General features: G+C 43.0%; 4 protein-coding genes across 32 annotated transcripts in view; 2 read left to right on the forward strand and 2 right to left on the reverse strand.

The window, feature by feature from the left end:
* LOC110487823 (transmembrane protein 64) overlaps positions 1 to 5160 on the forward strand; it is a 29091-nt gene extending 23931 nt beyond the window's left edge. Inside the window, exon 3 of one of the 2 annotated variants that reach the window (XM_021559740.2) lies at positions 3352 to 3472. In XM_021559740.2, the coding sequence (XP_021415415.2) occupies positions 3352 to 3450 (99 nt within the window). In that variant the 3' untranslated portion in view covers positions 3451 to 3472. The other variant, XM_021559739.2, reaches the window with a different exon arrangement.
* Positions 5161 to 14508: 9348 nt separating this feature from the next.
* Positions 14509 to 22108, reverse strand: tdp2b (tyrosyl-DNA phosphodiesterase 2b). 5 transcript variants are annotated; one of them, XM_036971295.1, is made up of 7 exons: positions 21997 to 22108; positions 20874 to 21004; positions 20290 to 20505; positions 18897 to 18988; positions 16144 to 16262; positions 15872 to 16042; positions 14509 to 15420 (listed from the first exon to the last, which is right to left on the reverse strand). In XM_036971295.1, the coding sequence occupies exons 2-7, from the start codon at positions 20972 to 20974 to the stop codon at positions 15139 to 15141; spliced, it is 981 nt and encodes a 326-aa protein (XP_036827190.1). In that variant the 5' UTR covers positions 20975 to 21004; positions 21997 to 22108; the 3' UTR covers positions 14509 to 15138. The 5 variants fall into 5 exon arrangements, with proteins under 5 accessions (XP_036827190.1, XP_021422849.1, XP_036827188.1 ...); XM_021567174.2 differs by lacking the exon at positions 21997 to 22108 and adding an exon at positions 21544 to 21770; XM_036971293.1 differs by lacking the exon at positions 21997 to 22108 and adding an exon at positions 21420 to 21751.
* Positions 22109 to 23179: 1071 nt separating this feature from the next.
* LOC110487827 (uncharacterized protein C6orf62 homolog) lies at positions 23180 to 39580 on the reverse strand. 24 transcript variants are annotated; one of them, XM_036971290.1, is made up of 7 exons: positions 37379 to 39580; positions 37048 to 37224; positions 33408 to 33533; positions 32975 to 33109; positions 25508 to 29451; positions 24894 to 25428; positions 24163 to 24829 (listed from the first exon to the last, which is right to left on the reverse strand). In XM_036971290.1, exons 1-5 carry the CDS (start codon positions 37505 to 37507, stop codon positions 29326 to 29328), a joined length of 693 nt encoding a protein of 230 aa, XP_036827185.1. In that variant the 5' UTR covers positions 37508 to 39580; the 3' UTR covers positions 24163 to 24829; positions 24894 to 25428; positions 25508 to 29325. The 24 variants fall into 24 exon arrangements, with proteins under 24 accessions (XP_036827180.1, XP_036827177.1, XP_036827173.1 ...); XM_036971289.1 differs by having other exon boundaries at positions 24163 to 24789; positions 24854 to 25428; XM_036971291.1 differs by having other exon boundaries at positions 24163 to 24445; positions 24830 to 25428.
* A 3941-nt stretch (positions 39581 to 43521) lies between these two features.
* Positions 43522 to 46378, forward strand: LOC110487826 (oocyte zinc finger protein XlCOF6). Its single transcript, XM_021559742.2, has 2 exons — positions 43522 to 43880; positions 44426 to 46378. Exons 1-2 carry the CDS (start codon positions 43703 to 43705, stop codon positions 46096 to 46098), a joined length of 1851 nt encoding a protein of 616 aa, XP_021415417.2. The 5' UTR covers positions 43522 to 43702; the 3' UTR covers positions 46099 to 46378.
* The last annotated feature ends 25711 nt before the right edge of the window (positions 46379 to 72089 follow it).

The raw sequence follows: 72089 nt of genomic DNA on the forward strand, positions 1-72089 counted from the left end.
CGGCAGGCCGTCAGGTGAGTTAGCGGCAGGCCGTCAGGTGAGTTAGCGGCAGGCCGTCAGGTGAGTTAGCGGCAGGCCGTCAGGTGAGTTAGCGGCAGGCCGTCAGGTGAGTTAGCAGCAGGCCGTCAGACTAAAACATACAGCGCCTTCAGAACGTGTCACATCCCTTCACTCTTTCCACATGTTGTTGTGCTACAGCCTGAATTTAAAATGGATTCCAATCAGACTTTGACCCCATAATGTCAAAATGGAATTATGTTTTTAGACATTTTTACAAATTAATAAAAAATGTTAAGCTGAAATGGGTTGAAGACTTATTGACTCAAGACATTTTTTTAATGTATGGCTAGTCTAAATAATTTCAGGAGTAAAAATGTGCTTTAAAAAATGGCATAATGAGTTGCATGGACTCACTCTGTGTGCAATAATGGTGTTTTTAATGTCGTTTTTTTTGCTCCTTTTCCTCCCCAATTTCGTGGTTTCCAATTGGTAGTTACAGTCTTGTCCCATCGCTGCAACTCCCCTACGGACTCGGGAGAGGTGAAGGTCAAGAGCCATGCATCCTCCGAAACACAACCCTGCCGCACTGCTTCTTGACACACTGCTCGCTTAACCCGGAAGCCAGCCGCACCAATGTGTCGGAGGAAACACCATAAAAATGGCGACCGTGTCACCGTGCATGCTCCCGGCCCGCCACGGGAGTCACTAGAGTGAGAAGGGACAAGGACATCCCTGCCGGCCAAACCCTACCCTAACCCGAACGATCCTGGGCCAATTGTGCGTCGCCTCATGGGTCTCCCGGTCGCGGCCAGCTGCGAACCCGGATCTGTAGTGACGCCTCTAGCACTGCAGTGCCTTAGACCGCTACGCCACTCGGGAGGCCCTGCTGTAGCGACGCCTCTAGCACTGCAGTGCCTTAGACCGCTACGCCACTCGGGAGGCCTCAATAATAGTGTTTAACATGATTTTTGAATGACTACTTCTTTGTACCCCAGACATACAATTGTCTGTGAGGTCCCTCGGTCGAGCTGTGACTTTCAAACACCGATTCAACCACAAAGAAGGGCACCTATTGGTAGATGGGTACAAATTAAAAACAGACATTGAATATCCCTTTGAGCATGGTGAAGTTATTAATTACACTTTAGACGGTGTATCAATACACCCAGTCACTACAAAGATACAGGCGTCCTTCCTAACTCAGTTGCTGGAGAGGAAGGAAACCACTCAGGGATTTCACCATGAGGGTAATGGTGACTTTAAAACAGTTACAGAGTTTAATGGCTGTGACAGGAGAAAACTGAGGATGGATCAACAACATTGTAGTTACTCCACAATACTAACCTAAATGACCGGAAAGAAAGGAAGCCTACAGAATATTCCAACACATCCTGTTTGCAACTAACTTTTTGTCCTTTAATACAAGTGTTGTGTTTGGTGCAAATCCAATACAACTAATTTCTGAGTAACACTCTCCATATTTTCAAGCATAGTGGTGGCTGCATCATGTTATTGGTATGCTTCTAATCATTTAAGGACTGGGGAGTTTTTCAGGATAAGAAAAGAAAGAGTGGAACTAAGCTCAGACAAAGTCCTAGAAAACCTGGTTGTCTGCTTTCCACCAGACACTGGGAGATGAATTCACCTTTCAGCAGGACAAATAACCTTTAAACACAAGATCAAATCTACACTAGAATTGCTTACCAAGTAGACAGTGAATGAGTGGCCTAGTTTAGATTTTTTTAAACAGATTTAAGACAAAACTGGTAAGACCTGAAAATGGTTGTCTAGCGATGATCAGTAAACCAATTTGACAGAGCTCGAAGATTCCTTTAGAACAATGGGCAAATGTTGCACATTCCAGGTGTGGATGGCTTGGAGAGACCCAGATTGACTCTACAGCTACAATCACTGCCAAAAGTGCTTCTACCAAGTATTGACTCAGGGTTGTGAATACTTATGTAAATGAGATATTTCTGTATTTCATTTTCTATAAAGTTTGCAAAAATGTCAAACTTTTTCATTATGGGGTATTGTGTGTAGATGGATGAAGGGGGGGAAAACTGTTTCATCCATTTTGAATTCAGGCTGCAACACAACAAAATGTGGAATGAGTCGAGGGGGATGAATTCTTTCTGAAGACATTGTGTAGCACCTTCAGTCTGCAGCTGAGCCAGGGGTCTGTCCCTAGGGGCCGGTGGCCTCGACGCAGATTAAACCCCAGACCCAGATTAAACCTAGTCCTGGATTCAAGTACTGTATACTCACTAGATATTCTCAATTGAACGTGCCTCTTAGTCCAGTACCAGGCTTTATCTGTGTCCTGAAAACCGTCAACACTGCCCCCAAATACCTTTTTGTTTGTTTGTTTAGAAAGCCAGTTCTTGGTTCTTCAGGTCAGACACCTTTTTTGTACTTTTTTTTTTTCAATAGAACATTCGATGAAGAACAACATGTTCATCAGCAACTAGACCCATAGGCAGCTACTGTGGCAGAAACAGAACATGTTGGATGGATGAAGAAATGAAACCTTTCATTGATCATCATCAGTATAGGATCTTCTGACAGGTAGCTTGCCTCGTCCTCTCTCAGATCCTCAGTAGGGATCCTCTGACAGTTAGCTTGCCGCCTCCTCTCTCAGATCCTCATCAGTATAGGATCTTCTGACAGTTAGCTTGCCTCCTCCTCTCTCAGATCCTCATCAGTATAGGATCTTCTGACAGTTAGCTTGCCTCCTCCTCTCTCAGATCCTCATCAGTATAGGATCTTCTGACAGTTAGCTTGTCTCGTCCTCTCTCAGATCCTCAGTAGGGATCTTCTGACAGTTAGCTTGCCTCCTCCTCAGATTCTCAGTAGGGATCTTCTGACAGTTAGCTTGCCTCGTCCTCTCTCAGATCCTCATCAGTATAGGATCTTCTGACAGGTAGCTTGCCTCGTCCTCTCTCAGATCCTCAGTAGGGATCCTCTGACAGTTAGCTTGCCTCCTCCTCTCTCAGATCCTCATCAGTATAGGATCTTCTGACAGTTAGCTTGCCTCATCCTCTCTCAGATCCTCATCAGTATAGGATCTTCTGACAGGTAGCTTGCCTCGTCCTCTCTCAGATCCTCAGTAGGGATCTTCTGACAGTTAGCTTGCCTCCTCCTCAGATTCTCAGTAGGGATCTTCTGACAGGTAGCTTGCCTCATCCTCTCTCAGATCCTCATCAGTATAGGATCTTCTGACAGGTAGCTTGCCTCGTCCTCTCTCAGATCCTCAGTAGGGATCTTCTGACAGGTAGCTTGCCTCATCCTCTCTCAGATCCTCATCAGTATAGGATCTTCTGACAGGTAGCTTGCCTCGTCCTCTCTCAGATCATCATCAGTATAGGCCTCATGTTCTACAGTAATTACATGGTTCTAAATAGTTTTGTCCTCTGGTTCTCTCCCTCCTCTCATCATCAGTGGTTCTAAAACACGGTTCTGTTTCCCTCTCTCTCAGATCATCATCAGTATAGGTCTGATGTTCTACGTGGTCCATCGGGCCCAGGTGGAGCTGAATGCGGCCATCGCTGCCTGTCAGATGGAGCTGAAGACATCACACATGAACGGCACTTCCACCAATCACAGCGGCTTCACGTACTGCAGCAAGAGGGCGTCGGCCGGGGGTGGGATCATCAACGTGGTCTGATAAATGTCTCAAAACCCTGATTGGGACACGAGCGACTGGGATCGAACTGAACACTGATTGGCCAGTGTAGCATTTGTGATATCTGATAGGAGTGCCTTCCACGGTGACGAGTCTGGAGTGAGGAGGACCTGCCAAATAGGGATGCTGATTGTGTGGATCTATAGGGCTTGTAGGTGCAGCTGAGGGGTGCCAGGTGTTTAGTAGTCAGGTACAGTGGTGTTCTCATCACGGACTTACGCTTCCAACACACCGACAGCGCCATTGCATTTTGGTACACCAGAATTACATTCATTTCCAATGAAACGGCGTTGTGCAGCATTGCGTTGCAGAGGCAGTTGCAGTTCGTTCTGTGTGGTGCAGATGTTGGATTTATCGAAGGTACGTGTCAAACTGTATGAGTAGACGGCTTGACAGGATTTGGGGCAGAAGGTGAATGTTAAACTTTGTTACACACATATCCAGATGATGCTGTCGGTGTGTTGGAAGAGTTAACCGGAGTTCTCTATACAACACAGCTCACCATTCAGATCTCCGATACCAATGGCTTCTCTTCTACAGTGTGGGACCAGGGGCCATTGGCTTCTCTTCTACAGTGTGGGAACAGGGGCCATTGGCTTCTCTTCTACATTGTGGGACCAGGGGCCAATGGCTTCTCTTCTACAGTGTGGGACCAGGGGCCAATGGCTTCTCTTCTACAGTGTGGGACCAGGGGCCATTGGCTTCTCTTCTACAGTGTGGGACCAGGGGCCATTGGCTTCTCTTCTACAGTGTGGGACCAGGGGCCAATGGCTTCTCTTCTACAGTGTGGGACCAGGGGCCATTGGCTTCTCTTCTACAGTGTGGGACCAGGGGCCATTGGCTTCTCTTCTACAGTGTGGGACCAGGGGCCATTGGCTTCTCTTCTACAGTGTGGGACCAGGGGCCAATGGCTTTTCTTCTACAGTGTGGGACCAGGGGCCATTGGCTTCTCTTCTACAGTGTGGGACCAGGGGCCATTGGCTTCTCTTCTACAGTGTGGGACCAGGGGCCAATGGCTTCTCTTCTACAGTGTGGGACCAGGGGCCATTGGCTTCTCTTCTACAGTGTGGGACCAGGGGCCATTGGCTTCTCTTCTACATTGTGGGACCAGGGGCCAATGGCTTCTCTTCTACAGTGTGGGACCAGGGGCCAATGGCTTCTCTTCTACAGTGTGGGACCAGGGGCCAATGGCTTCTCTTCTACAGTGTGGGACCAGGGGCCAATGGCTTCTCTTCTAGAGTGTGGGACCAGGGGCCAATGGCTTCTCTTCTACAGTGTGGGACCAGGGGCCAATGGCTTCTCTTCTACAGTGTGGGACCAGGGGCCATTGGCTTCTCTTCTACAGTGTGGGACCAGGGGCCAATGGCTTCTCTTCTACAGTGTGGGACCAGGGGCCATTGGCTTCTCTTCTACAGTGTGGGACCAGGGGCCATTGCGTTGAACTCATAATGATGAAATAAATAAATGGTACAGCACACTGAGTTTTTTTTAATTCATTTTTTCCTTGTTCTTCTCTTTCACTTTAGGCCAGCGTTTCCCAAACTCAGTCCTGGGCCCCCAGGGTCCACCTTCTTGGTTCTTGCCATAACACTTCACAGCTGATTCAAATAATCTAAGCATGAAGATGTATTTATTGTAATTATTATAATTTTTTGTACGAGGCGAGTCAGTTAAGAACAATTTCTTAATTACAATGACGGCCGGTTGTGATACAGCCTGGAATCGAACCAGGGTGTTTGGAGTGACACTTCAAGCACTGAGCTGCACCACTTGGGAGCCCGTTGATTGGTTGATTTATTTGAATCCGCTGTGTAGTGCTAGGGCAAAAAGCTGAACGTGCACCGGGGGGGGGCAGGACAGAGTTTGGGGAAACCCAGCAAAACCTACCTAGTATTTTATTTTCATTTCACCTTTATTTAACCAGGTAGGGTAGTTAAGAACAAGTTCTCATTTACAACTGCGACCTGGCCAAGATAAAGCAAAGCAGTGTGACACAAACAACAACACAGATACACATGGAATAAACAAACGTACAGTCAATAACACAATAGAAATGTGCAAATGTAGTAAGGGAGGTAAGGCAATAAATAGGCCATAGTAGCGAAGTAATTACAATTTAGCAAATTAACACTGGAGTGATAGATGAGCAGATGATGATGTGCAAGTTGAAATACTGGTGTGCAAAAAAGTAAATTAAAAACAGTATGGGGATGAGGTAGGTAGATCGGATGGGCTATTTACAGATGGGCTATGTACAGCTGCAGCGATCGGTTAGCTGCTCAGACAGTTGATGTTTAAAGTCAGTGAGGGAAATGTAAGTCTCCAGCTTCAGCGATGTTTGCCATTCGCTCCAGTCACTGGCAGCAGAGAACTGGAAGGAAAGGCGGCCAAAGGAGGTGTTGGCTTTGGGGATGACCAGTGAGATATACAGTGGGGCAAAAAAGTAGTCAGCCACCAATTGTGCAAGTTCTCCCACTTAAAAAGATGAGAGGCCTGTAATTTTCATCATAGATACACTTCAACTATGACAGACAAAATTAGAAAAAAAAATCCAGGAAATCACATTGTAGGATTTTTAATGAATTTATTTGCAAATTAAACCCTGCTATACCCTGCCTAGTATGATAAACCCTGCCTAGTATGATAAACCCTGCTATAACCTGCCTAGTATGATAAACCCTGATATAATCTGCCTAGTATGATTTACCCTGCTATAACCTACCTAGTATGATAAACCCTGCTATAACCTGCCTAGTATGATAAACCCTGCTATAACCTGCCTAGTATGATAAACCCTGCCTAGTATGATAAACCCTGCTATAATCTGCCTAGTATGATAAACCCTGCCTAGTATGATAAACCCTGCTATAATCTGCCTAGTATGATAAACCCTGCCTAGTATGATAAACCCTGATAAACCCTGCCTAGTATGATAAACCCTGATATACCCTGCCTAGTATGATAAACCCTGCTATAATCTGCCTAGTATGATAAACCCTGCTATAATCTGCCTAGTATGATAAACCCTGCCTAGTATGATAAACCCCGATAAACCCTGCCTAGTATGATTTACCCTGCTATACCCTGCCTAGTATGATAAACCCTGCTATACCCTGCCTAGTATGATAAACCTTGCTATACCCTGCCTAGTATGATAAACCCTGCTATACCCTGCCTAGTATGATAAACCCTGCCTAGTATGATAAACCCTGATAAACCCTGCCTAGTATGATAAACCCTGATAAACCCTGCCTAGTATTTGACACCTTGCCATAACCTGCCTTAGTCCATAGAGACATGCTATAACCTGCCTTAGTCCATAGAGACATGCCATAACCTGCCTTAGTCCATAGAGACATGCCATAACCTGCCTTAGTCCATAGAGACATGCCATAACCTGCCTTAGTCCATAGAGACATGCCATAACCTGCCTTAGTCCATAGAGACATGCCATAACCTGCCTTAGTCCATAGAGACATGCCATAACCTGCCTTAGTCCATAGAGACATGCCATAACCTGCCTTAGTCCATAGAGACATGCCATAACCTGCCTTAGTCCATAGAGACATGCCATAACCTGCCTTAGTTCATAGACATGCCATAACCTGCCTTAGTCCATAGAGACATGCCATAACCTGCCTTAGTCCATAGAGACATGCCATAACCTGCCTTAGTCCATAGAGACATGCCATAACCTGCCTTAGTCCATAGAGACATGCCATAACCTGCCTTAGTCCATAGACATGCCATAACCTGCCTTAGTCCATAGAGACATGCCATAACCTGCCTTAGTCCATAGAGACATGCTATATTGACAAAAACTACCACTACTACACTACTACAGGCAGAATGACGCCGTACGACAGGCAGAATGACGCCGTACGACAGGCAGAATGACGCCGTACGACAGGCAGAATGACGCCGTACGACAGGCAGAATGACGCCGTACGACAGGCAGAATGACGCCGTTCGACAGGCAGAATGACGTCGTACGACAGGCAGAATGACGCCGTACGACAGGCAGAATGACGCCGTACGACAGGCAGAATGACGCCGTACGACAGGCAGAATGACGCCGTACGACAGGCAGAATGACGCCGTACGACAGGCAGAATGACGCCGTACGACAGGCAGAATGACGCCGTACGACAGGCAGAATGACGCCGTTCGACAGGCAGAATGACGCCGTACGACAGGCAGAATGACGCCGTTCGACAGGCAGAATGACGCCGTACGACAGGCAGAATGACGCCGTTCGACAGGCAGAATGACGCCGTACGACAGGCAGAATGACGATGTATGGTTTAATGATCTATGGTTTACTGGTCTAAAGTAGTGCACTATATAGGGTGCCATAGGGCTCTGGTCTAAAGTAGTACACTATATAGGGAATAGGGTTCCATAGGGCCCTGGTCTAAAGTAGTACACTATATAGGGAATAGGGTTCCATAGGGCCCTGGTCTAAAGTAGTGCACTATATAGGGAATAGGGTTCCATAGGGCCCTGGTCTAAAGTAGTACACTATATAGGGAATAGGGTTCCATAGGGCCCTGGTCTAAAGTAGTGCACTATATAGGGAATAGGGTTCCATAGGACTCTGGTCTAAAGCAGTACACTATATAGGGAATAGGGTTCCATAGGGCCCTGGTCTAAAGTAGTGCACTATATAGGGAATAGGGTTCCATAGGGCTCTGGTCTAAAGTAGTGCACTATATAGGGTGCCATAGGGCTCTGGTCTAAAGTAGTACACCATATAGGGAATAGGGTGCCATAGGGCTCTGGTCTAAAGTAGTGCACTACATAGGGAATAGGATGCCATTTGGGATGTAACCCTGTCTGTCATCAAATTTAAAATCAGATGTATTTATCAGCCCTTTGTACATCAGCTGATATATCAAAGTGCTGTACAGAAACCCAGCCTGAAACCCCAAACAGCAAGCAATGCAGGTGTAGAAGCACAGTGCTAATAGTATGAATGTGAAAACTAGGAGTTTGTTGTGTTCTGTTTCCATGTTCCATCCATCTCTTAATATTACACAGGTTTTTTTTGGTTAATTTGTTTTTATGTCGATTTGCAGGGACTTTTTGGGATAAGTTTCAGTCTGTAGTTGAATTCTCTTTATCTTAAACTATAAGGCACAATTAGAGACTGTCATTGCTATCAGTTCTGACTCGTGTTCATTAGGCACCTCCTTTCCACTAAATTGAACTTGTTCAATAAGAAACATTGGTTTTGAATAGGACCCAGGTCTGGGTTTGACATGGGGATCCTGTCCTGCCTGGCCAATAGGAACAGTTATGCTTTAGCCTGGCTGACCAATAGGAACAGTTCTGCTTTAGCCTGGTGGTCCTGTCCTGGCTGACCAATAGGAACAGTTCTGCTTTAGCCTGGTGGTCCTGTCCTGGCTGACCGACCAATAGGAACAGTTCTGCTTTAGCCTGGTGGTCCTGTCCTGGCTGACCGACCAATAGGAACAGTTCTGCTTTAGCCTGGTGGTCCTGTCCTGGCTGACCGACCAATAGCAACACTTCTGCTTTGGCCTGGCTGTCCAATAGCAACACTCCTGCTTTGGCCTGGCTGTCCAATAGCAACACTCCTGCTTTGGCCTGGATGTCCAATTGCAACACTCCTGCTTTGGCCTGGCTGTCCAATAGGAACACTCCTGCTTTGGCCTGGATGTCCAATAGCAACACTCCTGCTCTGGCCTGGCTGTCCAATAGCAACACTCCTGCTTTGGCCTGGCTGTCCAATAGCAACACTCCTGCTCTGGCCTGGCTGTCCAATAGCAACACTCCTTCTTTGGCCTGGCTGTCCAATAGCAACACTCCTGCTTTGGCCTGGCTGTCCAATAGCAACACTCCTGCTTTGGCCTGGCTGTCCAATAGCAACACTCCTGCTCTGGCCTGGCTGTCCAATAGCAACACTCCTTCTTTGGCCTGGCTGTCCAATAGCAACACTCCTTCTTTGGCCTGGCTGTCCAATAGCAACACTCCTTCTTTGGCCTGGCTGTCCAATAGCAACACTCCTTCTTTGGCCTGGCTGTCCAATAGCAACACTCCTTCTTTGGCCTGGCTGTCCAATAGGAACACTCCTGCTTTGGCCTGGATGTCCAATAGCAACACTCCTGCTCTGGCCTGGCTGTCCAATAGCAACACTCCTGCTTTGGCCTGGCTGTCCAATAGCAACACTCCTGCTCTGGCCTGGCTGTCCAATAGCAACACTCCTTCTTTGGCCTGGCTGTCCAATAGCAACACTCCTGCTTTGGCCTGGCTGTCCAATAGCAACACTCCTGCTTTGGCCTGGCTGTCCAATAGCAACACTCCTGCTCTGGCCTGGCTGTCCAATAGCAACACTCCTTCTTTGGCCTGGCTGTCCAATAGCAACACTCCTTCTTTGGCCTGGCTGTCCAATAGCAACACTCCTTCTTTGGCCTGGCTGTCCAATAGCAACACTCCTTCTTTGGCCTGGCTGTCCAATAGCAACACTCCTTCTTTGGCCTGGCTGTCCAATAGCAACACTCCTTCTTTGGCCTGGCTGTCCAATAGCAACACTCCTTCTTTGGCCTGGCTGTCCAATAGTAACACTCCTTCTTTGGCCTGGCTGTCCAATAGCAACACTCCTGCTCTGGCCTGGCTGTCTGCTCCGGGATCATTTTAGCAGCTCTGCAGTTCTGACCGGAACAGATGGAAAGGAGAGACATTCTCAGCAGGGAATGTTGTTCTGTTCTGCCAAGGAGCCCCGAGTACATTATGGTCTGATTTAACCATTCGTTTTACTGTGGATATAGATACTTTTGTACCTGTTTCCTCCAGCATCTTCACAAGGTCCTTTGCTGCTGTTCTGGGATTGATTTGCACTTTTCACACCAAAGTACGTTCATCTCTAGGAGACAGAACACGTCTCTTTCCTGAGCGGTATGACGGCTGCGTGGTCCCATGGTGTTTATACTTGCGTACTATTGTTTGTACAGATGAACGTGGTACCTTCAGGTGTTTGGAAATTGCTCCCAAGGATGAACCAGACTTGTCGAGGTCTACAATTCTTTTCTGAGGTCTTGGCTGATTTCTTTTGATTTTCCCATGATGTCAAGCAAAGAGGCACTGAGTTTGAAGGTAGGCCTTGAAATAGAATGCTGTTCATTGGCTACAGCTCAGCGTTCAACACCATTAGTGCCCTCCAAGCTCATCACTAAGCTAAGGACCCTGGGACTAAACACCTCCCTCTGCAACTGGATCCTGGACTTCCTGACGGGCTACAAATAATCAAATGCCTATCCAGACTATTTGTATTGCCCCCTCATTTACACCACTGCTACGCTCTTATCTATGCAAAATCATTTTTCAGTCTACCTACATGTACATATTATCTCCACTAACCGGTGCCCCCCGCACATCACATTGACTCTGTACCAGTACCCCCCTGTAAATAGTCTCGCTGCTCTTTAATTACTTGTTACTTTTATTTATCCATATTTTTTAAACTTCATTTTGGGTTAAGGGCTCGTAAGTAAACATTTCACTGTAAGGTCTATTACACCTGTTGTTGTATTCAGCACATGTGACTAATAAAATTTGATTTGCATACAGGGATATAACCACATCTACACACACACACACCAGGCACTCTCTTCCATCCACCCATTCCATCTTTTCTCATTCTTCTTCTCTGGTTTTGGAAGCAGCTTCAGTGTGGTTGTCTGTCTCAAAAAGCTGTTGAATACATTGTATTTGAAAGTATCCACACCCCTTGACACGTTACAGCCTTATTATAAAATAGATTAAATTCGTTTTTTTCCTCATCAATCTACACACAATACCCCATAATGACGAGCAAAAACAGGTTTTTAGACATTTTTGCAAATGTATATATTTTTTGCTTCTGAAATATAACATTTACATAAGTATTCAGACCCTTCACTCAGTACTTTGTTAGAGCACCTTTGGCAGCGATTTAAAGCCTCAAGTCTTCTCGAGTAGGACGCTACAAGCTTGGCACACCTGTATTTGTGGAGATTATCCCATTCTTGTCTTCAGATCCTCTCAAGCTCTGTCAAGTTGGATGGGGAGTGTCGCTGCACAGCTATTTTCAGGTCTCTCCAGAGTTGTTCGATCGGGTTCAAGTCCAGGCTCTGGCTAGGCCACTGAAGTACATTGAGACTTGTCCCGAAGCCAGTCCTGTGTTGTCTTGGCTGTGTGCTTAGGGTCGTTGTCCTGTTGGATGGTGAACCTTTGCCCCAGTCTGAGGTCTGGAGCAGGTTTTCATCAAGGATCTCTCTGTACTTTGCTCCGTTCACCTTTGCCTCAATCCTGACTAGTCCCCCAGTCCCTGCCGCTGAAAAACATCCCCACAGCATAATGCTGCCACCACCATGCTTTACTGTAGAGATGGTGCCAGGTTTCCTCCTGACGTGACGCTTGGCATTCAGGCCAAATAGTTCAATCTTGGTTTCATCAGACCAGAGAATCTTGTTTCTCAAGGTCTGAGAGTCTCTAGGTGCCTTTTGGCAAACTCCATGTGGACTGTCATGTGCCTTTTACTGAGGAGTGGCTTCCGTCTGGCCACTTTACCAGAAAGGCCTGATTGGTGGAGTGCTGCAGAGATGGTTGTCCTTCTGGAAGGTTCTCCCATCTCCACAGAGGAACTCTGGAGCTCTGTCAGTGGCCATAGGATTCTTGGTCACCTCCCTGACCAAGGCCCTTCTCCCCAGATTGCTCAGTTTGGCCAGGCGGGCAGCTCTAGGAAGAGTCTTGGTGGTTCCAAACTTCTTTCATTTAAGAATGATGGAGGCCACTGTGTTCTTGGGGACCTTCAATGCTGCAGACATTTTATGGTACCCTTCACTAGATCTGAGCCTCGACACAATCCTGTCTCTGAGGACAGGTGTGTGTCTTTCCAAATCATGTCCAATCAATAGAATTTACCACAGGTGGACTCCAATCAAGTTGTAGAAACATCTCAAGGATGATCAATGGATACAGGATGCACCTGAGCTCAATTTACAGTCTCATAGCGAAGGGTCTGAATACTGAGGTAAATAAGGTATTGATGTTTTATTTTTTTATACATTTTTAGAAATGTCGAAACACCTGTTATCGCTTTGTCATTCTGGTGTATCGTGTGTAGTTACATTTTTATTATTATACAGAAAATAAACAATCCTTTATTTAACTAGGCAAGTCAGTTAAGAACAAATTTAATATAATACATCTTAGAATAATGCTGTAACGTGTGGAAGTGTGGAGAAAGTCAAGGGGTCTGAATACTTTTCTGAATGCACTGTGTGTGTATACCAGAATGAGTTCTTCACTGTTTCTGGAGAGAGAATATCCTCCACCCTGAATTTAGCAAAAATGTGATGACAGGGCTGTATTGATGTTGATTGAACTGAACGATATTAACGGGCAGAATCATACATACCCTGTCTGGGGCTGTAACGTCATAGCCTGGATCCCAGATCTGTTTGCGCCGTCTTTCCAACTCCTATCTATGGTGACCATTGGAGTTAGCCTGGATCCCAGATCTGTTTGTGCTTTTGCCTACTTCATGCTGTCTTTCACGTCAAGACGGTTGACAAGGTGGCACAAACAGACTGGTACCCAGGCTACATTGGAGTTGGCTAGACCGCACATGGAGATCTGGGATCCAGGCTAACAACCTGCCTTGCACCTCCTGCTGTTTGAAACCTGTAGGGTTTCACGTCATCATCAGACAGACCAACATATCTACTGTCACCCTCCCAGTACCTGTAGAAACATATCTATCTGGTCATGATGAGCAGAGAAGATCCAACGTGAGTGTGCCAAAGGGCACCTTATTCCCTAGATAAATGTACCCTATAGTCCCTGTTCAAAGTTAGTGCACAATATAGGGAATATGGTGCTACTTGGGACGCAGCCTCTGGGTGAAGGAACATCCAGGAAAACAGCTGCCAGCTAGCCAAACATCTGAACTATACAATTAGAATAGCTGAGTCCATTCTACTAATTATATATCTATGGTCTGAGCACTGGCAGCACATTGGAAAAGTTAAATAAAAGGTTTCATTTAAATATATATATAATTGGAGAGGTCAGCATGTCTTGACCTGGGGTTGGCAGGACACATATTAAAGAAGCAAAGCAAGTCTACTGAATGGAAGCCATTAAACCTCGTTCCCACCGACATTGAGGAGGAGTGGGACAACACAACCTGATCAACTGTATGTGAAGGGGAGATGTCACACCAGATACTGACTGGTTATGATCCACGCCCCTACCTTTTATTTAAAGGTATCTGTGAAAAACAGAACTGTTTTCTCCGTCATGTGAAAGCTATAGATTAGGGTCAAATTAATTGTTTTCAATCGACTAATTTCCTTGAGTTAACAGTAACTGGGTAAAATATGTGCATTATATATAAATGTAACAGTTTGCTCCGTCCATGTTGCTGTAGCGTAGCAAAATGCTACGAGGGTCATTTGTTTTGACTCTAAATAGCAATTCATCTAATTCTGTTTCCGTGCTTGACATTTCAGCAAGGACCAAAAATGAAATCTGATCTAATCTGAGACCAGGAGGAGAGAACATGCTGTGTAGGCTGAGGATCGTTGGCAAGGACACCAACTTGAAGAAAAAGCTTTTTAGCAGAGCCTCGTGACATGTCCTCTTTCTTCCTTTAAAAAAAAATAAAAAAATTGGCCAATCAAATTCTGACAGAAGGCAGTGAGACAGGAACAGATGTCTCCTAAACTAACCTTTGTCATGGAAATTGCTAAGCATTTTGACTTGATAATTTGCGCAACGTCACTCCCTAGGTGTTTAAACGATGTCATTAGAAGCCTCTCTGGTGAAGAAAAACAAGCCATTTATTTCCAGAATGTATTTATTTCAATGTCCAGGACTAAAAACAGATTTGAGGGAAATCATCATCACATGTAAGACTTCTGCTATTAAAACCAAACACATATTGAAATAAAAAAATGAGAGCCAAAGCCTATTAGGAGACGAGAGCATAAAGCATCTGAACACTGGGATAAGATCCGCACAGCTGCTGTCCAAAATGACACCCCTATTCCCTATATAGTGCACTCATTTTCACCAGTTTTATGGTCTCTGGTCTAAAGTAGTGCACTAAAATAGGGAGGCATTTAGGACATTCAACATTTCCATTCTGAGGGTGTGTTAGGCGTGAGGTGACCAAGGCAAGATTGAAACCGTCCTGTCCTCAGCTCAAGGCACTACAATAAAGGTGAGCCAGCCGTCTCTGATCCTGCCGTCAGTGGCCATACAGAGACTGTGCTTGCTACCGATCCAATATTAGAGCAACTATAACCTTTTTAACTGTCCGTTAGGAAAGTTAACCTCTTCAGACTCTGCTGGGACACACAAACATGTTCCCCGTCTCATATTGGTTCCTGGTCAAAAGCAGTGCACTACAGGGATCAATTTGGGACAGGACCCTTAAGTCTCAGAAGCTAAAGGATAAAGCTGCAGTAGATTCCCCAGTGATCACTGGTGTAGCGACCACAGTCCAGCTTCTCTAAACCCACCAGGGCCATGTGGTCTGGGGTCATCCGGGACCCGGGGCCCTCCTTGGCCGGTCGGAGGTAGACGCGGTCAAACCGACACCTGCTGACATACGGTACACTCTTGTTGCTGTTGGCCTTGGTGTCCCAGGTGTACCTGCAGTGCTCCTGCTTCCCCAGCTGCTCCCACACGTCACACACCCCACCGGGCAGACCTCCAACCTTGGTCACCTGAGACAGAAATAAAGTTATCAAGGGTTGACAGATTCCTATCTGAGATATTGATAGAGATACTCTCAATGATCGGCTATGAAAAGCCAACTGACATTTACTCCTGAGGTGCTGACTTGCTGCACCCTCGACAACCACTGTGATTATTATTATTTGACCCTGCTGGTCATTTATGAACATTTGAACATCTTGGCCATGTTCTGTTATAATCTCCACCCGGCACAGCCAGAAGAGGACTGGCCACCCCACATAGCCTGGTTTCTTCCTAGGTTTTGACCTTTCTAGTGAGTTTTTCCTAGCCAGCGTGCTTCTACATCTGCATTGCTTGCTGTTTTAGGCTGGGTTTCTGTACAGCACTTTGAGATATCAGCTGATGTAAGAAGGGCTTTATAAATAAATGTGATATCGATGAGAAAGAATGGTTTCAGGTTAACACACAGAGAGACCTAACCTCGGCGTCCCTCAGGTTAGTGTCCCCTCCAAATAGGACAGTCACGTTAGTGGGAGCCTCCCTCATCCTCTTCAGCACCACACTCAGCTGTTTCATCCTCTCCTCTGCCTGTCCCTTACAGCTCTCAAAGTGGGACGTCATCACACACAGCTCCTGGTCCCTGAACGTCACCTGTGGACGAATGGACACGCACAGCGCTACGATAAGCTGTGTAGTAATAAAGACAATGACCCGTTGAGACTCCTGGGGTTTTAAAATCAGTGTGGACCTACTTGAGCAACGAGCAGATTCCTCATCATCTGAGTGGTCGGGTAACTGATGATGTCACTATTCAGGAGTTTGACTCTGGACTTCTTCAGCATCAAACCAGTGAAGTACCCCTCCTTGCCTCCTGACATTGAGGAAGTAAAATGTGTTTGTCATGGCATAATTTATATATATATATATATATATATATATATATATATATATATATATATATATATATATATATATATATATATATATATATATATATATATATATATATATATATATATATATATATATATATATATAAAAATCTCACACAAGAGATTCTACAAAATATTAGGGACAACTTCCTAATATTGAGTTGAACCCCCTTTTGCCCTCAGAACAGCCTCAAATCGTCTGGGGATGAACTCTACAAGGTGTTGAAAGCGCTCCACAGGGATGCTGGCTCATGTTCATTCCAAGGCCACACCATAATTTGCAAATAAATTCATTACAAACAATGTGATTTCATCCTACAATGTGATTTTCTGGATTTTTTTCCCTCATTTTGTCTGTCATAGTTGAAGTGTACCTATGATGAAAATTACAGGCCTCTCTCATCTTTTTAAGTGGGAGAACTTGCACAATTGGTGGCTGACTAAATACTGTTTTGCCCCACTGTATGTGCCATTTAGCAGATACTTATTCAAAGCAACATTACATTCCTCAGCGGGAATCGAACCCATTACCTTGGCATAAAAATACATAAGACACGGGTTCTGTTTCAGCATCCAACTTGCCCGGCAAGCAGCTAAGTGGTTAGTGTTGGGCCAACAACTGAAAGGATGCTGGATCGAATCCCCGAGCTGACAAGGTAAAAATCTGTCGTTCTGCCCCTGAACAAGGTAGTTTAACCCACTGTTCCCCTGAGCAAGGCAGTTAGCCCACTGTTCCCCTGGGCAAGGCAGTTAGCCCACTGTTCCCCTGAGCAAGGCAGTTAGCCCACTGTTCCCCTGAACAAGGTAGTTTAACCCACTGTTCCCCTGAGCAAGGCAGTTAGCCCACTGTTCCCCTGAGCAAGGCAGTTAGCCCACTGTTCCCCTGAGCAAGGCAGTTAGCCCACTGTTCCCCTGAGCAAGGCAGTTAACCCACTGTTCCCCTGAACAAGGCAGTTAGCCCACTGTTCCCCTGAGCAAGGCAGTTAACCCACTGTTCCCCAAGGCAGTTAAACCACTGTTCCCCAAGGCAGTTAACCCACTGTTCCCCTGAGCAAGGCAGTTAACCCACTGTTCCCCTGAGCAAGGCAGTTAACCCACTGTTCCCCTGGGCAAGGCAGTTAACCCACTGTTCCCCTGGGCAAGGCAGTTAACCCACTGTTCCCCTGGGCCAGGCAGTTAACCCACTGTTCCCCTGGGCCAGGCAGTTAACCCACTGTTCCCCTGGGCCAGGCAGTTAACCCACTGTTCCCCTGGGCCAGGCAGTTAACCCACTGTTCCCCTGGGCCAGGCAGTTAACCCACTGTTCCCCTGGGCCAGGCAGTTAACCCACTGTTCCCCTGGGCCAGGCAGTTAACCCACTGTTCCCCTGGGCCAGGCAGTTAACCCACTGTTCCCCTGGGCCAGGCAGTTAACCCACTGTTCCCCTGGGCCAGGCAGTTAACCCACTGTTCCCCTGGGCAAGGCAGTTAACCCACTGTTCCCCTGGGCAAGGCAGTTAACCCACTGTTCCCCTGGGCAAGGCAGGTAACCCACTGTTCCCCTGGGCAAGGCAGTTAACCCACTGTTCCCCTGGGCAAGGCAGTTAACCCACTGTTCCCCTGGGCAAGGCAGTTAACCCACTGTTCCCCTGGGCAAGGCAGTTAACCCACTGTTCCCCTGGGCAAGGCAGTTAACCCACTGTTCCCCTGGGCAAGGCAGTTAACCCACTGTTCCCCTGGGCAAGGCAGTTAACCCACTGTTCCCCTGGGCAAGGCAGTTAACCCACTGTTCCCCTGGGCAAGGCAGTTAGCCCACTGTTCCCCTGGGCAAGGCAGTTAGCCCACTGTTCCCCTGGGCAAGGCAGTTAGCCCACTGTTCCCCTGGGCAAGGCAGTTAGCCCACTGTTCCCCTGGGCAAGGCAGTTAGCCCACTGTTCCCCTGGGCAAGGCAGTTAGCCCACTGTTCCCCTGGGCAAGGCAGTTAGCCCACTGTTCCCCTGGGCAAGGCAGTTAGCCCACTGTTCCCCTGGGCAAGGCAGTTAGCCCACTGTTCCCCTGGGCAAGGCAGTTAGCCCACTGTTCCCCTGGGCAAGGCAGTTAGCCCACTGTTCCCCTGGGCAAGGCAGTTAGCCCACTGTTCCCCTGGGCAAGGCAGTTAGCCCACTGTTCCCCTGGGCAAGGCAGTTAGCCCACTGTTCCCCTGGGCAAGGCAGTTAGCCCACTGTTCCCCTGGGCAAGGCAGTTAGCCCACTGTTCCCCTGGGCAAGGCAGTTAGCCCACTGTTCCCCTGGGCAAGGCAGTTAGCCCACTGTTCCCCTGGGCAAGGCAGTTAGCCCACTGTTCCCCTGGGCAAGGCAGTTAGCCCACTGTTCCCCTGGGCAAGGCAGTTAGCCCACTGTTCCCCGGGCGCCGAAGACGTGGATGTTGATCAAGGCAGCTCCCCTCACCTCTCTGATTCAGAGGGGTTGGGTTAAATGCAGAAGACACATTTCAGTTGAACAACTGACAAGGTATCCCCCCTTTCTGTAACTAATTGCGCATGCATCGATGGGAATGTAGGTGTTATCTTGATATGGTAAAACTGTCACACCATACCCTCAATGATGGTGTAGCTGACGGCTCGCTTCTTGAGGTACTGAACATATGGTTCAATGAGTTCCTGCAGAAACACCACGTCAGGGGTGTACCTTAAAGGAGAGGAGAGAACGACGTTAAAGTATGTTAACAGACAGACCCATCATATCCACAACTAGTGTCCAAGTCAAATGCAAAAGACGTTTCTGTGAATTTTGTCCCATAATTCCCCCGTGACGTTTTGGATCTGCCTGAAGTGTAGGCTAACCCAGAGACATGTCCTTGAGTTTAGAGGAAGGATGTTAGCCTTGCCTTTCACATAGGTTGTGTGTATTCTACATAGACCCAAAAGCCAGAGCCCCTGTTCCCAAAGCCCCGGGCTGGCTGTTCCCTAATCCCCGGGCCGGCTGTTCCCTAAACCCCGGGCCGACTGTTCCCTAAAACCCTGGGCCGGCTGTTCCTAAACCACAGGCCGGCTGTTCCCTAAACCTCAGCTGTTCCCTAAACCTCAGCTGTTCCCTAAACCCTGGGCCGGCTGTTCCCTAAACCCCGGGCCGGCTGTTCCCTAAACCCCGGGCCGGCTGTTCCCTAAACCCCGGGCCGACTGTTCCCTAAAACCCTGGGCCGGCTGTTCCCTAAACCCCCGGGCCGGCTGTTCCCTAAACCCCCGGGCCGGCTGTTCCCTAAACCCCGGGCCGACTGTTCCCTAAAACCCTGGGCCGGCTGTTCCTAAACCACAGGCCGGCTGTTCCCTAAACCTCAGCTGTTCCCTAAACCTCAGCTGTTCCCTAAACCCTGGGCCGGCTGTTCCCTAAACCCCGGGCCGGCTGTTCCCTAAACCCCGGGCCGGCTGTTCCCTAAACCCCGGGCCGACTGTTCCCTAAAACCCCGGGCCGGCTGTTCCCTAAACCCCCGGGCCGGCTGTTCCCTAAACCCCCGGGCCGGCTGTTCCCTAAACCCCCGGGCCGGCTGTTCCCTAAACCCCCGGGCCGGCTGTTCCCTAAACCCCCGGTCCGGCTGTTCCCTAAACCCCCGGGCCGGCTGTTCCCTAAACCCCCGGGCCGGCTGTTCCCTAAACCCCCGGGCCGGCTGTTCCCTAAAACCCCGGGGCCGGCTGTTCCCTAAAACCCCGGGGCCGGCTGTTCCCTAAACCCGCGGGCCGGCTGTTCCCTAAAACCCCGGGCCGGCTGTTCCCTAAACCCCCGGGCCGGCTGTTCCCTAAACCCCGTGCCGGCTGTTCCCTAAAACCCCCGGGCCGGCTGTTCCCTAAAACCCCGGGCCGGCTGTTCCCTAAAACCCCGGGCCGGCTGTTCCCTAAAACCCCCGGGCCGGGTTAAGAGTGAGGATGTTAAGGAAAGTATTTGACATGGTCCCATAATGGCTGACTAAAGACAGCTAACGAACAGCAACTCACAGGGCCAGATAGGAACAGAGGCCTCTAGCACGCTCTCCCAGGTTCACGGTGTCCAGACCATCTACATTCCAAGAGATCAGCGACAGTTTGCCGCCATCCTGCTCCTCAGAGCCCGAGGTTTTAACTTCAGCTTTGGGTTCCACTGACTTGGAGGAGTTGGTTGACTTGGCGCTGCTGCTGCTGGAACAGGCAGGCTCTTCTGTGGTCAGGTCAATGCTGCAGGATTTGCAAGGACAGATTAGGGCAGTGTTTCCCAGTCCCGAGGGCCCAAAGGGGGTGCACATTTCGGTTTTTGCACTAGCACTAACACACTTGATTCAACTCATCATCAAGCCTTTGATTATTTGAATAAAAAGTGTTGAGGGTAATTGATAAGGCAGTAACTAAAATGTGCACCCCCTTTGGGCCCCCAGGACCAGGACTGGGAAACACTGGATTACAGAAAATATCTAGACCAGCACTGTAAATAACTTGTTAAATAATGGTTAAAGAGGCCCACAGTTTATTTTACACTTACCAAAATGACTAAATAAATATTGATATTGTAGACAGGCCAACGCATGAATATATATCACAATACATACCAGTCTATTTTCCCCTGTGGTTTGTCCAATTTCCGTCTTTTAACTTTAGGGGGGCTGATGTCCTTCTTTGGTGAATCTTCCACTGTAAAAACTGCCTCCATGTCAGCCTCGAAAAATGAGTTCAGAGCTCTCTGAAAGGTAACACAACATACATGCAGTATAGAGAAGGTTAATGGTTTTTTCCTCCAGACCTTAAAACTAAAGTGATAGTTAATTACGTGAAGTTAAATGTCCAACGCGTTGGATTCCATGGAAATAAGACGCCCTAACGTTGGGATGAGCAGCTACCGGAAGTGTTGTCGAATCCAATGTGCTGCTATAGCATTAGTTAGCTTAGCATGCTGATGAACAAACAGCAGTATTGAAATTCTCCATTTCTCAGTTGGTGGTCTAATTAAGTGCGTGGTCATCTCCCAACCCCTGGGTTGGTTACATTTTCCCCGAGACATATCTCACGGCGTAGCCTCGATCCGACAACGGATGGAAAAACTTATTTTACTCTATATATTAGAAACTGTTTTTAAGGCAATATAATTTCTGACCAACTTTTATGTTGAATTGGACTCTTCTGTCATTGCAGACAGAAAAAGGGGTCTGTGTTCCAAAGTTGTGTAGTCCTCCAATGTTAACTAATCAAATGGACTGATTGAAGCAGGATAATTAGCTATACCTCCATTTCCCAGTCATTTTCAGCAAGGTAACATTGAGCCACGGCGCTATCGGATCCTGTTACGGACACAAACTCATCACACAGACCAGTCCTCGTTTCTTCTAAAGTCGACACGGACTTGGAGATATTACTCATGGTTTTATCAATTTTACAGCGACACGTAATCTTGTTTTAGAAGCGAAGCAAAATCATTTTTTTCTTCTTATTTGAGGTTTAACAGCAGTTGACTGCCAATGAATGTTGCATTACCGCCACCTACCTGACTGGAGTACAACTTCCTTATTACTTTGCTTTATTTTTAAATAAAACAAATACCATCTAACCCTACACTCACTAAAAACCCACCACCCCACTCCACTATTTGCACCTATTTAGTCCTACCTCAGGCCAACAGCCTGAAAGGATGGGACACCACCACTCAACACACTGTGTAACTCTTCTGCCATCACATACCTCTCTGCAGCTGCCACCACATCCTCAATTGTCTGTGACTTCCGTTTCATCCCTGCAGTACAGTTGATAACCATTGCTATAAATGCTAGAAAGCCCAATCTTACTGAAACATATATCACTTGTTGGTTTATCCCTCTGTACTGGTACAGATCTACTACTCACACCCCTCTCAGGATCCCTCCCTCTGTACTGGTACAGATCTACTACACCAGTCCTCTCAGGATCCTCCCTCTGTACTGGTACAGATCTACTAGTCACACCACTCCTCTCAGGATCCCTCCCTCTGTTCTGGTACAGATCTACTACACCCCTCCTCTCAGGATCCCTCCCTCTGTTCTGGTACAGATCTACTAGTCACACCACTCCTCTCAGGATCCCTCCCTCTGTACTGGTACAGATCTACTACTCACACCCCTCTCAGGATCCCTCCCTCTGTACTGGTACAGATCTACTACACCAGTCCTCTCAGGATCCCTCCCTCTGTACTGGTACAGATCTACTACACCAGTCCTCTCAGGATCCCTCCCTCTGTTCTGGTACAGATCTACTACACCACTCCTCTCAGGATCCCTCCCTCTGTTCTGGTACAGATCTACTACACCAGTCCTCTCAGGATCCCTCCCTCTGTACTGGTACAGATCTACTACACCAGTCCTCTCAGGATCCCTCCCTCTGTTCTGGTACAGATCTACTACACCACTCCTCTCAGGATCCCTCCCTCTGTACTGGTACAGATCTACTACACCAGTCCTCTCAGGATCCCTCCCTCTGTACTGGTACAGATCTACTACACCAGTCCTCTCAGGATCCCTCCCTCTGTACTGGTACAGATCTACTACACCAGTCCTCTCAGGATCCCTCCCTCTGTACTGGTACAGATCTACTACTCACACCCCTCCTCTCAGGATCCATCCCTCTGTTCTGGGTCAGATCTACTACTACACCCCTCCTCTCAGGATCCCTCCCTCTGTACTGGTACAGATCTACTACACCAGTCCTCTCAGGATCCCTCCCTCTGTACTGGTACAGATCTACTACTCACACCACTCCTCTCAGGATCCATCCCTCTGTTCTGGTACAGATCTACTACACCCCTCCTCTCAGGATCCCTCCCTCTGTTCTGGTACAGATCTACTAGTCACACCCCTCTCAGGATCCCTCCCTCTGTACTGGTACAGATCTACTACTAACACTCCTCTCAGGATCCCTCCAGGAGGACATACAATTGAGATGTGACTGCCAGTCTTGCAACTGACAGATTACCGTGCCTGCCTTCACTGTTGATCAAGGGATAATGAATGACTGGTTGTCAGGTCCCCAGTCAGACATGAACACCACCTGAGTTTTATAGTTGAATTACAGGAGCTAGCTGATACATGGGAGAATAGCCTGGTCTCAGGTCTGTTTGTGCAGTTTGGTATGACAAGTAGCACGATGGCACAAAACAGACTCCTACCCAGGCTTGATAATACCTGTAGAATGAATGGAAGCCATTTATACAGAACTTTGTTGTAGCCCTTTAGCTCTAAAACTGTTGCTCCACACTGGGTGAAAGATTAAAGAGTAACCTGTCATCTAAAACAATGAATGGAAAAGCTCACTTGGCTGCATCTGAAAATGGCAGTCTAGGGCTCGGGACAAAAGATAGTGCTCAATATAAGAGGACAGGGTGATATTTGTGACACAGCCACTGAATGGAACAACTGTTTCCCGACAGGTACATGAAGGCTTGCCGAGGTGGGTGAAGACGTGCTGATCACAGCCACAGTGTTGAAGCAAGGACGGACCCCTGGCATTCGCTACTGTCGACCTCACTGGCAAAGCCTCTGGGAAAACTCATCGCACAAAAGACACTCAAAAGCACCTTGGTAGCTACTTGATGTAGGGTGGGTGCTTTCCCAAAACGCTGACCTTGGGTCAGTTTTGCATTTCCCCACCAAAAGGTTAGGATTGGGGGAGCGGAAGCTGAACCTTAGATCATGTTGCTAGGGGGAAACTTCACCCCGGAGCCACTGTCAGCCAATCAGGAATTGTCACACTGCTACTGTGGCACTGTGTTAGTCAGCAAGTCTGTGGAGGGGTGAAGAAAGATGATTATTTTGTGTATCTAATTGTGCAGTAAATATATATCTACACACTTTGTATAAATAAAACACCAGGAAATACTTTAAGTTGGCATTGTATTGGGATATGTTCAGCGGTGTTGTTTTCTAGATTCATTTCAAAATAAAGAATCAACTCAGGAGAACACATTGACCTGCCTTCAGGAGAACACATTGACCTGCCTTCAGGAGAACACGTTGACCTGCCTTCAGGAGAACACGTTGACCTGCCTTCAGGAGAACACGTTGACCTGCCTTCAGGTGAACACATTGACCTGCCTTCAGGAGAACACATTGACCTGCCTTCAGGTGAACACATTGACCTGCCTTCAGGTGAACACATTGACCTGCCTTCAGGTTGACCTGCCTTCAGGAGAACACATTGACCTGCCTTCAGGAGAACACATTGACCTGCCTTCAGGTGAACACATTGACCTGCCTTCAGGTGAACACATTGACCTGCCTTCAGGAGAACACATTGACCTGCCTTCAGGTGAACACATTGACCTGCCTTCAGGAGAACACATTGACCTGCCTTCAGGTGAACACATTGACCTGCCTTCAGGTGAACACATTGACCTGCCTTCAGGTGAACACATTGACCTGCCTTCAGGTGAACACATTGACCTGCCTTCAGGAGAACACGTTGACCTGCCTTCAGGTGAACACATTGACCTGCCTTCAGGTTGACCTGCCTTCAGGAGAACACATTGACCTGCCTTCAGGTTGACCTGCCTTCAGGAGAACACATTGACCTGCCTTCAGGTTGACCTGCCTTCAGGTGAACACATTGACCTGCCTTCAGGTGAACACGTTGACCTGCCTTCAGGTGAACACATTGACCTGCCTTCAGGTGAACACATTGACCTGCCTTCAGGTGAACACATTGACCTGCCTTCAGGTGAACACATTGACCTGCCTTCAGGAGAACACATTGACCTGCCTTCAGGAGAACACATTGACCTGCCTTCAGGTGAACACATTGACCTGCCTTCAGGTGAACACATTGACCTGCCTTCAGGTGAACACATTGACCTGCCTTCAGGAGAACACATTGACCTGCCTTCAGGTTGACCTGCCTTCAGGTGAACACATTGACCTGCCTTCAGGTGAACACATTGACCTGCCTTCAGGTGAACACATTGACCTGCCTTCAGGTGAACACATTGACCTGCCTTCAGGAGAACACATTGACCTGCCTTCAGGTGAACACATTGACCTACCTTCAGGTGAACACATTGACCTGCCTTCAGGAGAACACATTGACCTGCCTTCAGGTTGACCTGCCTTCAGGTGACACATTGACCTGCCTTCAGGAGAACACATTGACCTGCCTTCAGGTTGACCTGCCTTCAGGTGACACATTGACCTGCCTTCAGGTGAACACATTGACCTGCCTTCAGGTTGACCTGCCTTCAGGTGAACACATTGACCTGCCTTCAGGTGAACACATTGACCTGCCTTCAGGAGAACACATTGACCTGCCTTCAGGTGAACACATTGACCTGCCTTCAGGTGAACACATTGACCTGCCTTGAAATGTACAGACTGTGCCTTATTTCCCCCGGCAAAGCAAGCTTGCAAAACATTATTATTATTATTTTATTTTTAAACACACCCATTTTATAAGCACCGCATCAATTAGTACTCTTAGGATACTGTTGTTTGTCAAATTAAGGAACATAAATCTGGCGATCACATTCATTTCAACTCCACAATCTGTTCCATTGTTAGGTACATGATATTTTTAACACTAGTGCCAGCATTCACCCTTGCCAACCCACTTGGGGGGGAAAAAAACCATCAGATTTCAGTAGCTTGAACGGCTTGCGTGTTAACATCTAACCAACATCGACACTGTGTGTCTGTCTGCACCATGCGATTCACAACACTGGTCTCAAAACTCCCTCCCAACTGTTCTCATCTATACTCCAGCTCTTAACAAAAATTATCTGCCAGGGAATATTTCACAGGAATGCAAATCACGGCCAAAATCAATTAAAAAAACAAAACAAACACCCAGCTTCAAACTAAGGAGGCTTCTTAAAAAGGAAAACAAAGAAGAAATACCTACACCAAATGATTTTTAAATACTGTTCATATGTATCTTTAAAAAGATGTCGTTCTAGAACCCCTCTGGGCATCTTTTCCTCTTTAAAAAACACATCATAGATGTCGTTCTAGAACCCCCCTGGGCATCTTTTCCTCTTTAAAAACACATCATAGATGTCGTTCTAGAACCCCCCTGGGCATCTTTTCCTCTTTAAAAACACATCATAGATGTCATTCTAGAACCCCTCTGGGCATCTTTTCCTCTTTAAAAACACATCATAGATGTCGTTCTAGAACCCCCCTGGGCATCTTTTCCTCTTTAAAAACACATCATAGATGTCGTTCTAGAACCCCTCTGGGCATCTTTTCCTCTTTAAAAACACATCATAGATGTCGTTCTAGAACCCCCCTGGGCATCTTTTCCTCTTTAAAAACACATCATAGATGTCACTCTAGAACCCCTCTGGGCATCTTTTCCTCTTTAAAAACACATCATAGATGTCGTTCTAGAACCCCCCTGGGCATCTTTTCCTCTTTAAAAACACATCATAGATATCGTTCTAGAACCCCTCTGGGCATCTTTTCCTCTTTAAAAACACATCATAGATGTCGTTCTAGAACCCCCCTGGGCATCTTTTCCTCTTTAAAAACACATCATAGATGTCGTTCTAGAACCCCTCTGGGCATCTTTTCCTCTTTAAAAACACATCATAGATGTCGTTCTAGAACCCCTCTGGGCATCTTTTCCTCTTTAAAAACACATCATAGATGTCGTTCTAGAACCCCCTCTGGGCATCTTTTCCTCTTTAAAAACACATCATAGATGTCATTCTAGAACCCCTCTGGGCATCTTTTCCTCTTTAAAAACACATCATAGATGTCGTTCTAGAACCCCTCTGGGCATCTTTTCCTCTTTAAAAACACATCATAGATGTCGTTCTAGAACCCCTCTGGGCATCTTTTCCTCTTTAAAAACACATCATAGATGTCATTCTAGAACCCCTCTGGGCATCTTTTCCTCTTTAAAAACACATCATAGATGTCGTTCTAGAACCCCCCTGGGCATCTTTTCCTCTTTAAAAACACATCATAGATGTCACTCTAGAACCCCTCTGGGCATCTTTTCCTCTTTAAAAACACATCATAGATGTCATTCTAGAACCCCTCTGGGCATCTTTTCCTCTTTAAAAACACATCATAGATGTCGTTCTAGAACCCCCCTGGGCATCTTTTCCTCTTTAAAAACACATCATAGATGTCGTTCTAGAACCCCCCTGGGCATCTTTTCCTCTTTAAAAACACATCATAGATGTCATTCTAGAACCCCTCTGGGCATCTTTTCCTCTTTAAAAACACATCATAGATGTCGTTCTAGAACCCCTCTGGGCATCTTTTCCTCTTTAAAAACACATCATAGATGTCGTTCTAGAACCCCCCTGGGCATCTTTTCCTCTTTAAAAACACATCATAGATGTCGTTCTAGAACCCCCCTGGGCATCTTTTCCTCTTTAAAAACACATCATAGATGTCGTTCTAGAACCCCTCTGGGCATCTTTTCCTCTTTAAAAACACATCATAGATGTCATTCTAGAACCCCTCTGGGCATCTTTTCCTCTTTAAAAACATCATAGATGTCGTTCTAGAACCCCTCTGGGCATCTTTTCCTCTTTAAAAACACATCATAGATGTCGCTCTAGAACCCCCCTGGGCATCTTTTCCTCTTTAAAAACACATCATAGATGTCGTTCTAGAACCCCCCTGGGCATCTTTTCCTCTTTAAAAACACATCATAGATGTCGTTCTAGAACCCCCCTGGGCATCTTTTCCTCTTTAAAAACACATCATAGATGTCATTCTAGAACCCCTCTGGGCATCTTTTCCTCTTTAAAAACACATCATAGATGTCGTTCTAGAACCCCTCTGGGCATCTTTTCCTCTTTAAAAACACATCATAGATGTCGTTCTAGAACCCCCCTGGGCATCTTTTCCTCTTTAAAAACACATCATAGATGTCGTTCTAGAACCCCCCTGGGCATCTTTTCCTCTTTAAAAACACATCATAGATGTCGTTCTAGAACCCCTCTGGGCATCTTTTCCTCTTTAAAAACACATCATAGATGTCATTCTAGAACCCCTCTGGGCATCTTTTCCTCTTTAAAAACATCATAGATGTCGTTCTAGAACCCCTCTGGGCATCTTTTCCTCTTTAAAAACACATCATAGATGTCGCTCTAGAACCCCCCTGGGCATCTTTTCCTCTTTAAAAACACATCATAGATGTCGTTCTAGAACCCCCCTGGGCATCTTTTCCTCTTTAAAAACACATCATAGATGTCGTTCTAGAACCCCCCTGGGCATCTTTTCCTCTTTAAAAACACATCATAGATGTCATTCTAGAACCCCTCTGGGCATCTTTTCCTCTTTAAAAACACATCATAGATGTCATTCTAGAACCCCCCTGGGCATCTTTTCCTCTTTAAAAACACATCATAGATGTCATTCTAGAACCCCTCTGGGCATCTTTTCCTCTTTAAAAACACATCATAGATGTCATTCTAGAACCCCCCTGGGCATCTTTTCCTCTTTAAAAACACATCATAGATGTCATTCTAGAACCCCTCTGGGCATCTTTTCCTCTTTAAAAACACATCATAGATGTCGTTCTAGAACCCCCCTGGGCATCTTTTCCTCTTTAAAAACACATCTTTCAAATGACAGAAGCTTTTACAATCTTTGGGTTACAATGTGTCCAGCAGAGACTGAACGTCATGAAAGCCTGTGTGGCTTTTGTTCCTGCTTGGTAGCAACATAAAGAGTTCCTTCAGTGACTGGACTGGTCTGTTGACAGTGCAGCTCCATGGGGGGGGAATAACCAACCACTCAAAATCAATGTTTGTGTAGGTTCAAAATAAACAAGATGGAGGATAAAAGGGAAAACCAAGCCGGAACTGATCGGAGGAGGAAGCTTGGTAAGGAAAAACAAATGTGCTTCAGGAGGACGGAAATTAATGAATGAACAAGTGTTTAACAACAAAAATGGAGATCCAAGCACCAGTTCAATTCTATTCAAAAGGAAGGATGTGTGGTGGATGAGAGAGAGACATCAACTTGCTTCAGTGGCTTGTGGGTCAATCTTCCTTGTGTTGTGGGTGAAAGCCATGGAGGCCGGCTGGCCCTAGTCAGGCATGTACGGGAGGAGATGGTCTTCGATGTCGCCAACGCCCCAGCACGTTAGCTGGTCCTGGGGCAGGTACAGGCAAATGCTGCACAACTTAAAAACTGTGGCCATGGTTTTAGGAGTCTGAAAGGGGAGAGAAGGGATGACAAGAGAAAACATGGAAGAGACAGTTTAGACCACAGAAATAAAATCTATTAACAATTAGTAACTCCACTTATACATTACATTTCTGTGGGTAAGACATCATCGCCCCATGACAGGAAGAATGATTCTCTACCACCTACGTTAGAGCACTCAGCTTTACCAAAGCCATTGTGTGACTAGTGCAGTGGTGACAGGTTAGCATTGAGGGGAGTCTGCCACAAAGAGAAGGAATGTTAGCCGGGAGCTACACGTCTCCTGGAGCTACACGTCTCCTGGAGCTACACGTCTACACGTCGCCTGGAGCTACACGTCTCCATGAGCTACACGTCTCCTGGAGCTACACGTCTACACGTCGCCTGGAGCTACACGTCTCCATGAGCTACACGTCTCCTGGAGCTACACGTCGCCTGGAGCTACACGTCGCCTGGAGCTACACGTCTCCTGAAGCTACACGTCTCCTGGAGCTACACGTCTCCTGGAGCTACACGTCGCCTGGAGCTACACGTCGCCTGGAGCTACACGTCGCCTGGAGCTACACGTCGCCTGGAGCTACACGTCGCCTGGAGCTACACGTCGCCTGGAGCTACACGTCGCCTGGAGCTACACGTCGCCTGGAGCTACACGTCTCCTGGAGCTACACGTCGCCTGGAGCTACACGTCTCCTGGAGCAACACGTCTCCTGGAACAACTGTCTAACCCTGTAGAAATAAAAAAGGTACTACGCCGTGGTTTAGCAACATTGTCTGAATGATCACCTCATTGAATCAATGGCTCCCAACGGAGTACTACAACTCAATTGGCTATTAGCTTCCCCAAAGCCATTGTGTGGCTGCACTTGGTTGAGTGGCATTATGTTTGAATTAAGGGGGAGTCTGAAGTCAGACACAAACACACATGAAAACACAAATGAGTGGTCTGTCTGCTTCTCTACGTCCCAAAAAGATGGCACCCTATTCCCTAAACAGATGGCACCCTATTCCCTAAACAGATGGCACCCTATTCCCTAAACAGATGGCACCCTATTCCCTACATAGCATCCCCCTTTTTCCTCCAAACATAACGATGGTCATTATGATCAAACAATTATATTTTTGTGTCATCAGACCAGAGGACATTTCTCCAAAAAGTACAATCTTTGTCCCCACGTGCAGTTGCAAACCGTAGTCTGGCTTTTTTATGGCGGTTTTGGAGCAGTGGCTTCTTCCTTGCTAAGCGGCCTTTCAGATTATATCGATATATAGGACTCGTTTTACTGTGGATATAGATACTTTTGTACCTGTTTCCTCCAGCATCTTCACAAGGTCCTTTGCTGCTGTTCTGGGATTGATTTGCACTTTTCGTACCAAAGTACGTTCATCTCTAGAGACAGAAAGCGTCTCCTTCCTGAGCGGTATGACGGCTGCGTGGTCTCATGGTGTTTATACTTGCGTACTATTGTTTGTACAGATGAACATGGTACCTTCAAGCATTTAACAATGGCTCCCAAGGATGAACCAGACTTGTGGAGGTCTACACTTTGTTTTCTGAGGTCTTGGCTGATTTCTTTTGATTTTCCCATGATGTAACGCAAAGAGGCACTGAGTTTGAAGGTAGGCCTTGAAATACATCCACAGGTACACCTCCAATTGACTAAAATGATGTCAATTAGCCTATCAGAAGCTCCTAAAGCCATGACATCATTTTCTGGAATTTTCCAAGCTGTTTAAAGGCACAGTCAACTTAGTGTATGTAAACTTCTAACCCACTGGAATTGTGATTCAGTGAATTATAAGTGAAATAATCTGTCTGTAAACAATAGTTGGAAAAATGACGTGTGTCATGCACAAAGTAGATCTCCTAACCGACTTACCAAAACTATAGTTTGTTAACATGAAATGTGTGGAGTGGTTGAAAATCTAGTTTTAATGACTCCAACCTAAGTGGATGTAAACTTCAGACTTCAACTGTATGTAAATAAGTTCTCTTCGCTTTTACTCAAGAATGACAATTGGGTACTTTTTCCACCACTGTGTGTGAGTGATCAGATGATGGAGTGAGTGTTTATGTGAGTGATCAGACGATGGAGATGATGGAGTGAGTGTTTGTGTGAGTGATCAGATGATGGAGTGAGTGTTTGTGTGCATAGAGACAGAGAATAGTCAAATAGACTCAGATAGTCCTTGTAGCTATTTGGTTAGCTATTTAATCTGTCTTACTGGTTAGGGATGGAAGCTGTTCAAGAGTCTGTTGGCACCGGTACTGCTTGTGGAAGCAGAGAGAGAACAGTCTATGGCTTGGGTAGTTAAACTTTTTCAACCTCCTGAGGGGGAAGAACATCCGGCGTTCTTTACAACTGCGTGTGTTTCGACTACTTTAAAGGAGAGATGGTTGTTCTGGCACCACACTGCCAGGTCACGGACCTCCTCCCTGTCAGCTGACACATTGTGGCAGGTGATCAGGCCTACCATCGTCATGTCGTCAGCAATCTTGATGGTGTTGTAATCGTGCATGGCCACGCAATTGTGGGTGAACAGAGTACAGGAGGGGACTAAGGGGCCCCCCAGTTGAGGGTCAGGGTGGCATATGTGTTGTTACCTATCCTTACCTCCTGGGGGGCGGCCCGTCAGGAAGTCCAGGATCCAATTGCAGAGGGAGATGTTCAGTCCCAGGATCCTTAGCTTAGTGATAAGCTTTGAGGGTACTATGGTGTTAAACGCTGAGCTGTAGTCAATGAACAGCATTCTCACATAGGTGTTCCTTCTGTCCAGGTGGGAAAGGGCAGTGTGGAGTGCAATAGAGATTGCATCATCTGTGAATCTGTTGGGAACAGTATGCAAATTGGGAGTGGATCTAGGGTGTCTCTCAAAGTACTTCCTGATTACAGAAGTGACAGGAAGTTAGTCATCGGCATGAAGCATTAGAAGTTCTTGAGGGACAGGAATGATAGTGGTCATCGTAAAAACACGTTATATCCCAAAAGTAGGATTTCGCAACGTAATACATCGGATAATTATCACTGAGGTCTTGACAGAGCCGCTTTCTAGCATCGACTTCACGTTGTGGTGGTCTGAGTTGTTTCCCCGAGGACGCAAAAAGACAAATTAACACACGGAATGAAATGTAAAAGGCTTTGAAAATAAAAACGCTCAGTGTACGCTCAGTGTACGCTCAGTATACACTCAGTGCGCCGGTGCCACAGCACAACTCAATGCCATTTTCCAGATTTTTTGGACCACTTTTTCCTCTGGCCTCCATTGATTTAGATTGGGTTTAGTCCCAGGGTCCTTAGCGTAGTGATGAGCTGTGAGGGCAGTATGGTGTTGAACGCTGAGCTGTAGCCAATGAACAGCGTTCTCCTACAAAGGGTTAAAACTCGTAACAACTTTTGACGGTGAGGGATGGACCATTGGTTCTTATAGGAGTATCTACACAATTATCATTTTGCCTATTGGTCGAAAGATACACCCTATTGACCAGAGCCCCGTGGGTGGTAAGCTCAGCGGTGCTGTGTGAACGGACTGACCTGTAAGAGCTGTCGGTCCATAAAGAGGAAGACCGACTGAGTTGGGTTGTTCATAACCATTCCAGCCTTGTCCCTCCGGCCGACAGCATGCAACAACTGCTTCTCGTAGTCTCCATGATGAAACTCAAACTTGGCCTGTGGATAAACAAAACAGGATATGGGATACAACACTTTGTAAAAACAGCTCAAGTTCAATAGGCTCCACTACGTTCACCGTGACATCAACGGAACAGTACAGAATATTAGTTGAATATAATTTGATTTCAGGGGCATATTCACGAGGAACACACAAAACAGCTAATAAACCAAAACAGGGAAGGACTACCTGATTTTATCCAATAAACACTCTCTCTCAAACCTTTTTCCTACAGTGTGATCTAGTGAATAGGACCCAGGTGTGTAGCCATTTGGTGAAGGAAGCTAAACGTTTTACCTGAACAGGCCTGAAGGGTTCGTTCTCAGCCCCCTTCCATCTAGAGAACAAGAGACAGACTATCTTCTCTATGTCGTTGCGCGGCCACAGGATGAAGTCCATCTCCTGGGTGCATCCTATGACATCCTGCAACAACAACAACAACCGAGGAACGAGACAGTCAATAAACAACACATTATGTCTGTGAGCATCAATAAACAACACATTATGTCTGTGGGCATCAATAAACAACACATTATGTCTGTGGGCATCAATAAACAACACATTATGTCTGTGTGCATCAATAAACAACACATTATGTCTGTGAGCATCAATAAACAACACATTATGTCTGTGGGCATCAATAAACAACACATTATGTCTGTGAGCATCAATAAACAACACATTATGTCTGTGTGCATCAATAAACAACACATTATGTCTGTGTGCATCAATAAACAACACATTATGTCTGTGAGCATCAATAAACAACACATTATGTCTGTGGGCATCAATAAACAACACATTATGTCTGTGAGCATCAATAAACAACACATTATGTCTGTGTGCATCAATAAACAACACATTATGTCTGTGTGCATCAATAAACAACACATTATGTCTGTGAGCATCAATAAACAACACATTATGTCTGTGGGCATCAATAAACAACACATTATGTCTGTGGGCATCAATAAACAACACATTATGTCTGTGGGCATCAATAAACAACACATTATGTCTGTGTGCATCAATAAACAACACATTATGTCTGTGAGCATCAATAAACAACACATTATGTCTGTGGGCATCAATAAACAACACATTATGTCTGTGGGCATCAATAAACAACACATTATGTCTGTGGGCATCAATAAACAACACATTATGTCTGTGGGCATCAATAAACAACACATTATGTCTGTGAGCATCAATAAACAACACATTATGTCTGTGAGCATCAATAAACAACACATTATGTCTGTGAGCATCAATAAACAACACATTATGTCTGTGAGCATCAATAAACAACACATTATGTCTGTGAGCATCAATAAACAACACATTATGTCTGTGGGCATCAATAAACAACACATTATGTCTGTGTGCATCAATAAACAACACATTATGTCTGTGAGCATCAATAAACAACACATTATGTCTGTGGGCATCAATAAACAACACATTATGTCTGTGGGCATCAATAAACAACACATTATGTCTGTGGGCATCAATAAACAACACATTATGTCTGTGGGCATCAATAAACAACACATTATGTCTGTGAGCATCAATAAACAACACATTATGTCTGTGAGCATCAATAAACAACACATTATATCTGTGGGCATCAATAAACAACACATTATGTCTGTGTGCATCAATAAACAACACATTATGTCTGTGGGCATCAATAAACAACACATTATGTCTGTGTGCATCAATAAACAACACATTATGTCTGTGTGCATCAATAAACAACACATTATGTCTGTGTGCATCAATAAACAACACATTATGTCTGTGGGCATCAATAAACAACACATTATGTCTGTGGGCATCAATAAACAACAGGTCACTGTCAGTGTTTACCCAAGGACAATGGACAATGTGGGCCTGCTAGCTGAAAGGCTCCAGTGTGGGCCCGCTAGCTGAAAGGCCCCAGTGTGGGTCTGCTAGCTGAAAGGCTCCAGTGTGGGCCCGCTAGCTGAAAGGCTCCAGTGTGGGCCCGCTAGCTGAAAGGCTCCAGTGTGGGCCTGCTAGCTGAAAGGCCCCAGTGTGGGCCATACTAGCTGAAAGGCCCCAGTGTGGGCCATACTAGCTGAAAGGCCCCAGTGTGGGTCTACTAGCTGAAAGGCTCCAGTGTGGGCCCGCTGGCTGAAAGGCCCCAGTGTGGGTCTGCTGGCTGAAAGGCCCCAGTGTGGGCCTGCTAGCTGAAAGGCCCCAGTGTGGGTCTACTAGCAGAAAGGCCCCAGTGTGGGCCATACTAGCAGAAAGGCCCCAGTGTGGGCCTGCTAGCTGATAGGCCCCAGTGTGGGCCATACTAGCTGAAAGGCCCTAATGTGGGCCTGCTAGCTGAAAGGCTCCAGTGTGGGCCCGCTGGCTGAAAGGCCCCAGTGTGGGTCTACTAGCTGAAAGGCTCCAGTGTGGGCCCGCTGGCTGAAAGGCACCAGTGTGGGTCTGCTGGCTGACAGGCCCCAGTGTGGGTCTACTAGCTGAAAGGCCCCAGTGTGGGCCTGCTAGCTGAAAGGCACCAGTGTGGGTCTGCTGGCTGACAGGCCCCAGTGTGGGTCTACTAGCTGAAAGGCCCCAGTGTGGGCCTGCTAGCTGAAAGGCCCTAGTGTGGGTCTACTAGCTGAAAGGCCCCAGTGTGGGCCTGCTAGCTGAAAGGCCCCAGTGTGGGCCTGCTAGCTGAAAGGCCCCAGTGTGGGCCTGCTAGCTGAAAGGCCCCAGTGTGGGTCTGCTAGCTGAAAGGCTCCAGTGTGGGCCATACTAGCTGAAAGGCCCCAGTGTGGGCCATACTAGCTGAAAGGCCCCAGTGTGGGCCTGCTGGCTGACAGGCCCCAGTGTGGGTCTACTAGCTGAAAGGCCCCAGTGTGGGCCTGCTAGCTGAAAGGCTCCAGTGTGGGCCATACTAGCTGAAAGGCCCCAGTGTGGGCCTGCTAGCTGAAAGGCCCCAGTGTGGGCCTGCTAGCTGAAAGGCTCCAGTGTGGGCCTGCTGGCTGAAAGGCTCCAGTGTGGGCCTGCTGGCTGACAGGCCCCAGTGTGGGTCTACTAGCTGAAAGGCCCCAGTGTGGGCCTGCTAGCTGAAAGGCCCTAGTGTGGGCCATACTAGCTGAAAGGCCCCAGTGTGGGCCTGCTAGCTGAAAGGCCCCAGTGTGGGCCTGCTAGCTGAAAGGCCCCAGTGTGGGCCCGCTGGCTGAAAGGCCCCAGTGTGGGTCTGCTGGCTGAAAGGCTCCAGTGTGGGTCTGCTGGCTGAAAGGCCCCAGTGTGGGTCTGCTGGCTGAAAGGCCCCAGTGTGGGCCATACTAGCTGAAAGGCCCCAGTGTGGGTCTACTAGCTGAAAGGCTCCAGTGTGGGCCCGCTGGCTGAAAGGCCCCAGTGTGGGTCTACTAGCTGAAAGGCTCCAGTGTGAGTCTGCTGGCTGACAGGCCCCAGTGTGGGTCTACTAGCTGAAAGGCTCCAGTGTGGGCCCGCTGGCTGAAAGGCCCCAGTGTGGGTCCGCTGGCTGACAGGCCCCAGTGTGGGTCTACTAGCTGAAAGGCCCCAGTGTGGGTCTACTAGCTGAAAGGCTCCAGTGTGGGCCCGCTGGCTGAAAGGCCCCAGTGTGGGTCCGCTGGCTGACAGGCCCCAGTGTGGGTCTACTAGCTGAAAGGCCCTAGTGTGGGCCTGCTGGCTGAAAGGCTCCAGTGTGAGTCTACTAGCTGAAAGGCCCCAGTGTGGGCCATACTAGCTGAAAGGCCCCAGTGTGGGCCTGCTAGCTGAAAGGCCCCAGTGTGGGCCTGCTAGCTGAAAGGCTCCAGTGTGAGTCATACTAGGTAGAAATTAGGAACCTTCATTGTTGACATTTCCTTAACAACAATAAGGAGGAATGCCCAACTCTCTCTGTGGGTGTGGTTTTTAGGTTATCCCAATGGAAGGAATGCAGTTTTTGACTTACCCTGCGCATTGATTGGTAGCGTGGGGCGTGCAACTGCACGACATCTTTCTGCAGAAGTTCCATGGAACTCTGGAGGGAGTAGCTGGAAGCCTGCACACCTTTCAGGATATTGTCTTCATAGTTGTTGGTCATCACTGGTACCACTTCAGCTACCTCGAACAGTGCAGACTTCTTCTTCTGAAGGAGCAGAAAGAGAGGGAATGGATGAGAATAACAATGCAGACTTCTTCTATAGTGCACTACTTTTGGGCAGGGCCCTATGGCACCCTATTCCCTATGTAGTGCACTACTTTTGGGCAGGGTCCATAGGGTACTTCTCTATAATACTTACTTTGTCTTTGAAAACAAAGGCTATGTAGATCTTGAAGTCAAACTGGTCAGCCAAAGATTCCCTTTTCTTCTGAATCTGAGCACGGAGTCGATTCCTAGTTTGGTTTCTTCTCGAGATTGGGTCTCCCATTATTAGATTTTGATGCTAGTGTCTTCTCTTTTACAGAATATTTTGCCTATACTTTCGAGTTGTCTATTTTGCTTTTGAGATGTAGCTACCATCCCTTTCAGAAACGAGAAATCAAATTATTCTCTTTTGAAATGCCTACTAACTGAAGGGGGAATTCATGAAATATCAAACTATGAAAGTTGTACATGGGTGGAAGGGGTTCTTAATATTTCGCTGCATTTGTTTCATGAGTTATTCAAGAAGCCATGTGATTAAAAGCATGACATTCGAATACAGGCCAAATTAAACTTTAATTCAACACGTCATTGGCCTAGTGATAACATGAACAAATCGTATTTAGGTGCACCTTTCTCCTTCCTGTTAATGACAACAAACTACTAACAGAAAGAATAGCTATTTCAACAACAAGAAACATACCAACACTACTTCTCACTACTGAAATACAAGGCTACTACTCACAACTAGCAGACACAATTCATACTGTCGTCTTGTCAAACTCAAAGCTTCGTCCATGACTGACGCGTTATGAGCGTAATACTGGCAGACTGGGGGGGTACAGACAACCATCATGGAAAGTAACACCAGATGTTGGCACCAGGTTTGAGTTTACAACATTGACGTTTACCAAAATAACCTGACATCTCCGGGGCCTTGGCGTCGTTTACTGCTATTGAACGGGCCCGGGGCCTTGTTTACTGCCATTGAACTGGCCTGGGGCCTTGTTTACTGCCATTGAACTGGCCCGGGGCTTTGTTTACTGCCATTGAACTGGCCTGGGGCCTTGTTTACTGCTATTGAACTGGCCTGGGGCCTCGTTTACTGCTATTGAACTGGCCTGGGGCCTCGTTTACTTCCATTGAACTGGCCTGGGGCCTTGTTTACTGCTATTGAACGGGCCCGGGGCCTTGTTTACTGCCATTGAACTGGCCCGGGGCCTCGTTTACTTCCATTGAACTGGCCCGGGGCCTTGTTTACTGCCATTGAACTGGCCCGGGGCCTTGTTTACTGCTATTGAACTGGCCTGGGGCCTCGTTTACTGCTATTGAACTGGCCTGGGGCCTCGTTTACTTCCATTGAACTGGCCCGGGGCCTTGTTTACTGCCATTGAACTGGCCCGGGGCCTCGTTTACTTCCATTGAACTGGCCTGGTGCCTCGTTTACTTCCATTGAACTGGCCCGGGGCCTCGTTTACTGCCATTGAACTGGCCTGGTGCCTCGTTTACTTCCATTGAACTGGCGCCTCGTTTACTGCCATTGAACTGGCCTGGTGCCTCGTTTACTTCCATTGAACTGGCGCCTCGTTTACTGCCATTGAACTGGCCTGGTGCCTCGTTTACTTCCATTGAACTGGCTTGGAGCCTTGCCTTTGTCTATACTCATCGTGACGGCAGTATTTTTTTTAGCTGACTAGATAACATGAGTTATATAGTATGCATACACTAACTAGTTAGTGGATTAACTAGTTAGCTACATCATATATGTTTGTTACTTGGAGTAATTGAGGCCTGTATGTGGTGCGGTTAGCCAGCCAGCTGAGAGACATCTAACCATTTTACATTTCCGACTGGTTTGCTATTTAATATCGGAACAGATTTAACTGTTGTATCCTGTCATTTTACATGAACATTTCCTTCCAATATCATCATGATGTTAAGGATTCCCGTCGAGAGAACCAACTTGATTTTATTTACCCGACACCAATAAACGCAGTCATAAATATCTTTCACACGCTGATTTTTGTGGGGAGGTGTTAGCTATTTATCTGCGTTTTCTCTTCAGTCGTCACAGCCACCAAAACTAACCCTTTGCATGCCATGTCAAGATAAATGGACAAACCAACTGAAATCCTCCGTTCTTTCAGAGGACACGCGACGTGGGTTGTCTCCTGGTGGACCCATATTGAACGATGTTTGTTGTTGTTGTTGTAAAAAACGTCTTTTGTTCAGTTTCTTGTTAGTCTTCGGCCCGGTGTGGTTGAATAATCTACCCAAAATGTCTGAACTGCGTCAGACAGCCACACAGAGATATTACCGGAGACGGAGAGAGAGAGGCCCAACACCGCGGAGAATATATCTCCCTCCAGCAGGTGGCGTCTTTTCGTTGTTTCAAGCAAGGACTTTTTATATGGAGGTTTGATAATGAGAGGATGTCGAATTTGGTCGACAATTATTTTATTTTTTTAAGATTAATGGCATATTTGACTACGTGAGTGTTATTTGATCAATTATAAGTTTTGTAATGCTTAAAAGTTGTTTACAAGCATAGAAAAAAAATAATGAATATAAATGGGTTTAGAAGCTCAAACTCAGACTGGTACACTCACAATGGTCATTAGTAAGACCTGGAGTAATGATGAGTACTAGGGAAGGACCATCGGTAAGGTCTGGAGTATTAAAAAGTACAAATAGCTTTAAAAAGCAGGCAAAGTTCTTTCATTTGAACAAGGTTGTCTAACAGAAACCACTCCACTGCCTCTTGTGCCCCCTACTGCTGGTCAGGGGCGTTGTTTTGAAGGATCGGTATGATGTGCAGTTAATACATTGTTTTAATGTGAAATTGATATCGTTGATTTTTAAGGTTAGGCAGACGTGCAGTGAATAGTGTCTATTTTTAGGATGCCAATATAAATGAATGTGTTTATGGTTGTGTGTAATTTTGTCTTGTCTTTTAATCATTATGTGTGTTATTGTTTTTACTATCGAGGACCACTTTGGAAATAAGCGTTTTAATTCATACTTTCAAGTAATATCCTCTGGGTCCACATTGTGTATTTTGTTGTATATGACTGTTGTCTAAAATAAATGTATATTCAATTTTTGAGAACTGTAGGGAGGGAGTTGTGAAACAGTGTTGTTTTTTTTTATTTCACCTGTATTTAACCAGGTAGGCTGGTTGAGAACACCTTTATTTAACCAGGTAGGCTGGTTGAGAACACCTTTATTTAACCAGGTAGGCTGGTTGAGAACACCTTTATTTAACCAGGTAGGCTGGTTGAGAACACCTTTATTTAACCAGGTAGGCTGGTTGAGAACACCTTTATTTAACCAGGTAGGCTGGTTGAGAACACCTTTATTTAACCAGGTAGGCTGGTTGAGAACACCTTTATTTAACCAGGTAGGCTGGTTGAGAACACCTTTATTTAACCAGGTAGGCTGGTTGAGAACACCTTTATTTAACCAGGTAGGCTGGTTGAGAACACCTTTATTTAACCAGGTAGGCTGGTTGAGAACACCTTTATTTAACCAGGTAGGCTGGTTGAGAACACCTTTATTTAACCAGGTAGGCTGGTTGAGAACACCTTTATTTAACCAGGTAGGCTGGTTGAGAACACCTTTATTTAACCAGGTAGGCTGGTTGAGAACACCTTTATTTAACCAGGTAGGCTGGTTGAGAACACCTTTATTTAACCAGGTAGGCTGGTTGAGAACACCTTTATTTAACCAGGTAGGCTGGTTGAGAACACCTTTATTTAACCAGGTAGGCTGGTTGAGAACACCTTTATTTAACCAGGTAGGCTGGTTGAGAACACCTTTATTTAACCAGGTAGGCTGGTTGAGAACACCTTTATTTAACCAGGTAGGCTGGTTGAGAACACCTTTATTTAACCAGGTAGGCTGGTTGAGAACACCTTTATTTAACCAGGTAGGCTGGTTGAGAACACCTTTATTTAACCAGGTAGGCTGGTTGAGAACACCTTTATTTAACCAGGTAGGCTGGTTGAGAACACCTTTATTTAACCAGGTAGGCTGGTTGAGAACACCTTTATTTAACCAGGTAGGCTGGTTGAGAACACCTTTATTTAACCAGGTAGGCTGGTTGAGAACACCTTTATTTAACCAGGTAGGCTGGTTGAGAACACCTTTATTTAACCAGGTAGGCTGGTTGAGAACACCTTTATTTAACCAGGTAGGCTGGTTGAGAACACCTTTATTTAACCAGGTAGGCTGGTTGAGAACACCTTTATTTAACCAGGTAGGCTGGTTGAGAACACCTTTATTTAACCAGGTAGGCTGGTTGAGAACACCTTTATTTAACCAGGTAGGCTGGTTGAGAACACCTTTATTTAACCAGGTAGGCTGGTTGAGAACACCTTTATTTAACCAGGTAGGCTGGTTGAGAACACCTTTATTTAACCAGGTAGGCTGGTTGAGAACACCTTTATTTAACCAGGTAGGCTGGTTGAGAACACCTTTATTTAACCAGGTAGGCTGGTTGAGAACACCTTTAGTTAACCAGGTAGGCTGGTTGAGAACACCTTTAGTTAACCAGGTAGGCTGGTTGAGAGCAAGTTCTCATTTACAATTGCGACCTGGCCAAGATAAAGCAAAGCAGTGCGACACAAACAACAACACAGAGTTACACATGGAATAAACAAAACATACAGTCAATAATACAGTAGAACAAAAGAAAACAAAAAGTCTATATACAGTGAGTGCAAATGAGGTAAGATAAGGGAATAAATAGGCCACGGTGGCGAAGTAATTACAAAATAGCAATTAAACACTGGAATGGTAGATGTGCAGAAGATGAATGTGCAAGTAGAGATACTGGGGTGCAAAGAAGCAAGATAAATAAATACAGTATGGGGATGAGGTAGGTAGATAGATGGGTTGTGAATCGCATGGTCCGGACCGACACACAATCATTTCCATTTTGGAAACATTCTATCAAATGATGCCCTGTGTGTTCGTAAAGTCAATGTGGAGATGCCAGAGTGCGCTGTGGGCATTCATCAATTCAGAGTGTTGTCAGGTTTTCCCTTTGTAAATTCAGAGTGCACACTGGACACTATGGCCGAGGACACTATGACACACTGGACACTATGGCCGAGGACACTATGACACACTGGACACTATGACCGAGGACACTATGACACACTGGACACTATGGCCGAGGACACTATGACACACTGGACACTATGGCCGAGGAGTAGGGTTGATCCAACAGTTCTAGCACCCAAGCTAATTGGCTAGCTTGCTAGCTACTTCTAGACACAAATGAGAGAACACCCCACTCTGACCATTTTTCTCACCCTGTGCAGTGGGGCACATCACACCTCTGTTTTAGGGACTAGGTGGTCAGCCAATCACAGGCCCTATCAGGTGGGTGACATACATATTCCTGCCTGTTATGGCAGTGAGGCAGACTGTTGCTGAGTCATTATGGAGAGACCTACTGCATTTCCAACCCCATTTGATAAGAACTGATGCAGATCAATAAATAACGGAGTCAAAGCAGTGGAATACGACTGGGCGCAACTAGAACTCATTACATACAATACATTTGCTTGGAGTTGGTTTGAAACTGCATTCTAATGTTGACTGCTTTAAGAACAGGGTATCAAGAGAAGCGCTTTATGATCAGTTGAAATGAAAGTTCTGGAACTCCTTTGTGTGGTTCTTTTAGACGGGGAAAAGACCCAATGGAACTGACATTAAATGTGTAGAATAATAGAATAATCGATCAGGTATTCTATTCATTTATATGCCATTGTAGACTACTGTAGCCTATAAGTTTGATACAATAAATGTATATTGAAATGACAATATGACTGGAGTCATTGCAAATGAATTTGTGCCACTTGTGTGGCGCTGGGAAACGGATATATTAAATATAGCCTGTAACTCATTTTGTTGTTGTAGCCTTGTGTTATTATGCAATTACTAAGGAACGTGTTTAGTTGATTGAATTTAGTTGATATCAATTGTGATTGTGGTCACAGCTCTATCGCAAATGTATCATTACCCACATTTAATATTAGTTCCATTGTGGACTTTTCCCTGAAATTAGATGTTGGGCTGTTGGCCTATCGGGGGCTATAGCCTACCAGCATCTAGCTCAGCAAACCAAACCTAAAGAGAAGACAGTCATGGTATTTCATTTAATAAGAGTATGAGCAAGACTTTAACAAGTCAAATTTGAGTCTAATTTGACTGGAAGCCAAAGGCAGATTCTGAGTTCATAACCCAGTTGAGGGACGTGGCCACTGTGAAACGTGATTACGTAAGAGACTACGCAAACGAGTAGCGGAAGTGGAAGATGCTGGTCGTTCATCTTCGAAATGCGGTCTACAGTTATTTTATATACATCAATGGGCACAACAAGGGAATAAAATCACATCACATTGAGCAGAAGAACAACTTAAAGCTATCGAATTTCATAACGTTTTAATAAAAAAATAAATAAAATCTCAAAATGTCTAAACTGGAGTTGTTCAACGCGTATCTCAGTGAACGGCTGACTGCGGCGGCGAGGGAGATAACATCGGCAGTAGAGAGAACGATAACAGACTATCAGGACGAAATCTCCCGTTACAAGGAGGACAACGAACGGTTACGACTGATGCTGGATTTCAAACCACATTTACACTTAGGTATGTTGCCCTAGCTAGCTATATCAATCTGATAAGGAATGAGATAATGATGGCCTGCCTCTCTCCCTTAGTATTATCGACAACCGATTCACATCCATTCACCAGTCGCAACTTGGCTAGATAGCTAGCTAATTTACTATCTACCTAACGTTAGCTAGCTATGCTAACTATTCTAGCTATGCTAGCCATGCTAACTATTCTAGCTATGCTAGCCATGCTAACTATTCTAGCCATGCTAACTATGCTAACTATTCTAGCCATGCTAACTATTCTAGCTATGCTAGCCATGCTAACTATTCTAGCTATGCCTGCCATGCTAACTATTCTAGCTATGCTAGCCATGCTAACTATGCTAGCACAACTTGATGAATGTATCCCACCGTAAAGTAGCTAGCTAGTTTGCTAAACATGTAGCAAGCTATGTAAACAGCAACTGCTCGTGTTTATGAGAACTATGGGTATAATTTTAGATTACAAACGTCTAACTATATATTTAATGATAACACTACTTAATTTTTGTATTTATCTTCTTTGTTCCAATTTAGAACCCCAACAGCTCACCTTCACAGTCTCTAAAGAGGAGGTTCCCCCTGAGCAGCAGCACTGTGAACAAGAGTGTCCCCGTATGGGGCAGCAGGTCCCAGAGCCCACACAGATTAAAGATGAACAGGAGGAAGAGCTGCTTCAAGAGTCTGATACCAAAGACTTCATTACTGTCTGTGTTGTGAGTGACTGTGAGGGCGTGAACACACGTCATGCATCCCACACTGTGGGGAGTAGAGACGGAGGTTCGCCATTCAATAACACAACTGGAGGGATACAGACAGAGCCCGGTGATGAAGACTATATAGACTACATAGTATCAGAACCATCCAGTCCTGCAGCTCAGAGTGAAAACAGTGGGAGGGACACCGATGGCGAGAGCATGGAGCTACCGCCGGGGTCAAAGCCACGGAAATCACAAAGAAAACAGGCGAAGAAAGGAACAAGCGTTGTTGAAGATGCTTCTCCTTATTGCTGCAAGCTGTGTGGGAGGACTTTTGTTCGTATGGGTTTTTTAGTTAACCATGTGCAAAGAACACACACAAAGCATGCTGAACAATACCGTTGTGGTGTGTGTGAAGGAGTCTTGGACTCAAAAGAAAATCTGACAGTCCACGTGCAAACCCACACTAAAGAGAGAACTACTCCTCACTCTCAAACCCACACTAAAGAGAGAACTACTCCTCACTCTCAAACCCACACTGAATCAAAAGCTTGGCACAATGCTCACCCTCAAACCCTCACTGAACCAAAACCTTGGCCCGGTGCTCACCCTCAAATCTTCACTGACCCAAAACCTTGGCACAGTGCTCACCCTCAAACCCTCACTGAACCAAAACCTAGGCCCAGTGCTTACCCTCAAACCCTCACTGAACCAAAACCCAGGCCCAGTGCTCACCCTCAAACCCTCACTGAACCAAAACCTAGGCCTACTGCTCACCGGCAAACCCTCACTGAACCAAAACCTAGGCCTACTGCTCACCCTCAAACCCTCACTGAACCAAAACCTAGGCCTACTGCTCACCGGCAAACCTTCACTAAAGGGATGCCCACTCCTCAACTTCAACCTGCAGCCAAACCTACTTGTCATGTTTGTGGCAAGTGTTTCCCTTACAATCATAATCTGAAACTACACATGCGCACTCACACAGGCGAGAGACCGTTCAAATGCAGAGAATGTGGTAAATGCTTCCGATCTAAGGGATATATGAAGGTGCACTTGAGGATTCACACTGGAGAGAAACTATTCCAATGCAAAGAATGTGACAAAGGCTTCCCTACCAAGCAATACCTGACCAAACACACGCTGTTCCACACAGGGGAGAAATCCTACCAGTGTAAGGACTGTGGGAAAGGCTTCGACCAGAGGGAACACCTTGAACAGCACCAGTCAACTCACACGGAGGAGAAGCCATATGGTTGCATAGAGTGTGGCAAATGCTTTAAAGACACTTACCATCTGGCCAGACATAAGCTGGTTCACACAGGGGAGAGACCTTTCACGTGCACTGTGTGTGGACGGGGCTTCAGCACCCAAGGCAACCTGAAAGTTCACCAGCGGATTCACACCGGAGAGAAACCCTATCGCTGTAAACTGTGTGGGAGATGCTTTACAGGTTTTGCTAGTCTTAAATATCACTTGAACACGATTCACCATTACGACGGTGGCCTTTAAATGACGTGTCTGTCAGAAGGTGACGAACCAGAAGAACATCATTACACCATTGTGGCTTTATAGTGTCTTTTTGGTGGCAGATGTAGAACAACCGTTAGGACATAGAATCTATGAAGGAATATATGGTATACTCTAACACCTTGATTAAGGTTCAACAATAGATGTGCAACTCATCTGACACAACAGATATATATATATATATATATATATATATATATATATACGTACATACTACCTTTTAAAAGTTTGGGGTCATTTAGAAATTCTCCAGTTTCTTGGCAATTTCTCGCATGGAATAGCCTTCATTTCTCAGAACAAGAATAGACTGACGAGTTTCAGAAGGAAGGTCTTTGTTTCTGGCCATTTTGAGCCTGTAATCGAATACACAAATGCTGATGCTCCAGATACTCAACTAGTCTTAAGAAGGCCAGTTTTATTGCTTCTTTAATCAGGACAACAGTTTCATAGCAACTAACATAACTGCAAAAGGGTTTTCTAATGATCAATTAGCCTTTTAAAATGATAGACTTGGATTAGTTAACACAACGTGCCATTGGAACACAGGAGTGATGGTTGCTGATAATGGGCCTCTGTACACCTATGTAGATATTCCATAAAAAATCAGCCGTTTCCTGCTACAATATTCATTTACAACATTAACAATTTCTTCACTGTATTTCTGATCAATTTGATGTTATTTTAATGGACAAAACATTTGATTTTGTTTCAAAAACAATGACATTTCTAAGTGACCCCAAACTTTTGAAAGGCAGTATACATACATACAGTATGAACAGTACGAGAAATCTGGACACCTACTCATTCCAGGGTTTTTCTTTATTTTTACTATTTTCTACATTGTAGAATAATAATGACGACATCACAACTATGAAATAACACATGGAATCATGTAGTAACCAAAAAAAGTGATAAACAAATCAAAATATGTTTTATATTTGAGATTCTTCAAAATAGCCACCCTTTGCCTTGATGACAGCTTTGCACACTCTTGGCATTCTCTCAACCAGCTTCACCTGGAATGCTTTTCCAAAAGTCTTGAAGGAGTTCCCACATATGCTGAGCACTTTTTGGCTGCTTTTCCTTCACTCTGCGGTCCAACTCATCCCAAACCATCTCAATTGGGTTGAGGTCGGGAGATTGTGGAGGCCAGGTCATCTGATGCAGCACTCCATCACTCTCCTTCTTGGTCAAATAACCCTTACACAGCCTGGAGGTGTGTTGGGTCATTGTCCTGTTGAAAAACAAATGTTAGTCCCACTAAGCCAAATTATATTCCCACTAAGCGCAAGCCAGGTGGGATGGCGTATCGCTGCAGAATGCTGTGGTAGCCATGCTGGTTAAGTGTGCCTTGAATGCTGGTTGAGAGAATGCCAAGAGTGCGCAGGGCTGTCATCAAGGCAAAATGTGGCCACTTTGAAGAATCTCAAATATAAAATATATTTTAATTTGTTTATCACTTTTTTGTCTATTCCATGTGTTATTTCATAGTTCTGATGTCTTCACTACTATTCTACAGTTACAAAAATAGTAAAAAAATAAAGACAAACCCCTTGATTGAGTAGGTGTGTCTAAACTTTTGACTGGTACTGCATTTGTAAATGTTTTTAATGGGTGTATCAGCTTGGAAATGTTTCCACAGCCGTTGTGAAGGTCACATCCAGGAGGGGTTTGGAAACGTTTCCACAGCCGTTGTGACGGTCACATCCAGGAGGGGTTTGGAAACGTTTCCACAGCCGTTGTGACGGTCACATCCAGGAGGGGTTTGGAAACGTTTCCACAGCCGTTGTGAAGGTCACAACCAGGAGGGGTTTGGAAACGTTTCCACAGCCGTTGTGACGGTCACATCCAGGAGGGGTTTGGAAACTCATTGGTCCAAGGCTAATATGATTTGCTGGAATTTTAACACTGTGAAAACATGTTTAACTTTGTAATGTTTACGTGACCACAAACTAAACTAATATATGTATTTACCTATTCCTCTTTTTGTTCAATGTGCCAAACTTGGTGTCATTTTCTTCAGTAAAAAGATGGAAAGCCCTATTACAAACCTGGTGTCATTTTCTTCAGTAAAAAGATGGAAAGCCCTATTACAAACCTGGTGTCATTTTCTTCAGTAACACGATGGAAAGCCCTATTACAAACCTGGTGTCATTTTCTTCAGTAACACGATGGAAAGCCCTATTACAAACCTGGTGTCATTTTCTTCAGTAAGAAGATGGAAAGCCCTATTACAAACTTGGTGTCATTTTCTTCAGTAACACGATGGAAAGCCCTATTACAAACCTGGTGTCATTTTCTTCAGTAACACGATGGAAAGCCCTATTACAAACCTGGTGTCATTTTCTTCAGTAAAAAGATGGAAAGCCCTATTACAAACCTGGTGTCATTTTCTTCAGTAACACGATGGAAAGCCCTATTACAAACCTGGTGTCATTTTCTTCAGTAACAAGATGGAAAGCCCTATTACAAACCTGGTGTCATTTTCTTCAGTAACAAGATGGAAAGCCCTATTACAAACCTGGTGTCATTTTCTTCAGTAAAAAGATGGAAAGCCCTATTACAAACCTGGTGTCATTTTCTTCAGTAACACGATGGAAAGCCCTATTACAAACCTGGTGTCATTTTCTTCAGTAACAAGATGGAAAGCCCTATTACAAACCTGGTGTCATTTTCTTCAGTAACAAGATGGAAAGCCCTATTACAAACCTGGTGTCATTTTCTTCAGTAACAAGATGGAAAGCCCTATTACAAACCTGGTGTCATTTTCTTCAGTAACAAGAAGGAAAGCCCTATTACAAACCTGGTGTCATTTTCTTCAGTAACAAGATGGAAAGCCCTATTACAAACCAACACATTTGTCAGACTAGATGTCGTCCTTATGTGGAAAACCATATTTTCCGTATCGGGGTTTCAGGGATTCCCAAACTGTTTAACTCCTCTCCCACCGTTGGGGGATATCCCACATCCGCCTCGTGGTTTCCATGGGTACGAGCTTCATGTTCACAACAAACTGTTCCCGTCCCTCTTGGTTCCCTCTTGTTTGCAGAGAGAACTTTGCAGGGTTGAACTTATATTTTCTGCAGTTCTACACATTTACACATCTACTGTTCTAGATCATACTGCTCCGTTCCTTACATGGGATGGCAGGTAGCCTAGTGTTTAGAGTGTTGGACTAGTAACCGAAAGGTTGCTTTTATCGAATCCCAGAGCTGACATGGTAAAAATCTGTCGTTCTGCCCCTGAACAGGCAGTTAACCTCCACTGTTCCTAGACTTTCATTGTAAATAAGAATTTGTTCTTTAACTGACTTGCCTAGTTAAATAAAGGTATAGTATATATGGTGCTGAGACAATCCAAGGATAGTGGATGTCCCCCTAGTGAATTTGATCGGTATTACATTTACAAAAGAGAACTCTCTATGCTGTGCCTGTCCTTGTTTTATCCAGAAGATGGCGCCAAAGTCACTGAGCAGGTGGGTTGGAGTTCAATCAGTTGAGATTTCTGTATTTTGTCATCCAGAGGTATTCAAAATGGACTATTGATGAAGCTGGCAGGCAGAGGTGTTATTTTCACCAGAGGGCACCACAACTCTTTAAGTTTACATTGCTCATGTTCAGATACAAACATCTGTTCTGCAGGAAATGGCCCTCTGTAAACGTTAGTCAGTATAGTTCTTGTTTAATAATATTAAATGTTGTATTTACCATAGAACCAGTCCTGCCTGACTGAATGTTCCCCGGAGAGGACTAATAAAGTTACCTTGTTCTGTACTGTATTGTAGCCTACTGTGATGTACTGGAACACTTTAATTGACATGAACATCACCGAAGCCATGCAAAACACTGGTTACTAAAATAACACATTAAAACCAAAGACAAATAGAGACGTGGAAATATCAACATTCAATAGCAGACTCACTGGTGAACATTGAACATGATTCGTCAAAGGTTTGGCTTCCCAGTGTAAACTGTGTCCCCCCCCCCCCCCCTCTTCCCCAAAGTCATGTAACAAGCTAGGAAAACACGGTTGAGGCTTTCTCTCTGCTATCGCTCTTTCTCACCCTCAACTCTCTGTTCTCCCTTCTCTCTCTCTCTCTACTCTGTCTTTCTCTGCTACCTCTGTGTGCTCTCTCTCTACTCTGTCTTTCTCTGCTACCTCTGTGTGCTCTCTCTCTCTCTCTCTCTACTCTTTCTCTGCTACCTCTGTGTGCTCTCTCTCTCTCTCTCCTCTGCTACCTCTGTGCTCTCTCTCTCTACTCTTTCTCTGCTACCTCTGTGTGCTCTCTCTCTCTACTCTGCTACCTCTGTGTGCTCTCTCTCTCTACTCTTTCTCTGCTACCTCTGTGTGCTCTCTCTCTCTCTCTACTCTGCTACCTCTGTGTGCTCTCTCTCTCTACTCTTTCTCTGCTACCTCTGTGTGCTCTCTCTCTCTCTCTCTACTCTGCTACCTCTGTGTGCTCTCTCTCTCTACTCTTTCTCTGCTACCTCTGTGTGCTCTCTCTCTCTCTCTACTCTGCTACCTCTGTGTGCTCTCTCTCTCTCTCTCTCTCTACTCTGCTACCTCTGTGTGCTCTCTCTCTCTCTCTACTCTGCTACCTCTGTGTGCTCTCTCTTGTTCTCTTCACTCTCAATTCAATTAAAGGGCTTTATTGGTAGAGGACACATGCTAACATTGCCAAAGCATGTGAAATAGATAATAAACCCAAAAATACAACAGTAAACTTTCCACTGACAGAAGTTCCAAGATAATAGAGACAGTTGTACTTACGAAGGTGTGTGTTCTTCACTGGTTGCCCTTTTCTTGTGACAGCAGGTCACACATCTTGCTGCTGTGACAGCTTTCCAATGTGTCAAGTAATTATCTCTTTGTTTTCTCATGATTTGGTTGGGTCTAATTGTGCTGCTGTCCTGGGGCTCTGTAGGGTGTGTTTGTGTTAGTGAACAGAGCCCCAGGACCAGCTTGCTTAGGGGACTCTTCTCCAGGTTCATCTCTCTGTAGGTGATGGCTTTGTTGTGGAAGGTTTGGGAATCACTTCCTTTTAGGTGGTTGTAGAATTTAACGGCTCAACAACATGATGATGGTTCCACTATGTATTACTGTCAGTTATATACAACAACATGATGATGGTTCCACTGTGTATTACTGTCAGTTATATACAACAACATGATGATGGTTCCACTGTGTATAACTGTCAGTTATATACAACAACATGATGATGGTTCCACTGTGTATTACTGTCAGTTATATACAACAACATGATGATGGTTCCACTGTGTATTACTGTCAGTTATATACAACAACATGATGATGGTTCCACTGTGTATTACTGTCAGTTATATACAACAACATGATTATGGTTCCACTGTGTATTACTGTCAGTTATATACAACAACATGATGATGGTTTCACTATGTATTACTGTCAGTTATATACAACATGATGATGGTTCCACTATGTATTACTGTCAGTTATATACAACATGATGATGGTTCCACTGTGTATTACTGTCAGTTATATACAACATGATGATGGTTCCAATGTGTATTACTGTCAGTTATATACAACACAATGATGGTTCCACTGTGTATTACTGTCAGTTATATACAACATGATGATGGTTCCACTGTGTATTACTGTCAGTTATATACAACAACATGATGATGGTTCCACTGTGTATTACTGTCAGTTATATACAACACAATGATGGTTCCACTATGTATTACTGTCAGTTATATACAACAACATGATGATGGTTCCACTGTGTATTACTGTCAGTTATATACAACACAATGATGGTTCCACTGTGTATTACTGTCAGTTATATACAACATGATGATGGTTCCACTATGTATTACTGTCAGTTATATACAACATGATGATGGTTCCACTGTGTATTACTGTCAGTTATATACAACAACATGATGATGGTTCCACTATGTATTACTGTCAGTTATATACAACAACATGATGATGGTTCCACTGTGTATTACTGTCAGTTATATACACCAACATGATGATGGTTCTACTGTGTGTTACTGTCAGTTATATACAACATGATGATGGTTCCACTGTGTATTACTGTCAGTTATATACAACAACATGATGATGGTTCCACTGTGTATAACTGTCAGTTATATACAACAACATGATGATGGTTCCACTGTGTATTACTGTCAGTTATATACAACAACATGATGATGGTTCCACTGTGTATTACTGTCAGTTATATACAACAACATGATGATGGTTCCACTGTGTATTACTGTCAGTTATATACAACAACATGATTATGGTTCCACTGTGTATTACTGTCAGTTATATACAACAACATGATGATGGTTTCACTATGTATTACTGTCAGTTATATACAACATGATGATGGTTCCACTATGTATTACTGTCAGTTATATACAACATGATGATGGTTCCACTGTGTATTACTGTCAGTTATATACAACATGATGATGGTTCCAATGTGTATTACTGTCAGTTATATACAACACAATGATGGTTCCACTGTGTATTACTGTCAGTTATATACAACATGATGATGGTTCCACTGTGTATTACTGTCAGTTATATACAACAACATGATGATGGTTCCACTGTGTATTACTGTCAGTTATATACAACACAATGATGGTTCCACTATGTATTACTGTCAGTTATATACAACAACATGATGATGGTTCCACTGTGTATTACTGTCAGTTATATACAACACAATGATGGTTCCACTGTGTATTACTGTCAGTTATATACAACATGATGATGGTTCCACTATGTATTACTGTCAGTTATATACAACATGATGATGGTTCCACTGTGTATTACTGTCAGTTATATACAACAACATGATGATGGTTCCACTATGTATTACTGTCAGTTATATACAACAACATGATGATGGTTCCACTATGTATTACTGTCAGTTATTTACAACGACATGATAATGGTTCCACTGTATATTACTGTCAGTTATATACAACATGATGATTGTTCCACTGTGTATTACTGTCAGTTATATACAACATGATGGTTCCACTGTGTATTACTGTCAGTTATATACAACAACATGATGATGGTTCCACTGTGTATTACTGTCAGTTATATACAACATGATGATGGTTCCACTGTCTATTACTGTCAGTTATATACAACAACATGATGATGGTTCCACTGTGTATTACTGTCAGTTATACACAACATGATGATGGTTCCACTGTGTATTACTGTCAGTTATATACAACAACATGATGATGGTTCCACTGTGTATTACTGTCAGTTATATACAACATGATGATGGTTCCACTGTGTATTACTGTCAGTTATATACCACAACATGATGATGGTTCCACTGTGTATTACTGTCAGTTATATACAACATGATGATGGTTCCACTGTGTATTACTGTCAGTTATATACAACAACATGATGATGGTTCCACTATGTATTACTGTCAGTTATATACAACATGATGATGGTTCCACTATGTATTACTGTCAGTTATATACAACATGATGATGGTTCCACTGTGTATTACTGTCAGTTATATACAACATGATGATGGTTCCACTGTGTATTACTGTCAGTTATATACAACAACATGATGGTTCCACTGTGTATTACTGTCAGTTATATACAACATGATGATGGTTCCACTGTGTATTACTGTCAGTTATATACAACATGATGATGGTTCCACTGTGTATTACTGTCAGTTATATACAACATGATGATGGTTCCACTGTGTATTACTGTCAGTTATATACAACAACATGATGATGGTTCCACTGTGTATTACTGTCAGTTATATACAACAACATGATGATGGTTCCACTGTGTATTACTGTCAGTTATATACAACAACATGATGATGGTTCCACTGTGTATTACTGTCAGTTATATACAACATGATTATGGTTCCACTGTGTATTACTGTCAGTTATATACAACAACATGATGATGGTTCCACTGTGTATTACTGTCAGTTATATACAACAACATGATGATGGTTCCACTGTGTATTACTGTCAGTTATATACAAAATGATGATGGTTCCACTGTGTATTACTGTCAGTTATATACAACATGATGATGGTTCCACTGTGTATTACTGTCAGTTATATACAACATGATGATGGTTCCACTGTGTATTACTGTCAGTTATATACAACAACATGATGATGGTTCCACTGTGTATTACTGTCAGTTATATACAACAACATGATGATGGTTCCACTGTGTATTACTGTCAGTTATATACAACAACATGATGATGGTTCCACTGTGTATTACTGTCAGTTATATACAACATGATTATGGTTCCACTGTGTATTACTGTCAGTTATATACAACAACATGATGATGGTTCCACTGTGTATTACTGTCAGTTATATACAACAACATGATGATGGTTCCACTGTGTATTACTGTCAGTTATATACAAAATGATGATGGTTCCACTGTGTATTACTGTCAGTTATATACAACAACATGATGATGGTTCCACTGTGTATTACTGTCAGTTATATACAACAACATGATGATGGTTCCACTGTGTATTACTCTCAGTTATATACAACATGATGATGGTTCTACTGTGTATTACTGTCAGTTATATACAACATGATGATGGTTCCACTGTGTATTACTGTCAGTTATATACAACATGATGATGGTTCCACTGTGTATTACTGTCAGTTATATACAACAACATGATGATGGTTCCACTGTGTATTACTGTCAGTTATATACAACAACATGATGATGGTTCCACTGTGTATTACTCTCAGTTATATACAACATGATGATGGTTCCACTGTGTATTACTGTCAGTTATATACAACATGATGATGGTTCCACTGTGTATTACTGTCAGTTATATACAACAACATGATGATGGTTCCACTGTGTATTACTGTCAGTTATATACAACAACATGATGGTTCCACTGTGTATTACTCTCAGTTATATACAACATGATGATGGTTCCACTGTGTATTACTGTCAGTTATATACAACAACATGATGGTTCCACTGTGTATTACTGTCAGTTATATACAACATGATGATGGTTCCACTGTGTATTACTGTCAGTTATATACAACAACATGATGATGGTTCCACTGTGTATTACTGTCAGTTATATACAACAACATGATGGTTCCACTGTGTATTACTCTCAGTTATATACAACATGATGATGGTTCCACTATGTATTACTGTCAGTTATATACAACATGATGATGGTTCCACTGTGTATTACTGTCAGTTATATACAACAACATGATGATGGTTCCACTGTGTATTACTGTCAGTTATATACAACAACATGATGATGGTTCCACTGTGTATTACTGTCAGTTATATACAACATGATGATGGTTCCACTGTGTATTACTGTCAGTTATATACCACAACATGATGATGGTTCCACTGTGTATTACTGTCAGTTATATACAACATGATGATGGTTCCACTGTGTATTACTGTCAGTTATATACAACAACATGATGATGGTTCCACTATGTATTACTGTCAGTTATATACAACATGATGATGGTTCCACTATGTATTACTGTCAGTTATATACAACATGATGATGGTTCCACTGTGTATTACTGTCAGTTATATACAACATGATGATGGTTCCACTGTGTATTACTGTCAGTTATATACAACAACATGATGGTTCCACTGTGTATTACTGTCAGTTATATACAACATGATGATGGTTCCACTGTGTATTACTGTCAGTTATATACAACATGATGATGGTTCCACTGTGTATTACTGTCAGTTATATACAACATGATGATGGTTCCACTGTGTATTACTCTCAGTTATATACAACATGATGATGGTTCCACTGTGTATTACTGTCAGTTATATACAACAACATGATGATGGTTCCACTGTGTATTACTGTCAGTTATATACAACAACATGATGATGGTTCCACTGTGTATTACTGTCAGTTATATACAACATGATTATGGTTCCACTGTGTATTACTGTCAGTTATATACAACAACATGATGATGGTTCCACTGTGTATTACTGTCAGTTATATACAACAACATGATGATGGTTCCACTGTGTATTACTGTCAGTTATATACAAAATGATGATGGTTCCACTGTGTATTACTGTCAGTTATATACAACAACATGATGATGGTTCCACTGTGTATTACTGTCAGTTATATACAACAACATGATGATGGTTCCACTGTGTATTACTCTCAGTTATATACAACATGATGATGGTTCCACTGTGTATTACTGTCAGTTATATACAACATGATGATGGTTTCACTGTGTATTACTGTCAGTTATATACAACATGATGATGGTTCCACTGTGTATTACTGTCAGTTATATACAACAACATGATGATGGTTCCACTTTGTATTACTGTCAGTTATATACAACAACATGATGATGGTTCCACTGTGTATTACTCTCAGTTATATACAACATGATGATGGTTCCACTGTGTATTACTCTCAGTTATATACAACATGATGATTGTTCCACTGTGTATTACTGTCAGTTATATACAACAACATGATGGTTCCACTGTGTATTACTGTCAGTTATATACAACATGATGATGGTTCCACTGTGTATTACTGTCAGTTATATACAACAACATGATGATGGTTCCACTGTGTATTACTGTCAGTTATTTATAACAACATGATGGTTCCACTGTGTATTACTCTCAGTTATATACAACATGATGATGGTTCCACTATGTATTACTGTCAGTTATATACAACATGATGATGGTTCCACTGTGTATTACTGTCAGTTATATACAACAACATGATGATGGTTCCACTGTGTATTACTGTCAGTTATATACAACAACATGATGATGGTTCCACTGTGTATTACTGTCAGTTATATACAACAACATGATGATGGTTCCACTGTGTATTACTGTCAGTTATATACAACATGATGATGGTTCCACTATGTATTACTGTCAGTTATATACAACATGATGATGGTTCCACTATGTATTACTGTCAGTTATATACAACATGATGATGGTTCCACTGTGTATTACTGTCAGTTATATACAACAACATGATGATGGTTCCACTGTGTATTACTGTCAGTTATATACAACAACATGATGATGGTTCCACTGTGTATTACTCTCAGTTATATACAACATGATGATGTTTCCACTGTGTATTACTGTCAGTTATATACAACATGATGATGGTTCCACTGTGTATTACTGTCAGTTATATACAACAACATGATGATGGTTCCACTATGTATTACTGTCAGTTATATACAACATGATGAGGGTTCCACTGTGTATTACTGTCAGTTATATACAACATGATGATGGTTCCACTGTGTATTACTGTCAGTTATATACAACAACATGATGATGGTTCCACTGTGTATTACTGTCAGTTATATACAACATGATGATGGTTCCACTGTGTATTACTGTCAGTTATATACAACAACATGATGGTTCCACTGTGTATTACTGTCAGTTATATACAACATGATGATGGTTCCACTGTGTATTACTGTCAGTTATATACAACAACATGATGATGGTTCCACTGTGTATTACTGTCAGTTATATACAACAACATGATGGTTCCACTGTGTATTACTCTCAGTTATATACAACATGATGATGGTTCCACTATGTATTACTGTCAGTTATATACAACATGATGATGGTTCCACTGTGTATTACTGTCAGTTATATACAACAACATGATGATGGTTCCACTGTGTATTACTGTCAGTTATATACAACAACATGATGATGGTTCCACTGTGTATTACTGTCAGTTATATACAACAACATGATGATGGTTCCACTGTGTATTACTGTCAGTTATATACAACATGATGATGGTTCCACTATGTATTACTGTCAGTTATATACAACATGATGATGGTTCCACTATGTATTACTGTCAGTTATATACAACATGATGATGGTTCCACTGTGTATTACTGTCAGTTATATACAACAACATGATGATGGTTCCACTGTGTATTACTGTCAGTTATATACAACAACATGATGATGGTTCCACTGTGTATTACTCTCAGTTATATACAACATGATGATGGTTCCACTGTGTATTACTGTCAGTTATATACAACATGATGATGGTTCCACTGTGTATTACTGTCAGTTATATACAACAACATGATGATGGTTCCACTATGTATTACTGTCAGTTATATACAACATGATGAGGGTTCCACTGTGTATTACTGTCAGTTATATACAACAACATGATGATGGTTCCACTGTGTATTACTGTCAGTTATATACAACAACATGATGATGGTTCCACTGTGTATTACTGTCAGTTATATACAACATGATGATGGTTCCACTATGTATTACTGTCAGTTATATACAACATGATGATGGTTCCACTATGTATTACTGTCAGTTATATACAACATGATGATGGTTCCACTGTGTATTACTGTCAGTTATATACAACAACATGATGATGGTTCCACTGTGTATTACTGTCAGTTATATACAACAACATGATGATGGTTCCACTGTGTATTACTGTCAGTTATATACAACATGATGATGGTTCCACTGTGTATTACTGTCAGTTATATACAACAACATGATGATGGTTCCACTGTGTATTACTGTCAGTTATATACAACAACATGATGATGGTTCCACTGTGTATTACTCTCAGTTATATACAACATGATGATGGTTCCACTGTGTATTACTGTCAGTTATATACAACATGATGATGGTTCCACTGTGTATTACTGTCAGTTATATACAACAACATGATGATGGTTCCACTGTGTATTACTGTCAGTTATATACAACAACATGATGATGGTTCCACTGTGTATTACTGTCAGTTATATACAACATGATGATGGTTCCACTGTGTATTACTGTCAGTTATATACAACATGATGATGGTTCCACTATGTATTACTGTCAGTTATATACAACATGATGATGGTTCCACTGTGTATTACTGTCAGTTATATACAGCAACATGATGATGGTTCCACTGTGTATTACTGTCAGTTATATACAACAACATGATGATGGTTCCACTGTGTATTACTGTCAGTTATATACAACAACATGATGATGGTTCCACTGTGTATTACTCTCAGTTATATACAACATGATGATGGTTCCACTGTGTATTACTGTCAGTTATATACAACATGATGATGGTTCCACTGTGTATTACTGTCAGTTATATACAACAACATGATGATGGTTCCACTGTGTATTACTGTCAGTTATATACAACAACATGATGATGGTTCCACTGTGTATTACTGTCAGTTATATACAACATGATGATGGTTCCACTGTGTATTACTGTCAGTTATATACAACAACATGATGATGGTTCCACTGTGTATTACTGTCAGTTATATACAACACAATGATGGTTCCACTATGTATTACTGTCAGTTATATACAACAACATGATGATGGTTCCACTGTGTATTACTGTCAGTTATATACAACACAATGATGGTTCCACTGTGTATTACTGTCAGTTATATACAACATGATGATGGTTCCACTATGTATTACTGTCAGTTATATACAACATGATGATGGTTCCACTGTGTATTACTGTCAGTTATATACAACAACATGATGATGGTTCCACTATGTATTACTGTCAGTTATATACAACAACATGATGATGGTTCCACTATGTATTACTGTCAGTTATTTACAACGACATGATAATGGTTCCACTGTATATTACTGTCAGTTATATACAACATGATGATTGTTCCACTGTGTATTACTGTCAGTTATATACAACATGATGGTTCCACTGTGTATTACTGTCAGTTATATACAACAACATGATGATGGTTCCACTGTGTATTACTGTCAGTTATATACAACATGATGATGGTTCCACTGTCTATTACTGTCAGTTATATACAACAACATGATGATGGTTCCACTGTGTATTACTGTCAGTTATACACAACATGATGATGGTTCCACTGTGTATTACTGTCAGTTATATACAACAACATGATGATGGTTCCACTGTGTATTACTGTCAGTTATATACAACATGATGATGGTTCCACTGTGTATTACTGTCAGTTATATACCACAACATGATGATGGTTCCACTGTGTATTACTGTCAGTTATATACAACATGATGATGGTTCCACTGTGTATTACTGTCAGTTATATACAACAACATGATGATGGTTCCACTATGTATTACTGTCAGTTATATACAACATGATGATGGTTCCACTATGTATTACTGTCAGTTATATACAACATGATGATGGTTCCACTGTGTATTACTGTCAGTTATATACAACATGATGATGGTTCCACTGTGTATTACTGTCAGTTATATACAACAACATGATGGTTCCACTGTGTATTACTGTCAGTTATATACAACATGATGATGGTTCCACTGTGTATTACTGTCAGTTATATACAACATGATGATGGTTCCACTGTGTATTACTGTCAGTTATATACAACATGATGATGGTTCCACTGTGTATTACTGTCAGTTATATACAACAACATGATGATGGTTCCACTGTGTATTACTGTCAGTTATATACAACAACATGATGATGGTTCCACTGTGTATTACTGTCAGTTATATACAACAACATGATGATGGTTCCACTGTGTATTACTGTCAGTTATATACAACATGATTATGGTTCCACTGTGTATTACTGTCAGTTATATACAACAACATGATGATGGTTCCACTGTGTATTACTGTCAGTTATATACAACAACATGATGATGGTTCCACTGTGTATTACTGTCAGTTATATACAAAATGATGATGGTTCCACTGTGTATTACTGTCAGTTATATACAACATGATGATGGTTCCACTGTGTATTACTGTCAGTTATATACAACATGATGATGGTTCCACTGTGTATTACTGTCAGTTATATACAACAACATGATGATGGTTCCACTGTGTATTACTGTCAGTTATATACAACAACATGATGATGGTTCCACTGTGTATTACTGTCAGTTATATACAACAACATGATGATGGTTCCACTGTGTATTACTGTCAGTTATATACAACATGATTATGGTTCCACTGTGTATTACTGTCAGTTATATACAACAACATGATGATGGTTCCACTGTGTATTACTGTCAGTTATATACAACAACATGATGATGGTTCCACTGTGTATTACTGTCAGTTATATACAAAATGATGATGGTTCCACTGTGTATTACTGTCAGTTATATACAACAACATGATGATGGTTCCACTGTGTATTACTGTCAGTTATATACAACAACATGATGATGGTTCCACTGTGTATTACTCTCAGTTATATACAACATGATGATGGTTCTACTGTGTATTACTGTCAGTTATATACAACATGATGATGGTTCCACTGTGTATTACTGTCAGTTATATACAACATGATGATGGTTCCACTGTGTATTACTGTCAGTTATATACAACAACATGATGATGGTTCCACTGTGTATTACTGTCAGTTATATACAACAACATGATGATGGTTCCACTGTGTATTACTCTCAGTTATATACAACATGATGATGGTTCCACTGTGTATTACTGTCAGTTATATACAACATGATGATGGTTCCACTGTGTATTACTGTCAGTTATATACAACAACATGATGATGGTTCCACTGTGTATTACTGTCAGTTATATACAACAACATGATGGTTCCACTGTGTATTACTCTCAGTTATATACAACATGATGATGGTTCCACTGTGTATTACTGTCAGTTATATACAACAACATGATGGTTCCACTGTGTATTACTGTCAGTTATATACAACATGATGATGGTTCCACTGTGTATTACTGTCAGTTATATACAACAACATGATGATGGTTCCACTGTGTATTACTGTCAGTTATATACAACAACATGATGGTTCCACTGTGTATTACTCTCAGTTATATACAACATGATGATGGTTCCACTATGTATTACTGTCAGTTATATACAACATGATGATGGTTCCACTGTGTATTACTGTCAGTTATATACAACAACATGATGATGGTTCCACTGTGTATTACTGTCAGTTATATACAACAACATGATGATGGTTCCACTGTGTATTACTGTCAGTTATATACAACATGATGATGGTTCCACTGTGTATTACTGTCAGTTATATACCACAACATGATGATGGTTCCACTGTGTATTACTGTCAGTTATATACAACATGATGATGGTTCCACTGTGTATTACTGTCAGTTATATACAACAACATGATGATGGTTCCACTATGTATTACTGTCAGTTATATACAACATGATGATGGTTCCACTATGTATTACTGTCAGTTATATACAACATGATGATGGTTCCACTGTGTATTACTGTCAGTTATATACAACATGATGATGGTTCCACTGTGTATTACTGTCAGTTATATACAACAACATGATGGTTCCACTGTGTATTACTGTCAGTTATATACAACATGATGATGGTTCCACTGTGTATTACTGTCAGTTATATACAACATGATGATGGTTCCACTGTGTATTACTGTCAGTTATATACAACATGATGATGGTTCCACTGTGTATTACTCTCAGTTATATACAACATGATGATGGTTCCACTGTGTATTACTGTCAGTTATATACAACAACATGATGATGGTTCCACTGTGTATTACTGTCAGTTATATACAACAACATGATGATGGTTCCACTGTGTATTACTGTCAGTTATATACAACATGATTATGGTTCCACTGTGTATTACTGTCAGTTATATACAACAACATGATGATGGTTCCACTGTGTATTACTGTCAGTTATATACAACAACATGATGATGGTTCCACTGTGTATTACTGTCAGTTATATACAAAATGATGATGGTTCCACTGTGTATTACTGTCAGTTATATACAACAACATGATGATGGTTCCACTGTGTATTACTGTCAGTTATATACAACAACATGATGATGGTTCCACTGTGTATTACTCTCAGTTATATACAACATGATGATGGTTCCACTGTGTATTACTGTCAGTTATATACAACATGATGATGGTTTCACTGTGTATTACTGTCAGTTATATACAACATGATGATGGTTCCACTGTGTATTACTGTCAGTTATATACAACAACATGATGATGGTTCCACTTTGTATTACTGTCAGTTATATACAACAACATGATGATGGTTCCACTGTGTATTACTCTCAGTTATATACAACATGATGATGGTTCCACTGTGTATTACTCTCAGTTATATACAACATGATGATTGTTCCACTGTGTATTACTGTCAGTTATATACAACAACATGATGGTTCCACTGTGTATTACTGTCAGTTATATACAACATGATGATGGTTCCACTGTGTATTACTGTCAGTTATATACAACAACATGATGATGGTTCCACTGTGTATTACTGTCAGTTATTTATAACAACATGATGGTTCCACTGTGTATTACTCTCAGTTATATACAACATGATGATGGTTCCACTATGTATTACTGTCAGTTATATACAACATGATGATGGTTCCACTGTGTATTACTGTCAGTTATATACAACAACATGATGATGGTTCCACTGTGTATTACTGTCAGTTATATACAACAACATGATGATGGTTCCACTGTGTATTACTGTCAGTTATATACAACAACATGATGATGGTTCCACTGTGTATTACTGTCAGTTATATACAACATGATGATGGTTCCACTATGTATTACTGTCAGTTATATACAACATGATGATGGTTCCACTATGTATTACTGTCAGTTATATACAACATGATGATGGTTCCACTGTGTATTACTGTCAGTTATATACAACAACATGATGATGGTTCCACTGTGTATTACTGTCAGTTATATACAACAACATGATGATGGTTCCACTGTGTATTACTCTCAGTTATATACAACATGATGATGTTTCCACTGTGTATTACTGTCAGTTATATACAACATGATGATGGTTCCACTGTGTATTACTGTCAGTTATATACAACAACATGATGATGGTTCCACTATGTATTACTGTCAGTTATATACAACATGATGAGGGTTCCACTGTGTATTACTGTCAGTTATATACAACATGATGATGGTTCCACTGTGTATTACTGTCAGTTATATACAACAACATGATGATGGTTCCACTGTGTATTACTGTCAGTTATATACAACATGATGATGGTTCCACTGTGTATTACTGTCAGTTATATACAACAACATGATGGTTCCACTGTGTATTACTGTCAGTTATATACAACATGATGATGGTTCCACTGTGTATTACTGTCAGTTATATACAACAACATGATGATGGTTCCACTGTGTATTACTGTCAGTTATATACAACAACATGATGGTTCCACTGTGTATTACTCTCAGTTATATACAACATGATGATGGTTCCACTATGTATTACTGTCAGTTATATACAACATGATGATGGTTCCACTGTGTATTACTGTCAGTTATATACAACAACATGATGATGGTTCCACTGTGTATTACTGTCAGTTATATACAACAACATGATGATGGTTCCACTGTGTATTACTGTCAGTTATATACAACAACATGATGATGGTTCCACTGTGTATTACTGTCAGTTATATACAACATGATGATGGTTCCACTATGTATTACTGTCAGTTATATACAACATGATGATGGTTCCACTATGTATTACTGTCAGTTATATACAACATGATGATGGTTCCACTGTGTATTACTGTCAGTTATATACAACAACATGATGATGGTTCCACTGTGTATTACTGTCAGTTATATACAACAACATGATGATGGTTCCACTGTGTATTACTCTCAGTTATATACAACATGATGATGGTTCCACTGTGTATTACTGTCAGTTATATACAACATGATGATGGTTCCACTGTGTATTACTGTCAGTTATATACAACAACATGATGATGGTTCCACTATGTATTACTGTCAGTTATATACAACATGATGAGGGTTCCACTGTGTATTACTGTCAGTTATATACAACAACATGATGATGGTTCCACTGTGTATTACTGTCAGTTATATACAACAACATGATGATGGTTCCACTGTGTATTACTGTCAGTTATATACAACATGATGATGGTTCCACTATGTATTACTGTCAGTTATATACAACATGATGATGGTTCCACTATGTATTACTGTCAGTTATATACAACATGATGATGGTTCCACTGTGTATTACTGTCAGTTATATACAACAACATGATGATGGTTCCACTGTGTATTACTGTCAGTTATATACAACAACATGATGATGGTTCCACTGTGTATTACTGTCAGTTATATACAACATGATGATGGTTCCACTGTGTATTACTGTCAGTTATATACAACAACATGATGATGGTTCCACTGTGTATTACTGTCAGTTATATACAACAACATGATGATGGTTCCACTGTGTATTACTCTCAGTTATATACAACATGATGATGGTTCCACTGTGTATTACTGTCAGTTATATACAACATGATGATGGTTCCACTGTGTATTACTGTCAGTTATATACAACAACATGATGATGGTTCCACTGTGTATTACTGTCAGTTATATACAACAACATGATGATGGTTCCACTGTGTATTACTGTCAGTTATATACAACATGATGATGGTTCCACTGTGTATTACTGTCAGTTATATACAACATGATGATGGTTCCACTATGTATTACTGTCAGTTATATACAACATGATGATGGTTCCACTGTGTATTACTGTCAGTTATATACAGCAACATGATGATGGTTCCACTGTGTATTACTGTCAGTTATATACAACAACATGATGATGGTTCCACTGTGTATTACTCTCAGTTATATACAACATGATGATGGTTCCACTGTGTATTACTGTCAGTTATATACAACATGATGATGGTTCCACTGTGTATTACTGTCAGTTATATACAACAACATGATGATGGTTCCACTATGTATTACTGTCAGTTATATACAACATGATGAGGGTTCCACTGTGTATTACTGTCAGTTATATACAACAACATGATGATGGTTCCACTGTGTATTACTGTCAGTTATATACAACAACATGATGATGGTTCCACTGTGTATTACTGTCAGTTATATACAACATGATGATGGTTCCACTATGTATTACTGTCAGTTATATACAACATGATGATGGTTCCACTATGTATTACTGTCAGTTATATACAACATGATGATGGTTCCACTGTGTATTACTGTCAGTTATATACAACAACATGATGATGGTTCCACTGTGTATTACTGTCAGTTATATACAACAACATGATGATGGTTCCACTGTGTATTACTGTCAGTTATATACAACATGATGATGGTTCCACTGTGTATTACTGTCAGTTATATACAACAACATGATGATGGTTCCACTGTGTATTACTGTCAGTTATATACAACAACATGATGATGGTTCCACTGTGTATTACTCTCAGTTATATACAACATGATGATGGTTCCACTGTGTATTACTGTCAGTTATATACAACATGATGATGGTTCCACTGTGTATTACTGTCAGTTATATACAACAACATGATGATGGTTCCACTGTGTATTACTGTCAGTTATATACAACAACATGATGATGGTTCCACTGTGTATTACTGTCAGTTATATACAACATGATGATGGTTCCACTGTGTATTACTGTCAGTTATATACAACATGATGATGGTTCCACTGTGTATTACTGTCAGTTATATACAACAACATGATGATGGTTCCACTGTGTATTACTGTCAGTTATATACAACATGATGATGGTTCCACTGTGTATTACTGTCAGTTATATACAACATGATGATGGTTCCACTGTGTATTACTGTCAGTTATATACAACAACATGATGATGGTTCCACTGTGTATTACTGTCAGTTATATACAACATGATGATGGTTCCACTGTGTATTACTGTCAGTTATAAACAATGTAAATTCTTCAGGGAATTAATGGTCATGGGATGTCCCTCTGGATACGGTAATCATATATTGTACATGTCTGTCAGTAATATTAGCTGTTTCTCCCTCACTCAGAATAATTCCCAGCTTTATGTTTTTAGTAAATGCAGAGAAGTTAGGAATTGATTGCGATATTTTCTTTAAACAATATAATCTTATTTGGGTGTAAGGTACTGGGTGTCGTAGTGGGAAGTCAGGCGCAGGAAAACAGAGAGTTCAACATGGTGCTCCTTTAATGCACACACGGTGAACCACGGCCATCCCACTAAACACTGGGTGCTCAAAACAAAATGCCCCAGACACGGGGAACGAAACAGTCCAGCACTATACACGAACATACAACCAACACGTTCGTCTGTATCAAACACCAGGGTTACAATAATCAATCCCGCACAAAGAAACGGGCGGGCCGGCTGACCAATAAAGCCCAACTAATTACAACCAACTCAAAACAGGTGTACTCAATAAACACATAAGGAGGGGGAGGAAAGACGGCGCCGACGACGACCTCCGAGCTCCACCCGAACGTGAAGGGGAGCCACCTTCAGTCGGACTCGTGACATTGGGAGTATTTCTCACAGTAGAGGAGGCAGTGCATCTCTTCCTCCCCTGTCGTTCAGTGACCACATAGACGCTGCTCTATGGGCAGCCATGTCTTATTGTGTCTCCTTTTTTCCGTAGCCAATTGTTGGTCGCTGAGCCTGTGTTTGGTCAGGATCTGTCTCTGGTTTGTATCTCTGACAGAGTAGAAATGTTCTGACAATTTTGTGTTCTCTTTTGAGGCCAAATAGCATTTTAGTTTATTCAGTGTTTTTGTTTCATTTCCCCAATTTGTCAAATAGGAGGTTTTATTTTCTGTGACAATCTGATTGGTTTCCCTGTGTGTTTGGATCATAGTGTTGTTTAGTGTTTATAACAGCTGACATAGGGGACTCTTTTCAGGGTTCAGCTCTTGGGTTTCAAGTGATTTGAATTGCAAGGCTGTTTTAGGGCTTCATTTCAAATGGTGACAACATTTTAGGGTCCTTTTCTTTATATGTACAATTAAAGGGAATATTTCTGAGTTCCGCGCTACAATGCATTATTTTATACTTTCTTCTGGGTATTTAGGATATACCTGCAGAATTCTTTATGTGTGTGTATTTCTCCCAGCGCTTATAATTGTAATTACAGGTCGGATGCCAAAACTCACCTCCATGTAGTGCATTTGGTAAAATTACTCTATAGAATATTTTGAACCAGATTTGGATTGGAATATGTCTTTTTTAGAATTGTCATTTTATGGAGTAAAATGTTTTTACAGGCTTGTTCTTCTAGTTCATTCACTGCCAGATCAAATCCACCAGAGGCACTGGTTGTTAGTCCCAGGACAACCATGGTATTTCCTGTCCCAGGTAGTTGGACATGTTCAACCATGGTATTTCCTGTCCCAGGTAGTTGGACATGTTCAACCATGGTATTTCCTGTTCCAGGTAGTTGGACATGTTCAACCATGGTATTTCCTGTTCTAGGTAGTTGGACATGTTCAACCATGGTATTTCCTGTTCCAGGTAGTTGGACATGATCAACCATGGTATTTCCTGTTCCAGGTAGTTGGACATGTTCAACCATGGTATTTCCTGTTCCAGGTAGTTGCACATGTTCAACCATGGTATTTCCTGTTCCAGGTAGTTGGTTCAACCATGGTATTTCCTGTTCCAGGTAGTTGGACATGTTCAACCATGGTATTTCCTGTTCCAGGTAGTTGGTTCAACCATGGTATTTCCTGTCCCAGGTAGTTGGACATGTTCAACCATGATATTTCCTGTTCCAGGTAGTTGGACATGTTATATCGTTGTTGTTAGTTGTTGTTGGTCATCAGGGTAGACCTTGATCTGTTGGTGACAGTAGGTCATCTGATCTGTTGGGGACAGTAGGTCATCTGAACTGTTGGGGACAGTAGGTCATCTGAACTGTTGGTGACAGTAGGTCATCTGATCTGTTGGTGACAGTAGGTCATCTGATCTGTTGGTGACAGTAGGCCATCTGATCTGTTGGTGACAGTAGGTCATCTGATCTGTTGGGGACAGTAGGCCACCTGGGTAGACCCTGATCTGTTGGTGACAGTAGGTCATCTGATCTGTTGGGGACAGTAGGTCATCTGGGTAGACCCTGATCTGTTGGTGACAGTAGGTAATCTGATCTGTTGGTGACAGTAGGTCATCTGATCTGTTGGTGACAGTAGGCCATCTGATCTGTTGGTGACAGTAGGTCATCTGATCTGTTGGGGACAGTAGGCCACCTGGGTAGACCCTGATCTGTTGGTGACAGTAGGTCATCTGATCTGTTGGGGACAGTAGGTCATCTGGGTAGACCCTGATCTGTTGGTGACAGTAGGTCATCTGATCTGTTGGTGACAGTAGGTAATCTGGGTAGACACTGATCTGTTGGTGGCAGTAGGCCATATGAATCTGACCTCATCTTTGAGGGTGAGTCCAGGGGCTGCAGATTGGTCCAACAACACCGCTACTGTCCCCCTCTGTCTCTCTGCTAGTTTGTAGATGTTGGACATAAACTGTACCCTTGTCTTACCCCTCACCCTTGGTAAAAAAAAAAAAACAGTTTATTTTGTTGTTCAGTTTAATACTACATGTGTTGTTCAAGCAAATAGATTTTATGATGTCGTATACTTTACCCCCAACGACGCTGTGGAGGGTTTAATAACATCATGCCATATGGAATCAAAAGCATTGTTCAAATCAACAAAACATGCACATTACCTTCCCTCTGCTTTTCTGATGAACATGTTTATTAGATTGTGTAATCTGTCTATGTGGTCTGTTGTTCTGTGTTTGGGTAGAAAGCCATTTTTTTTTTTTTTTGCTGAGGGCTATTATGTTGTGTGAGGAGGTCTGTATTCGGCCAATGAGAATACAGCAGATCATTTCCCCCATGTTACTGTTGACACATTCAGTTATTAGGGTCTAATTTGTCAGATATTTATATATGAGGGTTATGAGCCCCTGGTTCCAAATATCAGGGAAGCAGCCCCTTTCCAAAACCAGGTTGGGCAGTTTTAATATGGCATCCTGCAGCTCAGGAGTACCGTGTTTATGCATTTCATTCCAGGAAATACAATACACCTGGCGACTGTGTCAGCGTAGTTGAGTAGTTTTAATATGCATTTCGTTCCAGATGCTGTCCAGGCCACATACCTTTCTAGGTTTAGTATTTTCTTTGAAAGTTCAGCCTGTGTAATTTGGTAGTCAAATGGGTTCTGGTTGTTTTTAATAATGTGTTCTAGGGAGGTGAATTTTTCTTGCATATTTTGTAGGTTTCAAGTAAGGTCCTCTGGTGGTGTTGTTCTATAGGGACTTTCAAAGTGATTTTTCCAAATGTTGCCATTTTGAATTTGCTAGGTCCTTTCCTCTGTTTTCCATCTTGAACATTCAATATCTCCCACAATTGGTTTCCATCACTGGAGTCTTCAATCGCTTTCACAGTGTTCTCAAAATGCTTCTGTTTCTTCTAATGTGTCACAACATTGTTGCTGAGTATTTCTATCCTGTGATTGGTGAGATTACGTTCAGCATCAAACAATTTCTCTTTTTGAGGTTTCCAATTAGAACGGGTTATTTTTCATAAATTTGCATAAATGTGCTTTTGTTTTTTTGCTTTATGGTCTCATTGATTTTTTTCACAACCACACTTACACCATTCAAAAGTGTGGGTTGACTTAGAAATGTCCTTGTTTTTGAAAGAAAAGCACTTTTTTTTGTCCATTAAAATAACAGTGTAGACATTGTAATTTTTTGTATTTTTTATTTATTCGTTATTTTACCAGGTTGACTGAGAACACGTTCTCATTTGCAGCAACGACCTGGGGAATAGTTGCAGGGGAGAGGAGGGGGATGAATGAGCCAATTGTAAACTGGGGATTATTAGGTGACCGTGATGGTTTGAGGGCCAGTCAATGACTAATGTAGTTGGAAACGGCTGATTTTTAATGGAATACCTACATAGGCGTATTGAGGCACATTATCAGCAACCATCACTCCTGTGTTCCAATGGCACGATGTGTTAACTAATCCCAGTGGATCATTATAAAAGGCCAATTGATCATTAGAAAACCCGTTTGCAATTATGTTAGCACAGCTGACAACTGGCCTTCTTTAGACTAGTTGAGTATCTGGAGTATCAGCATTTGTGGGTTTGATTACAGGCTAAAAAGGTCCAGAAACAAAGACCTTTCTTCTGAAACTCGTCAGTCTATTCTTGTTCTGAGAAATGAAGGCTATTCCATGCAAGAAATTGCCAAGAAACTGAAGATCTCGTACAACGCTGTGTACTACTCCCTTCACAGAACAGCGCAAACGGGCTCTAACCAGAATAGAAAGAGGAGTGGGAGGCCCCGGTGCACAAGAGGACAAGTACATTAGAGTGTCTAGTTTGAGAAACAGACTCCTCACAAGTCCTCAACTGGCAGCTTCATTAAATAGTACCCGCAAAACACCAGTCTCAATGTCAACAGTGAGGAATCGACTCCGGGATGCTGGCCTTCTAGGGAGTGGGGTGAACACCGTTTCCATCCAATTCCCCAAGATTGGTAAAGTGTCCTTTACTGGTTCTAACACCAGACCTATCAGCTTGCTGCCAGCTCTTAGCAAACTTTTGGATTGTTTTGGGATCAAAGACAATTCTATTTCTCTGTAAACAAATTATAAACAAACTTTCAGCATGCTTATTTTTTATTTTACTAGTAGTCATGTCAGTTAATTTAAGAACGAATTCTTATTTTCAATTATTTATTTTCAACGACATGCTAGGGACAGTGGGTTAACTGCCTTATTCAGGGGGCAGAACGACAGATTCTTTTTTAAACCTTTCGGTTACTAGTCCA

The sequence above is a fragment of the Oncorhynchus mykiss genome, chromosome 32 (genome assembly GCF_013265735.2).
Source record: "Oncorhynchus mykiss isolate Arlee chromosome 32, USDA_OmykA_1.1, whole genome shotgun sequence".
NCBI lineage: Eukaryota > Metazoa > Chordata > Actinopteri > Salmoniformes > Salmonidae > Oncorhynchus > Oncorhynchus mykiss.

Excerpts from the sequence above, each read along its gene's own strand:
- LOC110487827 (XM_036971268.1), bottom strand. The coding sequence starts at position 25,623 with ATGTGTTCACCTGAAGGCAGGTCAATGTGTTCACCTGAAGGCAGGTCA. Across the intron at positions 25,429-25,507 it reads ATGTGTTCACCTGAAGGCAG|GTCAATGTGTTCTCCTGAAG; the intron begins GTCAACCTGAAG and ends ACCTGAAGGCAG. Across the intron at positions 25,158-25,197 it reads ATGTGTTCACCTGAAGGCAG|GTCAATGTGTTCTCCTGAAG; the intron begins GTCAATGTGTTC and ends ACCTGAAGGCAG.
- LOC110487826 (XM_021559742.2), top strand. The coding sequence starts at position 43,703 with ATGTCTAAACTGGAGTTGTTCAACGCGTATCTCAGTGAACGGCTGACT. Across the intron at positions 43,881-44,425 it reads CAAACCACATTTACACTTAG|AACCCCAACAGCTCACCTTC; the intron begins GTATGTTGCCCT and ends GTTCCAATTTAG.
- tdp2b (XM_021567174.2), bottom strand. The coding sequence starts at position 21,678 with ATGAGTAATATCTCCAAGTCCGTGTCGACTTTAGAAGAAACGAGGACT. Across the intron at positions 18,989-20,289 it reads CTCTGTTCCTATCTGGCCCT|GTACACCCCTGACGTGGTGT; the intron begins GTGAGTTGCTGT and ends CTCTCCTTTAAG. Across the intron at positions 15,421-15,871 it reads CTAACCTGAGGGACGCCGAG|GTGACCAAGGTTGGAGGTCT; the intron begins GTTAGGTCTCTC and ends TTTCTGTCTCAG.